Genomic DNA, 72,089 nt, shown 5'->3' with positions numbered 1-72,089 from the left:
GCCCGGTCCCCAGGCAGCCGCCTTCTGCGGGGCTCTCCCCTGGAAGGGCGCGAGTCCATCCCAGGGGCCCCCTCGAGGCCTAAGCACCTCCCAAACACCTGCCCCTTATGGCCCCCCCGCCGGGAGCCTCAGCCTAGGAGTGTGGGCGGCACAAGCTTCGGGCTCCAGAAGCGGCCCGTGTGCCCCACCGGCCCCAGGAAGCTGCGCGTCACCGGGGGCACCACCCTCGGAGGCACTGCGTGCCGGGCACTTGGGGCGGCCGCTCGCGGCTGACGGTCTCGGTCCAGTGCTTGTTCCAGGAGATGCGCACCTGCACGCCCGTCACTCACGCGGTGGGGACATACCGTTCATTCTGCAATGTAAAGTCAACTAAAAGTCAAAGCAGTACACACCAAAAGACGTAGACCTGGACCTACAGGCAGGGACGTTCCTTCACACCAGGGGAGAAAGGCTACAAAGCAGCACACGCGGTAGGACCCCGCGCTTGCCGACACAGCACACGCGCACGGAAACACGCCAACACTCATTTCTTTAAAAATATTTATTGAGTATGTGCTCTGCGCCAACACATAATTTACGTGGAAGACATCTCTACGACTGTACTATCCATGCAGAGTCCCGTCACATGCATCGCCGCCTCCAGGCCCTGCACGGCTTTGGGGCGCCCACCTTCGCACGACAGGGAGGGACCCGGGCAGCAAGGACACCATGACACATGATGCGTGAACAGCCACTTTCACAGGAGTACAAGGTGATGCGCGTGTGCCCTGCGAGTTGAGATCTAGACCTAGCTTAGGGACACGGTGCCACCGACTCGGCCACGAGCCAGACTGTGGACACCTGGGGACAACGCCTACTTCTAGAGCACAGACACGGGCAGTGACAGGGGTGAGGGGTCCCCGCCGAGCCCCACGCGGCGCCTGTGGAGGCCCGAGGAAGGGAGCGCGCACGCACACGGGTGTCCCGCCGCCGGGCAGGGGAGCTCGCGGGCCACAGGAACGCAGGCTCACATCCAAGCGCGTCTCCGCCCGGGCTCGTTCCTGCAGCACCTGCTTCCCACAGCTTCGACCGTCGTCTCCAGATGGGAAAGACCTTCTCTCCCACCTGGAAACAGACCAAGCAAATCAGTCATAATAAACCGCTTGAGTGTGACTCACACGCAGCACCTCCTGATGACGACTCAGGATCGCACCCAAGAGCTTCAGGCGGAGAAGTTTCTTAATGACCAACATTAAGACTTTGACATAAAATTAGCACAAAGCAGGTAGGAGACCAGAGGAGAACCGTCGCGTCCCCTCTGCCGTCCTGCACCAGGTGTGGGAACGGCGGCCCGGCCCGCTCTCCACCGGGGCCTCCTGGACACGGGAAGGGTGGCCCTGGGCTGGGTCCCTGCCCTCAGACTCACCTTCCTGCCCCCGTTTCCTGTTCTACCAATAACAGCACCAACTGCCCGCGAGGAGGATGAGAAAGCAGCGCAGGCGCGTGAGGCCGAGGCCGTGGCACCGCGACCGCCACGCCCGTCTCCCAGCACCAGCGCCCACCCGCCCTGCGGCACGAGCCTTACTTTCTGCGATGTGGGGTCTTGTGTGGAAGTGACGGACCAGCTGAGCGCCACGGACATGTGCCTCCTCCACACGGGGTTTCTCTGCAGCACAACCGAGCCTGTGACCACATCTCCCGAGAGCACAGACACGGGCTCGTCCATCATAAACAGCACCTGCCTCCAGTGGGTGGTTCTGCAAGACACGGGGCACGTGTCACCTCTGTGGGGCGGACCCCCAGGCTCTCCCGCGGGGCAGACGCACCAGGCCCACGGCGAGGCCTCTGTGGGCGCCAGGGACTGGGCCACAGCCCAGCGAGCACGCGGCTCTAGGTGCTCCCAGGGCCCAGCACCCTGGCACAGGGCGTCTACCGCATCCCTGCCCGGTCCCTAGGCTGCCAATGCCGAGTTCTAGTTTCCGCAGCGCAGGAAGGTCACTGCCCCTGGGAGTCGGGCTGGAGGGTGAGTGGCAAGTGCGACATCTGGGACAAACGGTCACGCTCCGCACTCTCTGGGTTCTGCAGGCCCTGAGGACACGGCTCCATGGCCTCGGGGTCACGCTCAGCCCTCACGTCCCTCCGGCCCCAGTCGCCGTGAGGGCCCCTGTCCCCGCGTCCCAGAGCGCTGCCCGGGCTCGGCACCTGCCTGCCCCATCCCACGGTGTGCGGGCGCACGACCCCAGGGGCCTGAGTTCCCGCCCTCGACTGGTGACAGCTCGCATCTGTGCGCCGGGACTGGGAAGGGCGGCCGGAGGCCTGGCCCCGCCAGCTCCACGGACGCTCCGGCCAACAGCCTGGCTCCTGTGGTGCAGACAGACGCGAGGCCCCGAGGACCCCCGCTGCAGCCAGTGTTGACCCGAGCAGCGCAGCTGCCCGCCCCGGCCCCGGGCACCTACCGCACAGGCCCGCGGAGGTCCCAGGAAGGCAGCGCTGCCGGGCTGCTGGGTCCAGCTCCGAGGCGGACCGCAGCGCCCGGCTCACCCGAGCAGCGAGCAGCATCAAGATGCTACTGCACAGAAGTGTCCCGGGGGTGGCTGGGGGCTCGGTCCGGGGAGCATATGCCTTGGCTCAGGGATGACCCCGGGGCCTGGGATCGAGTCCCGCATCGGGCTCCCTGCTCAGTGGGGCATCTGCCTCCCCCTCCCCTGCCCCCACCTCTGCTCATGTGCTCTCTCGCCCACTCTCTCCCTCAAATAAAATCTTTAAAAAAAATTTGTCTCAAGAAACACTGACCTTCCCCAAGAAAGTCTTGGGGAGTTAAAAGCCCCTAAAATTCCATGGGTTGTGCTTGTATTAGACCATGGGAAGCTGAAGCAGTGTCCAGGGCCACTGAGGCAGGCAAAGTGCGCTCCGCCCGTTCATGCAGGGGTCAGAGGGCAGGCAGGGCAGCCCAGGGCAGGGGGGGGTGGGGCACGGTCCGGGTCCCCCGCCCACCGCCCGCACATGCCGCTGCCTCCGCGACGGCCTCGCAGCAGGGGACCTGCACCTGCTCCTCCCGGGGCAGCGGAGCCCCTGCGGGTGCTGCACACTCACGGGTGAGCCTGTGCTCAGCACCAGCTGCGGCTCGTCCTCCTCCGGGCTCTGGAACCGGACACTGAACCAGGCGGTGAATCCATGCAGTGCGCCGGCCTTCCTGATCTCAAAGTGCAGCTCACCGCTCGTGGTCTGTTCAGGCAACGATAAGGAAGGGACGCGGCTGCCGTGAGCGCGTGACAGCAGGCGGGAGGGCTCCGGGCAGGAACTAGCAGCTGTCCCCCCGCCAGCCCCGCTCAATGCCGCTGCACTGCTGGGCCCACGTCTAGTCCAGTAACTGTGGATGCAACTTGCTAGTGTAGCCAAACACAGCAAACCTGCTCCTCAGGAAAGAACCACTAAAGCTGGCAGCACAAATTCACATGCGGCAGATAATCAGAAAAGGTTTCAAGCAACGTGGGCCTCACTTGCCTCATTTTCTGGTCCCATATTTGAGTGGAATCCTATTTCTTCTCATTCTTGGCATAAAGAACCGGGCCTCTCTATACTGCGAAACTAAGTGCAGAGCCAACAGCTTAGCTCCCGGCTGAGCTCCAGGGGGTTCCAGGGACCCGCTCCCAAGCTTTGCACCTCTGAGCACACCCTGAAAATGAGCCGCTCCTGAATGCACACGCGCCACCTCGTGGCAACAGGGGGAATGTAAGAGTAAGAATTAAGAATTTTGTCATCCACGGCAGCACAACTTAGAAAAAAAATTTTTAACTTGAAATCCTTGAAGAAACTAGATATAATTTATTAGAATCTCAAGATGCTGAAAATATTAAACATAAATATAAAAATTACTGATGGTGTTAAAGAGGTACATGAAAAAATAATGTAAAAATATAAAATCAGAGCATAAAAAAGACAAGACTCAGAAAATCAAAGGCAAAAAAAAAAAAAAAAAAAAAAGAAAATCAAAGGCAAGTTTCCTCAACCTGTTTATTCACACAGAGTCTGGCACGTGCGCCGCCCACTTAGCCTCCGGGGCTCTCACCCCCAGGTCAGCGATCTGCACGGTTCTCGTGTCCAGCTGCAGGATGGTGCACGGTTCAGACAGACAGTCTTCTGGCTTCAAAATGTGGTTGTACTTGGGCTTCGAAAAAAACTCCTTAATTGCTGAAGATCTAGGGAAAAAGTCAAAGGAGTTGCTCAGAGGCGTGAATCAACAGCTCAGGTTCTGACACACACACTCGCTTTGTCTCCAGCGTGAGCAGGAATTCCACGCCACCGTGTGCGGCACGAGGGCCCCAAGGCAGGGCCGGGGTCCCTGGGGCGGCCCGCTGAGTGTGCGCCGTGTGCGAGGACACCTACGCCCTGCTCGTGGGGCCTGAACACACCAACACCCTTCCCACGGAGGCTGCTCTGTCCACCCCACCGCCGTGGCTCCGGTCACCGCGGCCCCCTCCCGACACGCAGACAGGAGGTCCGTGGGAGCCGAGCGCCGGGTCACCGCACAGACACTTGGTCGTCTCACGGCACAAGCAGGGTGAGGATGGTGACATGTGCACACACGGCCCTGTCTAGGTGGCTCCGGAAGAAATGCTCTGAATTGGCAGGACTGCGGGCCACGGGCCTGATCGGAGCAGCCCCGGCCCTCCGCCCGGCATCCTGCTGCCGTCACCTGCACTGCCGAGGGCTGCACCTGGGTGCAGACGGGGGGAGAGGGGGGGGGCGGGGGCTGGGGGGCTGGGGCCTCAGGACTCTGCGTCTCTTGCCTTCCAGGGACAAGGAGCTGCCCGGCCCCAGCCCCCGCGAGGTCAATGTGAGAGCCCGTCCTGGGCCCCGGGCAGGACGTGGGGGGGAGCTGGGGCCAGCTGTCTGCACCCTGTCCCCCAGGACATCCCCGGGTGTCTCCCCAGTACCCCGTCCCAGCGCTGCACGGGCTGCCAGGAACGCACCCCAGACCCGGAGCCGCGGTCCGCGGGGGCGCCTTGTGCCTTCCTGGCTCCTCCAGGTCCCACGGGACAGGGTCAGCCCGGGGTGTGGACGGGCCCTCGGCCCATCGGGCGGCCAGCCTGGGGTCCTCTTGAGGCGTGGTGTCGTCAAGTGCGGGCAGAGTCTGTGCCCCCAGGGGTGCGGGAGGTGCTGGCCGGGGTCGGAACCCGGAGCGGCCGGGAGTCCCTGATCTCCCTGGGAGGAGGGCACGCACGGGGAGGCGGGGGGCGGGGGGCGGGGGGGGGCGCTGCGGGGCCTCGTCGCAGGCAGCCGGGGGCCAGATGGCAGGCCTAGCCTAGCCCCAGCCGAGCCCCCCAGGGGCCCTGCTCAGGCCGCTCCTCCCACCCCGCCGTCCCCCTAGACCCCCTTCTCGCTCACCCTGAAGCTGTGGGATGCCTACGTGTTGGATGGGGAGAGGGTGCTCACGGCCATGGCCTATACCATCCTCAAGGTGCACAGGAGTAAGTGAGCCCCCGGGAGCCCAGGTGTGCCGGGGGCGGGGGGCAGGGGCGGTGACCCTGGGCTCTGAGCAGCACCCAGACCTGGGGCGGGGGGACGGCGGGGCAGGCGGGTGCAGCGGGGCTCCCCGAGTGGAGCAGCGGGCAGGGGCCACCCCGGCCAGCGCACTGCCCGCGGCGCTCCTGGGCACAGCGGGACCCCAGCCGCTGGCCTGGGGGCCCCGGGGGCCCCAGGGCGGGGCCCTCTGGGTCTGACTCTCGCCCACCGCCCAGAGCGCCTCCTGAAGCTGCCCCTGGAAGGGCTCCGGGAGTTCCTCCAGGACTCTCTGGCCCAGCCCTGGGCCCTGGAGGACGAGGCCGTGCTGAGACACCTTCGGGCCTCCATGACCCAGCTCCGCAGGATGCGGTGCGACCTGCCCCCGCCAGGTGGGCTCAGGGCCCCGGCCCCTCCCGACTCGGCCTGCTGGGGCCGCCCACAGGGGACAGAGCCCCCGGGGCCCCCGTCCTCATCTCTGGGGCTCTCCTCTTCTGCTCCAGCCTCGGGGACCCCAGGCCAGGGCTGGGCGGGCGGGTACCCACTGCAGGGCCCGGGCAGCAGTGTGGGGGGCTGAGCACAGGGTCAGGCCGGGGGGGTCACGCGGGAGCTGTGAGGACCCCCGGGGCCCCCAGCGGGGGACACACAGCCTGCTGGAGACGCTGACCCCGTCGGCCTCTTTCCAGCGGGACCTGAGGAGTTCCCCACGAGGCCCCTGGGCCTGGAGCCAGTGTCCCCTGCGCCCGGGCCTCTCCTCCCTTCTCCGGCCTCTGAGCCACCGCCCAGGGTGGAGGAGCCGGCCTCCCCGGGCCCAGCCGCCCGGCCTGAGCCGCCCGGACCCCCTCCCGGCCAGGCCATCGTCAAACCTCCCCCCCAGCGATGGAACTCCCTCCCCACCCTCCCGGTGCAACGTGTCCAGCTGCAGGATGGTGCACGGTTCAGACGTGCAGGCAGGTGCCACCCCAGACATGGTGGGCTTGAAGACAAAAAATGGGGTACAAAAAACCGTATCCTAACTCATACCCTAACCCATACCCTAACCTGTACCCTCACCCTACCCTAACCTCTAACCCGTACCCTAACCTGTACCATAAACCCGTATCCTAACCCGTACCCTAATCCATACCATAACCAGTACCCCAACCCATTCCCTAACCCATACCCTAACCCTAACCTGAACCAGAACTGGAACCCTAACCTGAACCGGAACCCGAACCCTAACCCTAAACCCTATCCCAAACCTGGACCCAAGCCTTATCCTGAAACCGAACCCTAAACCCTAAACCCTATCCCGAACTCAAACCCTATCCCGAACCCTATCTCGAACTCTAACCGTAACCCTAACCCCAAACCCTGAACCCAAACCCGAACCCAAATTCTAAACTGAACTGGAACCCAAACCCGAACTCTAACTGAAACCCGAACCCCTAACCCGACCCCTAACCCCGAACCCAAACTCAAACCCCTAACCCCAACCCTGAACCCGAACCTGAACCCTAACCGAACCCTAACCTGAACCTGAACCCTAAACCAAGCCCGAACCTGAACCCAATCCTGAACCCTAATCCCAAACCGGAACCAGAACCCTAACCCGAGCCCCAATCCGAACCTGAACCCGAACCCTAACCCCGAACCCCTAACCCCTTACTCTAAGCCTAACCACCACCCTTACCCTCACCACAAATTTCCAAAACTGCGATATGAGATGACAGAGAACCTTAACGGACCAATATCCAGGTTAGAACGTGATGCAGTCATCATCAAACTCCGGAGACATAAAAGACAGGGACAACTGGCTTCTCAGGCGAATTCTATCAAAAGTTTAAAAAAGAAATAATACCTATTCTAGTGAAGCTGTTTTGAAGGTATAAAGAGCATGAACACCTCCAATCTTAAGAGGCCGGCATTACCTTATCTCAAAATTAGACAAAGACCCCACCATAGAGGAGAATTACAGACCAGCATCCCTGATGAACCCGGATGCAAAAATTCTCACCAAGATGGTAGTCAATAGGGTCAACAGTATATTGAGTGGATTATTCACCACAACCAAATGGGATTTATCCCCAGGATGCAAGGTTGGTCCAACATTGATAAAACAATCAACGTGATAGATCACAGCAATAAGAGAAGAAACAAGAACCTTATGATCCTAAAACAAAACAAAACAAAACAAAACAAAACCTTATGATCCTCTCAAGGGATGCAGAGAAAGCGTTTGACAAAATACAGCATCCATTCCTGATCAAAACTCTTCAGAGTGTAGGGATAGAGGGAACATTCCTCAACATCTTAAAAGCCATAGCGAAAAGCCCACAGCAAACATCATTCTCAATGGGGAAGCACTGGGAGCCTTTCCCCTAAGATCAGGAACAAGACAGGGATGTCCACTCTCACCACTGCTATTCAACATTGTACTAGAAGTACGAGCCTCAGCAATCAGGCAACAAAAAGAAATAAAAGAAAAAAAAAAAGAAATAAAAGGCATTCAAATTGGCAAATAAGAAGTCAAACTCTCCCTCTTCACAGATGACATGACACTGTCCATAGAAAACCCAAAAGACTCCACCCCAGGAATTGCTAGAACTCATACAGCAATTCGGCAGTGTGGCAGGATACACAATCAATGCCCAGAAGTCAGTGGCATTTCTCTACCCTGAGACAATGAGAGTGAAGAAAGGGAAATTAAGGAGTCAATCCCATGTAAAATTGCACCCAAAAGCATAAGATACCTAGGAATAAACCTAACCAAAGAGGTAAAGGATCTGTACCCTAACAACTATAGAATACTTGTGAAAGAAATTGAGGAAGACACAAAGAGATGGAAAAACATTCCGTGCTCATGGATTGGACAAATTAATATTGTGAAAGTGTCAATGCTACCCCGGCAATTAACTCATTTAATTCAATCCCAATCAAAATACCATGGACTTTCTGTTGCATGCGCTGCAGCAACACGATCAGGGTCCTGAGGATAAGGGGATGAGGAAAACAAAAGTAAAGAGATGGGGACAGGAGGGACACTGTGGATGATGTCCAAGCAGTTCCAGCTTTATTCAAGGTTTTACAACATTTTATAGCATGAGCAAAACAAAGCCAAGAAGGTGTTTATTTTTAGCAGGTTTGTGAAACCCTCCAAAGTTCCCCTTTCTCAGCATGCAAGACAGACTTACAGGTGCCAGAAGACCTTGGTAAATAGATAAGCTTGTTGCTCCAGATGTGCATACTTCAAAGGAATATTAGGTTTGGTAAACAGACCAGCAAGGACAGACAGACCCTTATTTACATTTATGACCAGGTCAGTATAAGTTGTATCTATTGTGTAATGTGGGCGATCACGTACAAGCGAGCCCTGAGAACCATTTCTCAAGCCCTGTCTCAAGCGTCTACCAACTATTTACCCTTTAGGCTCCCGAGCCTTTTGAGTGAATGAGGGACGCAAGTCCGGGCCTGGTTTGGTTCAGTTACTCCAGCTAGTCCGCGGTCGCCCACAATTTTCTTTCTTTTTTTTAAAGATTTTATTTATTTATTCATGATAAACATAGAGAGAGAGAGGCAGAGACACAGGCAGAGGGAGAAGCAGGCTCCATGCAGGGAGCCCGACACAGGACTTGATCCTGGGACTCCAGGATCACACCCTGGGCCAAAGGCAGGCGCTAAGCCGCTGAGCCACCCAGGGATCCCTACCGTGGACTTTCTTCAGAGCTGAAACAAATCATCTTAAGATTTGTATGGGGGAGCCCTAGTGGCTCAATGGTTTAGCACCATCTTCGGCCCAGGGCATGATCCTGAAGACCTGGGATTGAGTCCCACGTCGCTCCCTGCATGGAGCCTGCTTCTCCCTCTGCCTGTGTCTCTGCCTCTCTCTCTGTCTCTCTCTCACTTTCTCATGAATAAATAAACAAAATCTTAAAAAAATATTTGTGTGGAATCGGAAAGACCCCGAATAGCCAGGGAAATATTGAAAAAGAAAACCAGAGCTGGGGGCATCAGAATGCCAGATTTCAAGTTGTACTACAAAGCTGTGATCACCAAGACACTGCGGTACTGGCACAAAAACAGACAAATAGATCAATGGAACAGAAAAGAGAATCCAGAAATGGGCCTTGATCTCTATGGTCAACTAATATTCAACAAAGTAGGAAAGAATATACACTGGAAAAAGGATAGTCTCTTCAATAAATGGTGCTGGGAAAATTGGACAGCCACGTGCAGAAGAATGAAACTGGACCATTCTCTTACACCAGACACAAAGGTGAACTCAAAATGGATGAAAGATCTAAATGTGAGAGAAGAATCCATTAATATCATAGAGGAGAACACAAGCTAAACAGACTCTTTCAGACCTAAGGACAATTCCAGCCTGAAAACGAAGGGGTGGAGCCTCCTTTACCTTCCAAATGGTCTCAAAAGACAGCTGGGGTAGCAATCCTAATATCAGATAAATTAGGGTTTATACCAAAGACTCTAGTAACAGATGAAGAGGGACACTATATCGTACTTAAAGGATCTGTTCCACAAGAAGAACTAAAAATTATGAATATTTATGCCCCTAATGTGGGACCCGCCAAGTCCGTCAATCAATTAATAACCAAAGTAAAGAGATACTTTATAATAATACACTAATAGTAGACTTCCACATGGCACTCTCAGCCAATGAGGGATATTCTAAGCAGAACATCAACACGGAAACCAGGGCTTTAAATGATACACTGGACCAGATGAATTTCACAGATATATACAGAACGTTCCATCCGAACCCAACTGAATACACATTCTTCCCAAGGGCACATGGAACTTTCTCCAGAATAGACCACATACTGGGTCACAAATCAGGTCTCAATTGATACCATAAGATTGGGATTGTGCCCTGCATATTTTCAGACCACAATGCTTTGAAACTACAACTCAATCAGAAGAAGAAATTTGGAAGAAACTCAGTGTTTGGGCATCCCACTAAAGGAAGAGGGTCAACCAGCAAATTAGACAATTAAAAAAGACTCATGGAAACTAATGAAAATGAAAATACATGATAGTTACCAATATATTTGCAAGAGGAGCAGAATTCATCCTTTCCCCCAATAAACGTGCTTCTTTAAAAACCCTAATTTGCAGAATTTATAGCAATGGAAAAATAAATATAAGATGATTCCGTGATTAACAAAACCTTTGCTTCTCCTGATTTAGAAGAGGAAATAGCCCCTGTCTCCCCTTTCTCTTAGGCTGCCAGGAAGCTAAGAGCCAAGTTCTAATTTGAACATAAGCCAAGTGGCACCTAACGCCTTGGACTATGTTCTTCTCTGTCAAGGTTTTCACTCTCACTCTGTGTTTTCACCAATCCTGATTTTTTAGATCTATAAACCAAACTGCTGTCAGCGTTTGGTTCTGAGAACTGTGCCCTCGCACAGTGTATGAGGGAGTTTGGACGGTAGCGCCGCATTCACTCTGGCATCTGGGTGCCCAGCACCAGACCCCGCCCCCGGCTTTCCCTCTCGGCCACGCCCCCGGCCCGGCCCGTCAGCCCCGCCCCCAGCTCCGCCCCGCCCCCAGCTCCGCCCCGCCCCGCGCCTAGGTCTGCCCCGCCCCTAGCCTCTGCCCCGCCCCTGCGCTCCACCTAGGTCTGCCCCGCCCCTAGCTCCAGCCCCGCCTCTAGGCTCCACCTAGCTCCGTCCCGCCCCTAGGTCCGTCCCAAAGCTAGCCCCGCCCTTGGACTCCCCCAGCTCCAGCTCCGACGCTAGGCTCCGCCCCTAGCCCCGCCCCACCCTGGCCCCGCTCTTAGCCCCGCCCCCGGGCCCCGGCCACGCCCCTCTCCGCAGCCTTCATCCCGCGGGAGCGCCGCCTCTTCTCGCGGGACCGGCGCCGGCGGCACGGCCGTTGCTAGGATGCGGCGAGCATCAGAGAAAGCGGCGGGGCCCGTGCGGACGCGGCTCCCCCGAAACCTCAGCGACCCGGTGGCTGCGTCCCTCGGTCAGGTGGGAGGACAGGTTCTGGCTGCCTCTCCTGGCCCCTCCGCAGACCGGCCTGGCCGCGGGGTCAGGGCTGCCTGGCCGCGGGACGAAGCTCCACCTTCGCTTCAGTCCGTGCAAAGCTCTGTTGTCCGTCTCTGGCTGTTTCTGCGATGTGGGGCTCGGAGCGGCAGCGTGCGGTGGGCGGGGCCGGGAAGGGCTGTGGGCGGGGCCGTGGGCGGGGCCTGGGCGGGGGGCGGAGCCGGGGCGCAGACTCAGGCCGCCGTGCGGGGGGCATCGGGCGGCTCCTGGCAGCGCTGAGGGGGCCGCACCCCGTACCCCGCGTGCTCAGATAGTGACCCCAGGGGTTCGCAGCCTGTATCGGGGTCACACCTGCACGACGTTCCCTGCTCTCCTCACGGCGGCTCAGACCTGGAGCCCCGAGATGCTCTGGGATGGGCGGGGCCGTGGGCGGGGTCGTGGGCGGGGCCGCGACGGCGGGAGGGCTGTGGGCGGGGCCGGGGCGGGCCGTGGGCGGGGCCGCGACGGCGGGAGGGCTGTGGGCGGGGCCGGGGCGGGCTGTGGGCGGGGCCGGGGCGGGCCGTGGGCGGGGCCGCGACGGCGGGAGGGCTGTGGGCGGGGCCGTGGGCGGGGCCGGGCGGGGCCGTGGCGCCTCGTCTCCCGGCGCCCCGAGTCTGCCGGGTGGTGGGAAGGAAGCCGCACGCGTGCTGACCCGGTCGGGCGGCAGGACACCGCGGGCGCCCAGGGCGACGGCCCCGGATGGCAAATGGGCGGCTTCAGAACAGCGTCCTCCGTGGCACCCTCCGCTCCCCACGCTCGTGTCCGAGCCTCCTAAAAAACTTAAAGATGCAACAGGTTTGTTTGGCCCCAGGCCGGACTGGGTCCCCCGGAGCAGTGACGCCGGCCTCCTAGGCCCGTCGGGGACCGTGCCTGGGAGGTGAAGGGGCAGGGCCGTGTGGTCATCACCGGGGCTGTCTTCCCTGCTGAGCAACTCTTAAAGTCTCAGGCGTCCACGTCTGAACGGTCCACGGAAGGATGATGCCACCTGGAGCGGCGGCGCAGTGAGCAGCGAAGCCCCGGGGCCCCCGGCCCAGCCCCGGCCCAGCCCCGGCTCAGCCCGCCCTCCCCCTGCCCCTCCGCGCCGCGCCCGGGGGCTCCTGCTGGCGGAGGCGCCGCGTTGGCGGTGACCGGGCCCGCTGCGGGCGGGCGGGGAGCCCTCGCGTACGGGGCTGAGCCGCAGGGTCGGTCGTCGGCCCCTTCCTGTCTCCTAGGACGTGGGTCGTGCCTCCACCGAGGAACATTTGTTTGCAGGGTTCGAGACTGAGCACAGGGGCTCCGTGTACTTTCGCAAGCAAATTCGGTGTGAACGTAGCTCTTCAGTGCCTCAGGGCACACAGACTGCCAGGTGACGTGTGTGACTCCACAGGAAACGGACACTTACTTCAGACGCTGGCCCGGTTGCCGCTTCCGCCTTCCCGGTGTGAGCCCCGCGTCTTCCACTACCAGCCCCGATGCGGTTGGGACGGTCCAGTCCCTACGGACGTGCCGCCACAGTCGCGTTTCTATCACAGCTGCGGGTACTGAGCACCTCTTCCTGCGCCTGTTCTCGGCTCAGGGCTGGGCGGAGGCGGCTGAGGCAACTGCCCCGGGTGGTCAGGGGCGGTTCTCTCCAGGCGCACCTCGAGCCTGGCCCGGCGCAGGTGCCGCACCGCTCTCGCGCCTCTCCAGGCTGTATATGCTCCTTGTTGACTCACTTGTTTAAATATTCTACTCGTTTTTATTTTTATTTTTTTAAGATTTTGTTTATTTATTCATGAGAGACAGAGAGAGAGAGAGGCAGAGACACAGGCAGAGGGCGAAGTGGGCCCGATGCAGGACTTGATGCCAGGACTCCCGGGGTCACGCCCTGGGCCCGAGGCAGACGCTCAACCACTGAGCCACCCGGGTGCCCCTGTTTTACTCATTTCTAAGCTGTTATTCTTTTCTCACTGAAATTTGAGAGTTTCCTGTATATTCCAGGTACAAGTCCTTGATCAGATACGAGCTTCGCAAAAAATTGTCTACCAGGCTGTGGTTTGTCTTTTTATTCTTCTACTCATGTTGTTTGAAGAGCAGACATTCTTGATTTTGTTGCTGTTTCAGAAGATGACATCTTGGCCGTTGTGCAGGGAAGGTGACCCACCAGAGAGAAACAAAAGCATTACCTCAGCCTCTCGGGGGGGTGGGAGGAGCATGTTGCTGGGAGTCCGGGCTTCTTTATGATACTCTCTCTCTAATCAGGCCATTAAGCCCTGTTAATGGGAGAAAATAACCAAAAGGAAAATTTCGGGCGTGTGAGAACCTAAAGAAGTTTCTTGAACTTTTTAAAAATTGAGTTTTTATTCAGTTTTTTTTTCTCATTTCACATTTTTTTTTTTTTATTGTTTTGGAAGTGTAGAACTTTATTTCAGTTTTTCAATTGGCCGTACTAGAAATTCAGCTATGCTTTTAATTTAACAAAGTCTAGGGTTAAGTATCCTATCCCTCAATTTTGTAAAAAGTATAAGAATTTGACAACAGTTCACTCTGATCTTTCCCTTCCCAGTCATATATTCTTATTGTCTAATACTTCAATTTTCTACTACTATTCTGTTGACAGTATTTGTTCGGGTTAACCCGTATGCTTATAATTTATTTGTTTACCTTTTCTTTTGCACTTCAAAGTTCTGTTGACCCCATTTTCCTCTTCCTTCAAGTATATCCTTTAGAACTTTCTTTAGAGCAGATATCTTTGTGGTAACTATGTATAAATATTTCTATTTTCTATCTTGAAAGAGAATTTTGCTCTATGCACAACTCTAGGTTGATAGCTATCATCTTTTAATTAGTTCATTGTTACCTTGGCTTCTATATTTCGGATGAGAAATCTGCAGTGATTTTGCTTTTCTTTCCTTTGTATTAATATTAGCAATTAATCCAAAGCAGTAAGTGGTATGTCCTTTTTCACTGTGTGCTTTCCAGACCTTCTCTTTGTTATTCTGTAATGTAATTACAGTCATATGGGTTTGATTTATTTATACTTATACCATTGGGTGTATGTTTATGTTATGCTTCTTGGATCTTTGGATCCATACTTTTCATCAGTTTTGTAAAATTCTTGTGCTCGCTTTGGCAGCACATATACTAAAAAAGACTTTTGTAAAATTCTCAACCGTTACTTTAAAAATATTTTCTCTCACTTATCTTTTTGTTTCCTCTGTGATTCAGATTTGACATCTGTTAATTAGATCAGGGGCTGACAGACTTTTTCTGGAAAGGGCTTCTCAGGCCACATACAGTCTCTGCTGCATATTCATTGTTATTTTTTTATTTTAAAAGTATAAAACCATTCCGAGCTCACAGAAAGATATACTTAGCAATAGATATGCTAGACTTTTTCTCTTTTGCATGGCCCTTAATCTCTCATATTTTTCATATCCTTATCTGTTTGCTGCATTGTATATCAAATCATTTTATTTATCTTTTAGTTTCCCAATTCTCTCTTCAATTATAGTGCTATATTCATTGAATTCAACAAATATATATTCTTATTCCAGATATTCCATATTTGAGGAAAGCTAGAGAACTTCACTAAGGTTATTTTTTTTTTCTATGTAAAGATTTGTGCTTAATGTGTTAGCCCCAAACACAGCTTTCCCACTTCACTACTGTTCCAAATTTTAATCCGCCCTGCTCTTGCCACAGAAATACACCTCCAGGCCACTTCCATCCTCCCTTGCTGGCTGCCAGTTTCTACAGGTAGGCTCCCTGATGTACTGGCTCCTCAGAGCTCTGATCCCGCTGCTACCCCTGCAGCCTGGCCCTTGGCTGCCCGAGCCCACTCGGGCCCCAGGTCCTGGGTGCTGTCACAGTCTCCCAAGCCAGAGCTCTAGATTGCTGTACCTCGGGCCCTAGTCAGCTCCAAAATCAACCCACACTTGATTGTTGTGGGAAACAAAAGTCATTGGAGACTTGCTACAGTTTGTGAGAACAAACCTACTACAAAGAGTGCGTACCATCCAGGGTGTGGTTGCTGGGTCGCTGGCAGATCCCTTACAGCTTCTGATCGGTTGTAATACCAGAAATAAAAGTCCTGTGTTAGTCTGTATTCAAAAAGAAAGCTTTTCAAATAAGCCCTTTCACAAGGCATTGTTCATTGGATAGGGAAGCGGTGACAATATATTTTAAAATATTTTTCAATATATTCTTGACAGTAGATTTTTCTCAAATTTATTGTGTTTTGAGGTTCTCGTTTAATGATATTTTTACTTTTCATGGTGTTTTTATTAAAAATTCCCCGGTGCTTTTACCTAATGCCATTACTAAAATAATCAGTATTTAAAAGAAAGTAGTGAGCAACATTGCAGTATGTTATGAACATCACTGTACACCAGCACTGAATTTGATATTTGGTGTAAGAATTTTTTATGTCTAATAAATACATATATTTTTTTGGTTCAGAAAAATGTCTGATCGGGAAGAAGAATTTGGTGCTCAGAATGCTGTTACTGCGTCAGAAGAAAATGATGATGCTTTTGAGACTATCAATGTTCCAGTTTCCTCGGAGGAGCTTCCAGAGTCAGGTCAAGCAGAAGGCAGTGAATCTGAAGTCACACCATCCAGTGAAGGCCACACAACACATGTTAAAGAGGAAAATGACCAGAGCTTCTTGAACAAGGAGCCAGAAGATGAAGAACAACTCATGGAAGAAGTTTTGTTCCCCAAACGAGTTTCATACTCTCGAAGAAATTCTGTAAAGCACAAGTTCACTAAACATGACAATGCAGTGCAGTCAGCCAAACAGTTTTCACATGCTGGATCTCTGGCATTTCTGGATAAGATAAAGGCGATAAAGGAATCTCTGAAAGCATCGATGAAAGATCCTTTAGCAACAGGTATTACTTAGGGAAGACAGGAATCTCTTTTCCTCGTTTTGAAGAATGGTTGCTTTTTCAAATTTATTTTGCTTGAAGATTTGTTTTATATTTGATATTGCGTACTTTTCCTTCCCTTCACCCACCAAACCTCTGTAGCCACTACCACTTAATCTCTTAATTAAGTGTGAAGGTACTCTATTCTATAGTATCTGTTTTCCCTGAATAGATGAACACCATTACATTTTAAGTTGATATTGATCCATCTTTCCTAAATAAAGTAGGTTTTTAAAATGTTTAGGGACCTGGTAAAATGGGCAAATTCTTGAGTACAATTGTCGTTCTTTTGCATACCTCTTTGGAATTACTTGTTCGTAGCTAGATAGAGTTGGAAGGGAACTTGACTCCAGATTTCTTAGTTTCATATCCAGAGTTCATTCCTCATATCTTGTTACTTATATATATTTCCACAATTTTTCTTAGTGTTAACTTTATATTTAGCTTCAGAAAAATTGTTGTCTTGAATTGTTGTTTATTTTATTTTATTTTTATATTGTTTAATTTTAAAGGCATAAGATTCATGGCGTGTAGGAGTTACCACTACATTGTTGATAAAAAAGCCAAAGTGGAGCAGCAAGAAAGTGGTTACATCTAGAACCAGCTTAGTTGGCTGATTAACGGACTGCTACTTCTCTCTCTTGTCCATAAGTTTTGAAATTTTTCATCCATAGGGTGGTGAATATGGGGCCATCTTTTAACAATAATAACAGCAGCTTGTTTGGCTGATGAAATGTAGCTTTTGAATCCAGTGGAGTAGTTTACCATTGTGTGGTGTATCCATACAAGAGAAGAATGAGAAGGAAGGAGAAGAAATTAATTAAGCCCTATTATACCTAACTGAAGCTGTTATCCCTTGTTTTCACTATTCACTATAAATTTGGTCTCCATTTGTTTATTTGTTTTTTAAAGTAACCTCTGTACCCAACATGGGGCTCAAACTCACAACCCCGAGATCAAGAATCACATGCTGTACTGACTGAGCCAGCCAGGCGCCCGTGGGCTCCATTTTTTGGTATTTCTGTGATTGCCGGATAGTAGTTTATAACAAATACTTAGGGATTAGAATAAAGTTGTCTTAGTCCTGTACTTTTTGAGGCTCACAAATTCATACACCTCCCTTTCCCAGAGCTTAGGAAGTCACTGTTATGAAAATGTTAAAATATATTAACCATAGAATTTTGAATCCATAAAACAACTAGAATAGCCTTCTGATGACTTAACATCTATGAAAGTGTTTTCTTTGTTGATAGCTGTGAAAGTAAATTTTAACAATCTCAAAGAACCTTAGCATCAACAGTGCCTGGTTAAATTTCATTCTGAGATTATTGATAAAAGTCTCATTTAGCTTTATGGAAATTGTTATGTGTCAGGCATCTAGAAATATATAAAACTTTTTCAGCCTACAGTTTGTACTCTGCCCTCCATCTTACTTATTGATCTTCTCCATTAAAACTTAAAGTCAGTAGATGTAAGAGAAGAAAGTTTACCCCATTATATTAAACTTTTGAAAAGTTTTTATTATTAATATGTAAGTGTCTTGAATTGCTATTTTATAGAATGGCTAGTGAGCCACGTAATGCCTATTTTTGTGAAAAGTAGATTAGTGTGTAGTTATTCTAAATATTTGTAATTAAGAGTGTTTTTTCTGTTTCTCATTTTAGTAACTGTAGACATAAATCAATTATGGAAAGAAGAATGGATTTAGAGATCTTTTACTTTGAAAATTTCTCTATTGGATTTTCTTTTTTTTTTTAAAAAAAAAAGACTGTATTTATTTATTCATGAGAGAGAGAGAGAGAGAGAGACAGAGACACAGGCAGAGGGAGAGCAGGCTCCCTGCAGGGAGCCTGATATGGGACTTGATCCCAGGACCCCAGGATCATACCCCAGGCCGAAGGCAGGCACTAAACCACTGAGCCACCCAGGAATCCCCCTCTATTGGATTTTCTTAACTTGATGAGTATGCACTGATTTACTGATGCATGCTATCGATATGTAACCAAAGTGTGCACATCATAAGTTCAGGGACACCTTGTAGGTCTCAGGGTCTCCTGTTCCAGTACTCAGTACACAAAAATGCTTGATTTTCTGAGCTGTTCCCGTATTTATATCTGAGAATATAATACTAGATGCCAATACCAGATTAGTACCAATTAACACCAAATATTGGGAATCTTTAAAAGCAGTTTAGTTTTCCTATTTCTTGTGCTATTCTGACTGAAGAGTTAATTCTAAATGTGCACTGATACCCATAGCAGAGAATGGAAAAAGGATCTGAACTTTAAGCTGGAGTTGGGGTGCAGGTGTTGACCACTGATGCTAATTATTGAGATTCTGGATTAATCTGCAAAATAAAATCTGAATGTCATTTCCTGTAGATATTAAAATGTAACTCTTATCATGGAGGTGCAGTAGGGGAACATGGCAGGGGCAATCTGCCTTCAATATTATTAAAAATTGTCCCATAATTCTCTGTTTATGGACTGTAGGTTGCTGACCCTTGCTTTTGACTATGATTCTTTTCTCTTTTTATCTACAGTAAAAGTTGTGCTTTTTCCTGTGGGCCAGGAAATTATAATGCCTTTTAAAATAGACACCATTGTAAAATACCTCAAGGATCATTTTTCATACCAATTACTTATTCCATCCAATATACTGCAGATAAGATATGCAGGTAAGTTTGGAAGCTAACAAAACCTACCAAGACTTCTTTAGCTTTACCAGTAAATAATCAAGATCTTTGATTTGTTAAAATATATTGTTATCTTCTGTTGGAACATTATATTGTGATTCTGCATTCATTTGACACATTTTTATTGAGGCTATATATATATTTTATTTATTCATGAGAGACAGAGAGGCAGAGACACAGGCAGAGGGAGAAGCAGGCTCCATGCAGGGCCTGACATGGGACTCATTCCCAGGACCCCGGGGTCACGCCCTGGGCTGAAGGCAGCGCCAAACCACTGAGCCACCCGGGCTGCCCCCTATTGAGTATATATTTGTTCTAAATACTTAGCTAAGAACTGAAGATGTAAAGAAACATGAAACAAAATCTTTGTTCTCAAATTGTTTATAGACTAGTCAGAAAGACAATGTATGCAATAGTTACCACATAATGTGTAAATGTTTTTTAATGGAGATAAGCACAAAACACTCTGAGAACAGAGAGGAAGGAAAGTGGGAGATTCTAAAAAGCTTCATTTAATGAAAGTGATAATGCTTGTGCTTAGTCCCAAAGGGGTGAGAAAATCTGGAACTTTGGGGAAGTGATAAGTTTAGAGTGGCTAGAAGTAGATGCTCTGTGAGGACTGGGAGGCAATGAGGTTGAGAGAAGTAGATGAGGAATGAGAATAAGAAGAGGACTAAAAATGGTTTATCTGTCAGACTTTATACACTAAGGTCAATTCACAATCCTATGATGTTCAAGTTTATTTATATTTTGTGGGCAATACTGAGTAACCCACTTTATTGTAGCCTTATGTCATGAGAGGACTTGGTATTTGTAACTGTGATAGAGGGAGTGAGAGCAACATGGCTAAATAAATGTTTCTATAGAATATGTCTGCACAGAGGCTAATATTTTAGTTTAAAAAGTTTTGCTCTTAACTTATAAAATGCCACACACAAAAAAGGTTTCCATGGAGATAAGAATACTTTTTTGTGGGAAAATCCTAAACACTAAAAAGAGGGTAAGCCTTACCTATTAAATTCCTCATCAAATCAAAGAAAAAACAATAAGTTCAATTTCAAAATTATTTTTAAAAAACTATTATAATGAATGTGCTACAAATTAAGATGCTCATGCATTCAAACAACTGACTATTAAAGCTTGGATAGGGAAACAACACGAACATTTAAATAATTACTAGTAATAACAATCACGATGGTTAATTTATTAAGACTTACCATGTGCTAGTCCATCTACAAGATATTTTGCGTCATTATCACATTATCATTCAGTCCACACAATAACCCTTTGAGGTAGGTATTTTATTAACTTTTTTTTTGAAGGAAGGAAACTAAAGCTTGAGAAAGTTGTACAAATTCACGCAGCTAATGAGTGACAGGGTCTGAACTTAAATATACGTATGACTCCAAAAAGGATATTTGAAACTGCTTGGCATTAACTATAAGATGAAGTTCCAAATTGGAGAAGAAAGAGCACTTTGAGAATGGAGTAACTAGCCAGTGGTATCTGAGACTGTTCTTTGTACTTCATGACCTTCATTCGCTGTATTGTAAGTGGCGGCATCTCCACTGGGTACCGGGCTTACGTGAGCCACGACAGTAAAAGAGCGGATTCTGTGTCAGCTTCCCTCTAACATAGGTGCTTTCTTCTCGTCCGCGAATTGGAGTTCAAATTTGGTGGGACTAAGCCTACTACACAAGCCAGAGGAGTGAAGAGGGTTCTGGGCATCTATATTAGTTTCCTGTGGCTGTTGTAAAAATTAACCACAAGTGTAGTAACGCGTGATTCCTCTTAGAGTCCCGAGTGCCGGCAATTGTAGGCCAGTTTCACTCAAATGAAGCCAACCTGTGGGCAGGGCTGTTCCTCCTCTGGGGGTCCTGGGGAGAATCTGCTCCTTGTCTTCTCCAGCTCCTAGAGTTGTACACCTTGCATGGCCCCTTCCCCCATCTGTAAAGCAAGCAGCAGAGCATCTTCAAATCTCTCTCTGCTTCTGGTTTATCATCTTCTCCTCTGTAGTCAAATCTCCCTTCCATCCTATCTAAGGGCATTTGGAATAAGTTCTGGGGATTAGGACATGGATATATTCTGGAGCCATTATTCAACCTATCACAAAGTCCATATAATATTCATATTAATTTTTTAAGTTAAGAATTTGGGATGTGAAATTGAAACTCAAGGAACTTTGTGCTTTCTTAAACATAGCTAAAGTAGGCTGCGGTATCTGATATTATTTCTAAGAAGGAGGGTAACAAAACCTTTGCTATGTTTAAATTCTTAATTGTAATTTAGGAAGACCATGCATTGGAAGAGTGATATAGATTCTATCAAAACAGCAGCCATTAGCATTATGCATATTTTTTATTCCTTAAAATAGAGAAGTAAAATTTGGGTCAATTTATAGAATAAACCAATAAAAGGAGATAGAACTAAAAAAAGACAAAAAATAACATAAAAATAGAGTGATGTACACTTTTTCCAGCACAGACCTGAGGCTTAACCCCACTTTTTCATGAATTTCTTTATATGAGTTTCTGACTATAGGAACAGAAGGGGAACGATGCAACTCTGAGTATATGCTTTTCTGTACTGGAGAGAGGGATGGGTATGAAAATCAAATTTTCCCTGATAAAGATACGTCCTGTGTTTACATATAACACACAGATTTTTTGGAGAGTCAATGTCTAGAATATGATTTTGCTCATAGAATATGGTTTTTTTTTTGTTTTTGTTTTTAAATAGTTACGGAGTTTCATGGTTATTATGTATTTGTATTTCTGATGAGAAATCCTACGAGAGTTGTAGCTTATAATGCTGAATTCTTGCATCTTAACTTTTCCCATTGTGGAGTTTTCTGTACTAACATTACAGCAAGGAATGAACATCATCAATATTCTATTCAGTACTTAAACTATATGTGTTTATTATATAATCATCTTTGACATTTTCCATCCCCTTGAAATTAGTATGTATAGTTATTTCTTTGCCATACTTCTACGAATGCTTCTTCTTCTAATTTCATGTCATTTTTAGGAAGGATTCTTAAAAATAATGAGACTCTACTGCAATATGGAGCTAAGCCACAGGATATTGTACAGGTAGAAATCTTTTCTACAGATCCGGATCAATTTCCAATCAAAAGAATACATGGATTAACTGATGCCTCTCAAATCATAACTGTCAAAGTACAAACTGGTTAGTTATTTGATGTCTTTTAGATAAAGTATTTTAGAGTCCCTTTGTAGGTGAACTTTCATTCAATCTTGGTTTTACCTCCTTAGGCATTGCTCAGTACCAGGAGGTACCTGTTGAGATTATTAAATCTGACTTTCACAAACCATTTCTTGGTGGATTCAGACATAAAATAACAGGAATAGAATATCATAATGCTGGAACACAAACTGTACCTAAAAAGATTCCTGAAAAAGACAATGTATTTTGTAGAGATATCCAGGTAATATTTTTATTTTTCTATGTAGGTTTTTCAAACTGCAAATCAACAAATGTTCTGTGTACCTCTCTAAAATGGAAATTTTCCCCATTTGCAATGATTTGGATGGTGCTAGAGCATATTAGCTAAGCAAAATAAGCCAGTCAGAGAAAGACAAATACCATTCATTCTTTTTTTAAAAAAATTATGTATTTATTCAGAGAGAGAGAGAGGCAGAGACACAGGAGGAGGGAGAAGCAGGCTCCCTGCAGGAAGCCCGATGTGGGACTCAGGACTCGATTTGGGGTCTCCAGGATCACACCCCAGGCTGCAGGCGGCTAAACCACTGCGCCACCGGGGCTGCCCAATACCATTCATTCTTATGTAGATTTCATTCCTATGTAGAATTTAGGAAACAAAAGAGAGAGACAGAGAAAGAGGCAAATCAAAAAAACAGACTTAACTATAAAGAACAAATTGACAATTTGGGAAGGGAGTGAAGGGAATAGGTAAATAGGTGATTGAGATTACAGAGTACACTTGTCATGATGAGCACCTTGTCATGATGAGCACCGGGTCATGTATAAAAGTGTTCATTCACTATATTGTACACCTGAAACTAATATTACACTGTATGTTAACTAACTGGAATTCAAATAAAAACTTAAAAAAATAAATTAAAATCTTCCAAGGAATTATATGGTAATTCATATAATAACAGAAAATTAAGAACACAGGAAAATGTACTCTTTACTCACTGATATGTCTATATTGTGGATATTTAAATAAATGTTTATGTTTTTATTTTAGACAGTTTTTCTGAGAAAAAAGCTCCAACAAACTACAAATACAACATCCACACAGATGACTAAAATTGGTGTGTATGTATCAAATATGACTGATAAACTGGTGATACCAGGAAAATATTTTTCAGCAGCAGAATACCACGCTCAAAGATTACAGGCGGTAAGAGAATGTTTATTATGAGTAAATACTAAAAATGAAATAAATGAGCCAGTTGTTCTGTGCGTGTCTACATGTGTTTTCTTAAGCCACACCAGCTTATAAAACAACCCACATGAGTGTTCTTAAAGAAAAAATTATTCATAACACATGTTAAAGATGATAAGGAAGACTTTATTTAAGAGGGGCTAGTACAGTGGAGTTTTGTGGAAGGGAAGAGAGATTGGGTTCAACTCTAAATATAAGGAAAAGTGGGAATTTATAGCCAAGGGGTAGGGTACGGGTCAATGGTGGAAAATTACTAAAACATCAGGAGTAAGGGGAGAGTAAAGCATTCTAACAGGGTCTTTCACTGAGTGGTTAGGCATCATCTGGGGGGATATGTTTTAAGATGAGGAACCTGATCAAATGAGGGAGGGATTCTCCTTAAACTTGACTTAGCAGGACTTGGGGAAAATCAAACAATGCGGAGATGATCACAGAAGCCAAGAGTTGAAGCCTAATTGAGAAACTGCTCAGAGGAGCTTGATCAGAGTTTGGTCAAGGAGAGAGTCTTTATCAGTGTGAGTTATGTTTCACAGGTATTAAAGGCAGGTTTTATCTCCATTTTCCCCTCAGTAAAAGGAACCAGAACTCTAAATGCTCCTAGTCCTTTCCTTATGCTTGCAGAGCCCCAGGGATTTGTGTGTTACCTCTGGCCATTATTAGCTTTGTCTTCTCTTTACCTTGGCCTTAATCCTTGGTATAGTAGAGTCACCTACGGAGCTTTCCAGAGTAATTGAGAGCAACAGGATACTAAAGTCTGCTTTCTTTGATATATATTAATATATAGCTCCTCCAACTTCTTTATGTTATTGTTTGCATGGTCTTTTTCTATCCTTTTACTTTCAACCTATTTTGAGTCTTAATCTAGAATGTGTGTTTTATAGACAGCGTATAATTGGATCTTATCTTTTTATGCAGTCTAATAATCTCTACTTTGTGATTGGAATGTCTAATACATTTGTTTTAATGTTATTATTGATAAGATTGGATGGTATCAAACACTTGCTACTTGTTTTCTCTATGTCAGATGTCTCTCTCATCCTCTCTTTTTCCTTTACTGTCTTCTTTTATGTTACATAGGTATTTTCTAATGTACCATTTTAATTCTTTTGTTTTTATTCCATTTAAAACTTTTATTTTCAATAAAATATATGCTTTTTTAAAAAGTATACAATTTAATGATTTTTTTTTTTTACTATAGAAACAGTTACACAACATTTTAGAACATTGTCATCATCCCCAGAAAAAATTCCTGGACCCACCAGCAGTCAGTCCCTATTTCCATCCAATGTTTTCTGCCTTGGGAGACCACTAATCCACTTTCTGCCTCTATCAGTTTAACTATTCTGGATATTTCATATACGTGGAATCATACAATATGTAGTTTTTTGTGATAGGCTTTTAAAAATATATATTTTTGGGGATCCCTGGGTGGCTCAGCAGTTTAGCGCCTGCCTTTGGCCCAGGGCGCGATCCTGGAGTCCCGGGATCGAGTCCCATGTCGGGCTCCCGGCATGGAGCCTGCCTCTCCCTCTCCCTCTGCCTGTGCCTCTGCCTCTCTCTATGTCTATCATAAATAAATAAAATCTTTTAAAAAATAATAAAAATAAAAATAAATATTTTTAAACATAGCATAATGTTTTCAAGACTCATCCGTGTTGTGACATGTATCAATACTTCATTCTATTATATTGCAGAATAATATTCCATTGAATATACTCAATTAGGTATATATTGTATCCATGCCAATGCATATACTGTATGTTGTCTGTTTATGGGTTGATGGACATTTTCATGTGGACATATGTTTTCATTTCTCTTGAGACCATTTTAAAGAACTACCAGACTGTTTTCCAGAGCAGCTGCACCATTTTATGTCCCACGAGCAGGATATGAGGATTCCAGTATCTTCACATCCTCATCAATACTTGTTATTTCTGTGTTTTTCATTATAGCTCTCCTAGTGAGTGTGAAGGGTCGTCTCATTGTGGTTTTGATTTCTATACCCTGATGGCTAATGATATTGAATATCTTTTCATGTGCTTAATAGCAACATTTACATTGGTGCAGACATTTTTGATTATGATGACTTGGGGGAGGTGCTACTGTACTTTAATGAGTAGAGGACAAGGATGCTGCCAAACATCCTGTAAGCATAAAAACTCCACCCCCACTGCAACAGATGATTATCTGGTCCAAAGTATCAACAGTGTCATTGCTGAAATCTGCTTTAGAGAGTCTGTCTCTAGCACAGAAGGTAGCCATTGATGTCTCCACTCAATTTTTTTTTTTTTTTTTTTTTTTGGTTGTTGTCTTCCTATTCGTAAGTCTGGCTTCCTAAGGGTTGTCCCTGGTTTAGCAAAGCATAATGGTTAGGTAGTGACTGATCAGAGGCTGTGTTCAAGTCCCTTGATCTAGTAAAGCTTCCACTTTTGCTAATGGACTCATGTGTGGATTGGAGGATGCATTCAAAGTTCAGACAAGTTGAGTTTCTGTTCATCTTGGCTTTTACTTTCTGCTGGGTTTTCTTGTATTTGTTCTGCACAAGGCCTCACGGTTAGCCTGGGATATTGAAGGGGGGGCCTTTTCTGCTTGCTCCTAGTATGTGTTTACCCTGTACCTGTGTTCCGCCCAGGCTACCAGGCATGCTGGGGAGGTTATGGTGGCTCCCTACGGCTGTCTCACTTTCCTGATGTCCCTGATTAATTTCTGGCCACTCACCTGTCTGTTGCTTGCTCTGGAAGACCCTTACGGCTGAGTTGCTGGCCATTTTTTTGTTGTTGTTGTTTCTTTTTGGTTTTTTGGATTGAGTTTACTGTTGTTTGTGACATTGCTCAGGGAATATGGAGTTTTTTCCTTGCCTTACCTTAAATCAATTTAGCGGCCTGAAAGTAGACACAGATGAAGCCAGGGATTAGGGGAAGGAGGCTATGAGAGCAACCCTAAGTTGAAATGCCACAGACTGTCAGTGTTCCTACTTGAAGTTTAGTAATTTTTTTCAATAAACATTTATTTGATGTGTGGCTTTGGTCAATTTCCAGAATCCTGAAATGGCTATTTTTTAAATACAATTTTGTCCAGTTTTATCATTCTGGACAGAGTGTTTGCTGAGACTTTGACTTTTCTGATCTGGTAGTCCTGTCCCCAGGCCCAGATAGAATTTTCAAGGACTTATTTTGACAGGACATGACAGGATTTTTACAATTGGAATAAGATTTACAGGCATTCCCTGTCCATTTCGTGTGTGATGCTTGGAAAGTCAGCTGAACACCGCAGCTAGTGCAGGCGTTAAGGGTCTGGAGGAGGTAGGCTGGGCTGGTAGTTTGGAGGTCAAGGAGCCCAAGAACACGAAGGCTTCCCTCCATGCCCCAGTTCATTTGTTACGAGATCACGCATATAACAACTACCGTACTTTCACCACCTGCCAAGATCACTCTCAGCAGCCCTGTGCTTTGACTTGATTGTGTCCTGAGGAACCTGCCTCCGTGAGGAAGCCAGAGAAACCACAACCCATGCAACAGGACTCATTAACTTGAAGGAGGGGAAACCAACCAGGACAATTTGGTTAAGGGTGAAGTTGAAACAGAAATTTGATAAAAAGTAATGCTCTCATATTATTGGACTGGCTGGCGTATTTCCTCTCATTTTCCCACACGTATAGAGCACAGTTGAGAGCATGCCATGTGTCAAATTGTGTGTCTTGAATTCTTTACTGAATAGCTTCTGGATTGGGTTAAGCTTAAAGAATACCTACTTAGTTTCTTCCTACCCGAAGGTGCTCAACTGAATTGCGTAGTTTTAACACTTGGCAGTTGAAATGGAAAAGACCGCTTATTAGTGAAGAAAGAAGTAGCGCTGACTAGCAATCCTCCTTCTTCCGTGCTGGGTGTTTCTGGCTGATTCAGACTCAGTGTTAAGGGTCCTCTTGGATTATGACTCAGCTTTGCTGGGTCTCTAGCTCAGGGCATCATTTGAACAGAAGCAGCCCTTGATGATGACAAAGACTCAAGCCTTTTAGGCTAGTGCAACACAAGTACAAGTGTATGAAAAGTTACGGAATCTGTGCCAGACTATGTCAATGCAGTGCTCCTCTCATTGAAAAGTCTTCCTGTGAGAAAAAAAGTAACCAGATTAAATAATGTGATTTACATTGTGGTGCAGGGTTCCTGAGGACAATTGTATCCTGTTAAAAAGGTAAGAAGCAGTCTAGGCCAACAGTAGAATCGTAGGCCACATTATGAGTACCACTGTGAGAATTTAGTTTTTTAAAAAGATTTTATTTATTTATTTGAGAGACAGAGAGCACGAGCAGAAGAACAGGAGGAGAGGGAGAAGCAGACTCCCCCCCGCCAAGCAGGGAGCCCAACATGGGGCTCCATCTAAAGATCCCAGGATCAGGACCTGAGCCGAAGGCAGATGCTTAGCTGACTGAGCGAGCCACCCAGGCACCCGCCACTATGAGACTTTTAGACAGATTCCTCCCCACTCGATGTCTCTCTAGTGGTGATGGCTGTTAAATCACAAGATGTCCATTGCTCTTTACTACTTTCTTTTTGAGACTCTGAAGAAGCATCTGATTATTAGGGCCAAAGTTTGACTAATATTCAAGATACTAAAATTCTTTGAATTACTGTCTTACCAACTCAAAATTGTCCAGTACACCATATATTTCATGTTATTTATTTTTTCAAAATTAAACAATTTTTATTGAGCTATAATTGATACATAACAGTATTTTTTTTCAGGTATACAATTTGATATTTGTAGTACATGTGAAATGATCATCACAGTAAATCTAGTTACCATCTGTCCCCATACAAGGTTAACTTTTAGGATTTATTCTCATGACAACTTACAGGCATGCTTCATAATATAATTAACTATAGTCACCATGCTGCACGTTACATACCCATTTATTTTATAACCGGAAGATTTTACCTCTTGACTCCATTCATTTCACCTGTGCCCTAACCTTCTTCCCCTCTGGCAACCACCATTCTGTTCTTGACATCTATGATTTTTGTTTGTTCATTTGCTTTGTTTTTAGATCCCACATATTAACTGAAATCACATGGTATTTGTCTTTGACTTATTTTACTTATCAAAATTCCCTATAAGGTCCATCTATATTTTTACAAATGGCAAGATTTCATTCTTTATTATGGCTGAGTAGTATTCCATAGTGTGTATAGATATATTTATAGATATATAGATGTATAGATGTATATCTCGCATCCTTTTTATCCACTCATCCACCAATAGACACTTAGGTTGTTTCCATAGCTTGGCTATTCTAAATAATGTTGCAGTGAACATGGGGGTTCGTGTATCTTTTTGAATTAGTGTTTCTTTCTTTTTCTTTTCTTTTCTTTTTTTTTTTTTTTTTTTGGCCAAATACCCAGAGGTGGGGTTGCTGGGTCAAATGGTAGTTTTGTTTTTAATTTTTTGAGAAACCTCTATACTGTTTTCCATTGTGACTATATCAATTTACATTCTCACTACAGGGCACAAGGGTTCCCTTTCCTCCACATTCTCACCAACGCTTGTTACTTCTTATCTTCTTGATAATAGCCATTCTAACAGGTGTGAGGTGATATCTTACTGTAGTTTTGATTTGCATTTTCTAGATGATGAGTGATGTTCAGCATCTTGTCATGTGTCTGTTGGCCATCTATATGCATCTGGGGAAATGTCTATTTGAATCCTCTGTCCATTTTTAAATTAGATTGTTTTCTTGCTTTTGAGTTTTAGGAGTTGTTTATGTATTTTGGATATTAACTGCTTCTCAGATATATGATTGCAAATATTTTCTCCCATTCAGGAGGTTGTCTTTTCATTTTGTTGATGGTTTCCTTTGCTGTGCAGAAGCTTTTTAGTTTGATATAGTCCCACTTGTTTATTTTTGGTTTTGTTACCTTTGCATTTAGAGTCAGATTAAAAAAAAAATCATTGCCAAGACTGATGTCAAGTAGCTTACCACCTATGTTTCCTCCTAGGAGTTTTGTTTGTTTTGGGTCTTACATTCAAGTCTTTAATCCATTTTGAGTTAATTTGTGTGTGTGGTATGAGATAATACCTAGTTTCATTCTTTTGCATTTCAGTTTCCCCATTGTATATTCTTGCCTTCTCTGTCATAAATTAATTGACCATATATGTGGGGGTTTATTTCTGGGTTCTCTATTCTGTCCATTGATCTATATGTCTGTTTTTATGCCAATAGCATACTGTTTTGATTACTCTAGATTTGTAATGTAGTTTGAAATCAGGGAGCATGGTACCTCCAGCTTTGTCCCTTTAGTAACAAAGTTAAGAGGGATGTGGAATGTCTCTTCTTTGAAATTTAGCACGTTGGTTGTAAATCAAGGCTGGTTTTCTCTATCAACGTGACATACGTCCCCCTTGCAAGAATGGTATGTTTCATTCTTAGTTATCTAATTTGAAATAACAAAGTTTCTGGTAGATTATGATTTTAGAGAACTAGATTTCTCAGTAAGTAAGAAAATAGCAGTGACTCCAAGGAGGGGATTGTCAGGATATTTTATAGCTGCAGAATGTCCTTGAAAGAAATATTGTTTCCCATTAACTTCATAACTGACTTTATTAGGGCCTGTTATTCCATCCTGATAGGTTTTTATGTTCTCAGTCCAAACTAATTTTTGCTTTTTTACTGTACAGGGTTTGGATGGTGGCTCTGTGATGTCATATAATTTTTTAATAAGGAAGTAGGGAAAATGGATTAGGTGAGGAGGTGGAAATCTCTACAACACTTTCCAAACTCCAATACAATGATTTTAGAGGAATAAAAAAAATACAGGAACAAAGAATACATGAGAAAAGAGAAGAGTAAATGCCAGTCTATTATTTTAAAGTTGTAAAGAAGACAGAGAAATGTTAGCTTGACTTACTTAAACTGAGGAAGCGAAAATCTAAATGCCTGCCAAGGGGGATGGCATCAGGAACCAAACAGATTTGCCCCATGGAATCCTGGAACATGAATAGGAGGTTCAGAGGGGGTCGAAGTGGGATGTGAGGTGTAAACAGAGCGATTGATTAAAAGCCAGTATAAGGAGTAAATTTCCATTTAATAAGTTCTTCTTTTGCCCACTGATTCCTTTCTACTTGTATTATATTTATTTTATTCTTGGGCTTTTTATAAACATTTTATTTATTCAGAGGGACAGAAGAAGAAAGAGAGAGACAGCATGAGTGGAGGGAGGGGCACAGGGAGAGGGAGAGAGAGAATCTTAAGCAGACTCTGTGTGGAGCACTGAGCCCAATGCAGGGTTTGATCCCAGGATCCCGAGATCACAACCTGAGTGGAAATCAAGAGTTGGTTGCTCAACCAGCTGTGCCACCCAGGCACCCCTCGAGCTTCTTGATTTCAGTACTTAGTACTTACTTTAAATCTTTTTTGTTTTAACAAGGTTGTATTATGTATGATATTGATATTTTTGTACTCATTCCTACCATCTCATTTTGGTTTTTATTTGTTCTTCATATCTTGTTTATTTATTCTTTTACTAACCTTTCTTTATCTTTGTTAGTTTGACTGAACTTTTTCGTTCTTTTTTTGTTCTTTCATAATCCAGAAGCAGGTGCCATATTTATTTTTTTCTAATGGTGCCTCATAAAAAGTTTTAAATTTTTTTATTTCCTAATATTTTTTTAATACCTAAAGCATATTTATTCAGGTTCTATCTTTTCCATGAATAAATCAAGGACTTTAGCAGGCTTTTCTGTTTTTCATTTCTTTGTCCTCCTCCCTCATTCCTCCTATCCAGTGATGATCTGCAATTACAATTATATATATAATTTGCTATATACTTACATTTTCTACATAATTATAACTGCTTACTGTTATATGTGTTTATGTTGATATATATGATATTTTTACAAATAAGATATATTTAGCTTGATAACTCTCTTGGAAATTTTTGCTCAATCTTTAAATTTTTCCCTTTTAACTTTTTTAATAAAGATTTTATTTATTTATTCATGAGAGACACACAGAGAGAGGCAGAGACACAGGCAGAGGGAGAAGCAGGCTCCACGGAAGGAGCCTGATGCGGGACTCGATCCCTGATTCCGGAATCAGGCCCTGAGCCAAAGGCAGATGCTCAACTGCTGAGCCACTCAGGCATCCCTTAACTTATTTTTCTTGCTAGAACACATTGTCTAATAATTCTTTTAGAGATTATGCATGGGAGATAAACTATCTTAGTCTTGTTGAATCAACCTCATTCTTGAAGTTTAATTTGAGTGTGTGTAGACAGATTTAAACTTATTTTCAAAATTATTTTTCTTTATAACTTTGAAGCTCTATTTGTTTAAAAGTCTGATGCCAATTTCTCATTTCTTTGTTTTCTCTTTCTGGAAGCTTTTAGGATTTTTACTTTACCCTTAGTAATCTTATTGTGATATGCTTGGGATTTGTTCATGAACCCTTTCTATCTGAGTGCTCATGTCTTTCTTTAGTTTGAGGACATGCTCTTTTATTATATTCTGAGTAATTTCTCTAATCAACTTTCTTCATTCTGTCTAGAAATTATATCAGACATATTTTGGAATGTCTGCATTTATCTTCCATGTCTCTTAATTTTCTTTCATTCATTCTCATTTTTATGACTTTTTACTCTTCATTCTAAAAGACTTTCTCACCTAAGTTTCTTGCTTACTAATTTCCTCTTAGGCTCTGCACATTCATGCAGGTCATTTTATAGTCAACTACTTGCTCTCCACCAATATCTATTCTTCTCATTGTGATAAAGCTTTAGCTGGACACCTGGCTGCCCCATTGCAGACTATGTTTCAAAATCTCTTTCGTATATTGGTAATGCCAAATAACTAAGGCCTGAAAATGAAATGTAAAGGGAAGTGATGTATGCCACTTTTTAAAGTCACTGGGTTGCAATTCTTTTTTCTCCCTGTCTACTTTTCAGAAGATGATGAGAAATAGATCAGCCACTAGGGCAGAAGAGTGGGAAGCCATTTGTTGAATATAATAGAGCTTCCTACCAGCCCTAAACTGCTTGCTAATCCCTGGATTGTGATGTAAAAGGGTAAAATTTATATATTATTTAAAAGACTGTGATTTGCTGTCATTATTTAATAAGTTTAACAAGTTTATTTATTTATTTTAATTTTATTTATTTATTTATGATAGTCACAGAGATAGAGAGAGAGAGAGAGGCAGAGACATAGGCAGGGGGAGAAGCAGGCTCCATGCACCGGGAGCCCGACGTGGGATTCGATCCCGGGTCTCCAGGATCGCGCCCTGGGCCAAAGGCAGGCGCCAAACCGCTGTGCCACCCAGGGATCCCAGTTTAACAAGTTTAATAGCACCCAAGTTAAATGCATTCTAATTGATTTTTTAAAATAAAAAAATTGTTTTTTAAATAGTGATTCAATATCCTTTTCTTTTCCTCCATCTGAAAATGTTAATTCTAGTCTGGTCTTGGCTTTTGTTTTGTTTTGTTTTACTCTAGTACAGTGGTTCTAAACTTTAGCAGACATCAGAAACTTGTAAGATACAGAATCTGTGCCCCACCCAGGATTTCTGATTCAGTAGCTCTGGGGTGGAGCTTGAAAATTTGCATTTCTAACAGTTCTCCAGATGATACTAATAGTGCTGAGTTGACCATCACTCTTTGAGAACCACTATTCTAGTAATTCTGTTTCACACAAAAGTAAACTTTTTTTTGTTGTTGTTGAATGAGGAGCCTTATATTTTGTGGGCTCTTCCCAAATGTTTGGTTATTCTTGGGTGTGTAGGCAGGGTATTGAGATCCCTGATGTCCAGTGTGCTACCCATATTTATTTACTATAGCCTTACGGCAGTGGTTTTAGGAATGGCTAAGCCTTGATTCTGGAAGAGAGCTAGTTTTCTGAAGAAGGAGCTTCTATTCATCCAGGGGGTTGCCAGGGACTCTAACTGTTCTTGCCCAGAGGCAAATACTTCTGTTACTGTTTACCTGAATTGTTTTAGAGATGTCTGTCCCTTTTGTATTTCTCACAGGATGCACTGGTTTGGGGCTTGAAGCAGTCTCACAGACCCTTGTGTGTTTTCTAGTTTACCTTTCCCATGCAGGATAGGCATAGATTCCTTCTCCAATATATTCTTCCTGCCTCCTTTCTTGAGGGAATTCTTCATAGTGTCTGTTCTTTGGAGGACTCCTTTAGTATGATCCAGTATCATTATTGATTTCTGCTTATATGATTTTATATAATTACCAGGGATTAGGATACAGTACAGAGATGTGTCAGTGTATTCCCTGTCCTCAGTTTTGATCTAGCCTCTCCATATTTTATTTTTATTTATGTGTTTGGTAAATAAAAATGTAAACTCAGCTACATTGCAAGTTTCTTGAGGACCTAATACTATACTATAACCTCAGACATATTTATATCTCTCACAATTTAATACATACTTGTTGGCTTGAGTCTCTCTTCTATCCAGCCTGCCTTTGATGGTTTCTACATATAACCCTATCTACTTTGTGTTTAGATAATGAAAGTTTTAAATATGAGCCTAAGCTAATGATGGTTAAAGACAATATTCATAACAATAATATATTCATTGAGGATTTGTAAGGGTGAAGCTAAACTTTATATGCAAAATAAACCAAAATCAAAAAACAAATGAGTAACAGAGGCAAAATCTAGACTAAATTTTACTCCAGAGACTATGCTTTTAAGCATTGTACCTACTGCCTCCTAGGAAGGCATATTTGCTAGATTTCAAAGTCAAATTGCTGATGTGCATTATCCACAGCTTATATGTTCTAATGGGTTTGAGAATCTCTGGCATAGAGCTAAACCTAGACTCGGTACTTTATAAAAGTTACTACATTGGAATAGAAATAATCACCATTGCTTTTTGTTATTATCTGATATAGTTGATGATAAACACTTTTGATTTCCTTTTAATTGAACTATAGGTAATAGTGTTACAGACTTACTATAGACAATGGCATGCTAAAGTCGTAGTAAAGGATTTAAAAAGACAGAAAATGTTAAGGTTGAAGTGGGAAGCAGAGGAAGAACTAAGGAAGATAAGAGAAAAAGAAGAATGGATTAAATTGGACTATTACCGGAGGCATAATCCTCAAACAAAAGAAGATTTTGAAGTTCTTTATAATGCACTGGAACGTAAGTTTGAAACAGCCTTTGTGTACAATAATAATTTTATAATTTTTCACTAGTAGAAAAAAACAGGTTTACTAAAGACAAAAGGAAGATATTATTTCAGGATGATGTCATTTTGGATTAGAGAATTTAAAGAGATGAATAATGTTTTATATTCGGGACAGGAATTAAGGCAGGAATGAAATTGGGAATGCCTTTATATTAACAATGGATAAATAAAATGTGCATACTGCTCTGTAAATTCTGTGGTTTTAGTGTGTTATCTCACTTGATCATCCCTGTGAGGTAAAAAGAAAAAGTATTGTCCCATCTGGGTCTCTGATGGTCTTGGGAAATTGTGAATTCAGAGTTGAACCATTTGGAATCCCTCAGTTCAGCATCCTGTCTCTGATTCTGCTCTTTAGGGAGGGTACGGGTAATATCTTTTAATTACCACCCATTAATGATCAATATAAATGTATATTCTCAACGCAAGTGACTTTTATGCTTTGTTTCTTCCACGAGATGTGTACTAGTAATTGGCACAATTAAAAACTTCAGTTACTTGACCGATCAAGCACTCCCTACTCAGGGCAGTAGATACACTTTTCTTGCAGCCTTTTCCCATTGCCCCCTTCCAATCTCAGCTTAAATGTCACTTACTCAGAGGCTTCTGTGACTAACAGGAGAACTTGGATTCTCCCCAAAGTTTTCATTTATGTCATCACCACAATTTGTAATACATCTTTTTAACGTTAATTTTCCCCATTGGACTGTAGGCTCCATGACACAATAACTTTTTCTTTTTTTGGATGATCTCTCTTTTTCTGTGCTCAGCTCACATGCTCAACAAATACTGATAGAATGAATGATTGTCGATGAAGTGGAAACCCAAAGATGTTGTAATGCAGCATCTCTAGCTTGAGTAACAGAACATATCATTGAATATAATTTTAGGTGTCCGATACTGGGTCTGTTCATATAGCTATACGGTAACATGCTATTTACCAAAAGATGATTCGGTCAAACACTAGGTCTAACAAGCAATATTAATAAATTTATCTCTTTGTAACATGCAAAATCGAGTGGCTTTAGGAATGTGGCACAGCTGGAGGTGACAGCCTGCTCCCTTGGCTTTGCCTCCACTTTCTCCTAATTGTTGGCCTCTGCAGATACTTTCTGTTTTACTTTAAACTTCACTTCTATTTTCATTTTCTCTCAGAAGAAAACAAAATTTGTTTCTAAGTGTTAAGAGTTAGAACTGTTGGCAAGGTGTCTATGAGAGGCCTTGTTCACAAGTATAAAACTACAGTTCTGTTATAGCAGAACTCTACTCAGATAATATTTCAAATTCACATGAACAAACTAAAGGATAATGTTACTTTGTTCGGTTGACAGGTAGTTGTGCAAAACAACAGAAAGTTTGCTGAATGAGGTCCCACCTTTCCTACTTATTGGTGGCTATTAACTTGGACAGGTCACTCACTTCTAAGCTCCAGGTTCTTCATCTACAAAAAGACTTAATGATCTCTGGCACATTTACCTCACAGGACTTTATAAAAAGAAAATAAGTACTGCATTTGTGAAAGTACTTTTTTATAAGTTTTTTTTAAAGAGATTTTATTTATTTATTCATGAGAGACACTGGGAGAGAGGCAGAGACACAGGCAGAGGGAGAAGCAGGCTCCATGCGGGGAGCCCGACGTGGGACTCAATCCCGGGACCTGGGGCCACAACCTGAGCCGAAGGCAGACGCTCAACCACCAAGCCCCCCAGGCGCCCCTATGAATGTACTTTATTTATTTTTTTGAATGTACTTTAAAAGTGCAAAGACTTGTGCATATATGTTACTATTATGTGATAAATAATTTTATACAGATTTCCTATATTAAAATAGAACACATAGTTTGTATGTATAGACATGATTTATGTGGAAGAAAAGGAAATTTCTTACATAAAAGAGGCATTTTTTAAGTTTTCTTCCAGCCCTAAAATTCTAAATTAAAAGTCTCAGAGTAATAATTTTTAGGTTGTTTTGTTGTAGTCTTTGAAACTGCTGCCCTCCTGTGGCTCATGGTGACAATTGCATAGTTTGAATTCTAACTCCTAACAGGAAGTTTAGCTTTTCCTCTGGGTTCTGTCCCTCGTAATAAAGGCAAAATATATCACTTTAGGAAAATGAATTTAACTATGTAAGATAATATAATGTATCAAAGTCAAAGCCGTTTCCAGGAACACTATTTTATTTTCATGTGTTTTTTTTTTTTTCCTTTCCTTATGAGAGCAGTATGTTGAAGGTGACTCCTTTCATTGATCCGAATTGTCACTCTTACTTCAGATTCAGCATAGGAGTCATCGTCTTCAGGAAACTTCTCTTGACAGCATGAATTGGGCCCAGAGCCTCTTTTCCTTGTCCTTGATTCTCTGTAAACATTGCTTCTTGTGATCCCGGGGGGCTCAGCGGGTTAGCACCTGCTTTGGGCCCAGGTCGTGACCCGGGTCCCGGGATCGAGTCCCACGTCGGGCTCCCCGCATGGAGCCTGCTTCTCCCTCTGCCTGTGTCTCTGCCTCTCTCTCTCTGTGTCTCATGGATAAATAAATAAAATCTTTAAAAAGAAACATTACTTCTTTAACTGTCTACATTTGTGCCAAGGATCCCTGATAAGAGCGAGCCCTGCTCATTATATCTAGTGAGTATCTGTTGAATTGAATCTGCTAACCCTCTGCCTTGTTTTGACTTGTGCTGATGGCAGCTTCCGACTCTTCTCTAATTATTACTTGGTGATCTCAAGGGAGTCCACTGTCATAATCTGGCTCTGGGGATTTGGCCCGAATCTTCCTTGGTTCTCTCCATTCAGGCTTTCAGTCCATGAACGAGAATTTTAAAAAGCATATGCATATAAACTATAGTGGTGGACAAAATCTTGTATGTTCTGCTCTTTCTTTTTTGGAAATTGCAAGTTTATATCTCAGAAATTTTAGAATGTATATAGACTTTAGGACTAGTGCTATCCTTTCACTTTATAGTTGAACTTCAGACCCTGGAAATTGGATGATTTGTCCAAGAAGATAAGTTAAGGAGACAGAATAAATATATTCTTTCAAATGCACTAATCCCTTTAAGATCTTTTTCTTTAAAAATATTGGTGGCTATTGACATCTGTAATGGGCTGATGGCTCCTCCAAAATTCATATATTGAAGTCCTGACCCCAGTACCTCAAAATATGACTGAGTTTGGAGACAGGACCTGTGAAAAAGTAATTCAGAAAAAAAATAAGGTCCTACGTATGAGCCCTAACCAACATAGCTGATGTCCTTAGGAGAGGAGATTAGGACACATACACACAGAAGGTCACGTAAAGACCCTGGAGGATGGTGGCCCTTTAGGCACTGGGAGGGAGGCCCTCAGAAGAACCTGACCCTACCATCACCTTCATCTGGAACTTCTCTCTTCCAGAAGTGTGAGGAGATAGATTCCTGTTGTTTAAGCCTCCCAGTCTATGGCACTTTGTCATGGCAGTCCTAGAAAACTAATTCAGTATTCCAGGGTTTTGTTGTTTTTTTTATTAACATCATCCATGTTTTATGAAAGGGGTCAGAGTCTCTTGTTTTCTTCAATGTCTTTTCTGTATAGGCCTAGAAAGTGTTAATTCAGATAAAAAATAAGTTTTGTCCATCTACTCCTGATTCCTGTGTGTTTCCATTCCTTATCCGTAGTTGGAACATGGTATTTCTCCGATACCGCATTCCATTCCTTACCATAGATTTACAGGGAGGTTGTTCATCTAATGGAGAATTTTACTGGAATTGAAGCCCATTATTTTCATTTCTAATTAGCTTCGCTGGATTTTTCCCTTTTTAAAAACCATGCTAATAACTTAAGCAAAATGTAAAGTCTGAATATACATGAATATAAGTGAATTTGAGTGCATATATCTCCAGATTCACCCAGGACTTAAGTATTAATCTAGGAGAGCAGTATATTGCTATTTGAGTTTGGCAGGATAGCTTAAGTAATATCCTAGTGGCCTAAATTTATTACTGGTCCCAAAGGCTTCTAATGTAAAACTGGAAGTAAAATAGGTTTACTTACTTATATCATTCAATTTTTATTTGCTTTCTGGGAGCATCTATATAATCCCATGAGATAAATATTCTCAGTTATTATTTCCAGAAGCAAGCAATTTTTCTCTTCTTTCATATAGTGCCTTTGGATATGTAGATTTTGTCCAATTTTTAAAAGTTCTTTGGGTTGAGAAAACTAAAGGATGAACTCATCAATCATAGATTTCCTGGACTTTCATAACATAATTTAGCCCTTAAATTTACAACCCCTTTGCTGGAGACAATTTAGCTTTTAAATTTAAAAATCTTCTTTTTGGATAGACCAAGCTGTACAGTGCCTGAATAATGTATTCCCGGTAAGGGACAGAGTGGATTCTTGTAAAGAATATCACTGACATGTCCTTGGCCTGATCAAGATGATTTCAAATTGATTCAAGTTGAGAGGAGGGAGAAGTAGTTTGATAAAACTGTAAAACTAAATATCATAAAAGTCAGTGGTTATAGCAGAAGAAGGCCAGAAACAACAGAGAGAACACGAGCAAGTGGAAAGGGCGGAAGGAGAGGGAGAGAGAGAATCTCAAGCTGACTCCCCACTGAGCGTGGAGCCCCACACAGGGCTGGATCCCAGGACCCTGAGATTGTGAACTGAGCTGAGATCAAGAGTCAGCCACTCAACTGACTGAGCCACCCAGGTGCCCCTAAAATAAATATTATTAATTTTTAAAGATTTTATTTATTTATTCATGAGAGATATCGAGAGAGATGCAGAGACATAGGCAGAGGGAGAAGCAGGCTCCCTGCCAGGGAGCCTGAGGCAGGACTCGATTCTAGGACCCTGGAATCAAGACCTAACCCAAAGGCAGACAGAGCCACACAGGTTCTCTATAGTTAAGAATCTGTTTCCTGGTTTGTCCCCCCCAGTCCTGTTTTTTTCTTTTGTTTCTTAAACTCCACAGGAATAAGATTATATGGTATTTATCTTTCTCTGACTGACTTCTTTTGCTTAGGTGGCAAAAGCAGTTATTCTCTTGATAGGAGATCAGAGTAGTATGTGTTCATGGCTGCTACAAACCCAAACCATATATTTTTTAATACTGGGGAGAACACGTGCTTACTTGGAGGCTTAATTTATCATCATTTTGGCTGATTTCCTTTGGTTTCTCTTTGTTTGACTCTAATTTTATTGCTTTAAGTTTCTCAGCTTCCATTTTATCCTATTTTTTCATATGTCAGGTGTACAATATGAATGCTTATATTCATGTTTAATTTTATTTAAATTGACATAAAAATAAAATACTATTTTTTGGGATATGATGGTAAAAATTTTTCTGGAAAGATGTGGGATTTTAAAAACTCAAGTCTTTCATGTTATTCCTCTAGTCTGGAGGCAAGAAGAATTTGCACGCATTAACCAGTCTTTCACTGGAGCTGAAAGGAAAGCTGCTTTGTGTGAACTTCTGGAAAAAGAGACCCAGATAATTGCTTCCATTGGGAGACATAGATATATTGCAAATATGGCAAACCAGGAAGCATTGATACAAACCTTTTTGGATAAGGTTAGTAAAGTAACAATTATTTAAATAAGAATGTACCCTGAGTTTAAAAATGTAGAATAATGAGCTGAAGAAGAGACTTACATTGTATGAATTTGCATGTTTAAATTTTTTCTAATACAGTGTTAGACTTTTAACTGTGGCGTAGACTAACAGTTAACAATTAACATGAAATTAATATGTTCTTAGCTACAAGGTTTCAGGCCATGAAGGAAAAAATAAAGATACCTTTGACTGTTCATTTAGCTTTAGGTTGGCTATGGAAGTTCGATGACTTGCAAATCCTGATGAAATGGACAGCTACTGAAGTCACAAAATGTCTGGGCTTGGGATGCCTCATAGTAAAGCAACCTGGGGAAAAGAGCTATCGACTAGTGTTTTTGCTTTTGCTCACCAGGTCATTAACTGACTGGGACTTTCTGACCAAAAGCATATATGATTATTGAAAACCATGAAAACATACAATTAATGGAAAAACTAATTATCTTTTCATGTTGAAACTGCCTGTTTGATACTGATTGCGTAGCCTGTTTCCATAGTGACCAATCTCCTGTAAACCTGATCTTTCCAAACAAAAGCCAATCTAGACACAAGACGAAGAGTTCTTCAAGATCTTTGCCTTTAGTGATTCTAGTTGTATGGTTCTTGTTACTTGAGAACATTCATTCTTAAAAACCATATTTTTTGGTACTATAAGTGCCCTACTTTCATTTTACTAATACACCCTCCTGTTTGATCTCAGATTTTCTTGTGGCTTTAACTACTACCTACAGCCTGGAACTTCCTGCAGGTCCAAGTCAGACCTGTCTTAGGAGCTTCCAGATCACATATCCACTTGCCTATTATTTTTATTGCTCTTTGGGTGTCCCAAGAGTACACCTTAAATTGACATGTAAACATTGAAATTACATCATCTCACCATTCTCTGCCTCCTCATCTCCAAACTGATCCTGTTTTGTAGCACTCACATAATTTATCTTTATGAATGTTTTTATCATCTATCCAGTTGCTTCAGGCAGACACTTGGGCATTATTCTTGACATTCCATCCAGCCACCAGACAGTTTGTTCTTGCTTTACTAATCGTCTCAATTCTTTATTTCTTCCTTTTCAAGCCCACTACTATTGCATATTAGGGAAATGGCTCTGCCATAGCACACTTGCACGTATCCAAACAGGCCAGGAAGGCAAAGACTTCAACCACAGCTTATCTGAATCTTGGTGGAATGCCTTATGATCCTACTGGAAAATGAAAGGCTGAGAGGCTTCTGAAGAGGTGTTATGGAGCAGTTCCTTTCTTTTGCTTCCCTGTCCCCTGGGAGGCTGTCATGAGACGGCTCTTGTCTTGTGTGTGTGAGCTTGACAGTGATTTAGTTGAATGTGGATTTCCTTCTCATTTGGATGACTTTACATCTCCAAATTAGGCGCTCAGCCTCCAGTCTCACTTCACAGTTCCCTCCTCTGTCATCCATACCACGGCCATAGTGACCTCCCTACGCACAGCTCTACTCTTGCCCCTCCTTACTGCCCTCAGTAAGGGAGTAGGGATTTCTGATTTCCATAATCAATTCTCCACACACCTCACCTGTCCTGCTGATGTCTCACTGTCATCTCCTCTTGCATACGGTAGCCACACTATGCCGGCTATGCTTGGTTACTTGCATGTCCTCAGAAATCCACGTGCTTTCCATGCCTTTGTATCCAGTGTTGCTTATACATGGAGCATCCTCTCCCTGTTTCTTTACTAGCTAACAATGTACCCTTCGATACAAGCTCAGATGCCCCTTCTTCCAGAAAAGATCTGGTGATCATCGTACTTTAGCCTATACTATATACTCTCATGAGACCTTATTTCACCTCTGCCTTAGTACATAGCGGTCAGTTTTTATTATATCTGTTTACATATGTGAATCATTCCTAGATACTGAGCTTCTTAAGCAAGAGCTATCTTTTATCTCTGTATCCTCATATGCTAGCACAGTGCTTATCACAGAGTGTTACTATATGCCTATGGAGGAAGGCAGGGAGGAAAACAAAGGGACAGAGATAATGGTATGTAATTTCATATTTCAGGTGTTATCAAGAAATTGGACAATGTAGATATTGTCATTTCAAATTCCTGAATATCTTCATTCTAGGAAAGATGAAGGCATAATATTCATACTTCTCCAGAGTCCTATTTCAAACTAAACTTAATCTGTTAGCAAATTTCTTTATCTTGAATCCAGCTTCACCACTGGGAACTGTATTCCTTATGTGTTGGATAGTTAAACTTACCAAGGAGGACGGCATGGACTCAGGGCAGCAGGGACCCAGGGTGAAGGAGCTGAGGGCCTCTGAGGTGCAGGGGACAAGCAAGATGAGTGGCACCTTCCTTATTTGAGGCTGGAACTTCTACAGGAATTTCTACTTAGGCTTTCTCTGATGCTTTGTTTCCTATAAACTATTTTAAATTCTTATTGTAAATATATGGTATCTATTCTTTTTATGCCTTTATGCCCCCCTCCTGCCCTACCACCCCCAGGCCTCATGTTTATCTAACATTGTATCTAAACCTGTTATGAATTATAAAGAGTTCAAAAGTAGATAAAGTCCCAACATATAATATTGACTCTGAAGCCAGCTGATGACCATTGCTCTTTCTCATGAAGTGTAGCACTCTACAAAGGTCTTGAAATCTCATCAAGAAAAGATAAGATGGAGAAATTTTGTTCACAAAAATTTTCGTGAAGAAGAAAGATGAGGTCTTTTTTTGTTTTTGTTTTTGTTTTGTTTTGTAAAAATTGTTAAGTTGTTTAGGTAGAAACTGAGGACCCGAAGGATCCTGGATGTAGGAAGAATTGCCAGGAAGATGGAAATCTTTTGATTTCGTTGCCAGGAGAGAAAAAGATAAAGTAGAATGAGGAGACAGTTGGAAGGCAATGGGGCACAGTGTGGCTCCTTGTGACTTTTTACTTAAATTCCTAAATAAACGAAGTATTAAGGGCAAGATTATTATTTGTTTGGCAAGAGGAGAGGGAACACAAGAAATGATTGGGCCTTAGTGTCCACACTGATTTAGGACAGCACACAAGGGTACAAGACCAGAAGACTGAAGGAAAGAGGGAAAAATTAGCCACAAGAACTTGTAGAAATCAAGGGAAAGGCTTTTTGTGGGTCATAGGTTTTAGAATTTGAGTTCTAAATCCACAGTCACCTTAGCTGATCCTAATCTATTACATAGCCTAATTAGTCTAGTCTTTAAAAATATTGACTAACAGTGACTCTGGCCTACTTTTAATCTGTTATAGTAAGGACGCCTGGGTGGCTCAGCGGTTAAGCATCTGCCTTTGGCTGAGGCCGTGATCCTGGAGTCCTGTCCTGAGCCGGAATTCCTGCAGGGAGCCTGCTTCTCCCTCTGCCTGTGTCTCTGCCTCTCTCTCTGTGTATCTCTCATGAATAAATGAAATCTTTAAAAAAAAAATGAATGAAAGAAAGAAAGAAAGAAAGAAAGAAGAAAGAAAGAAAGAAAGAAAGAAAGAAAGAAAGAAAGAAAGAAAAGAAAAGAAAGAATCCTGAATGGAGAAGCAAGTCTAAAAAACAATAATAATCTGTTATAGTAAATGATCAAATCTTTGTTATTTTAATGCAGATTCATTTAAATCATCTTTTTGTATAGGATGCCATGTGAAGCATCATAGAAAACAACTGAGATAGATTGTATAGTCTTTCTTTGCAAATACTTCTACAATATCTATTCATTTAGGCCTACCTACCTCTCTGCTCCCCCATACCAGCATTGTCTCTAATATTCAGGAGGAGACAGTGCTGATTTCATAAAACTTGAAGTAACTTTGTTTTGTTTTGTTTTTGATTACTAAGAAAAAGTAGCTTATAATTAATCCCTGAAACTAGACGAGGTCAGAGTTTTTTTTTCAAATGTCAAAACTAGCAACCAGAGCTGCTGGTTTATTATGTGGTTTATTGAACTAATATTTTATTTTTTAATCTTCTTATTCCTGATCATAATATTTTCCTGAGTAATAAATGATATTATTTCCAGTTAGTCCAATCAAGGAATTAAACTAATCAGCTATTATGGATTCTATACTAAACCTTCATTCTCCATAAAAGGCTTAACCTAAAGATTTTTTGAAGTATTAGTTAAATAGTTTGTAATTTTAACACATCAAACGTTGCCCTCGGCAGGTTATCAAATGTTAAAAACCCACAAGCTGACCGAGGTGAAAAAAGCAGGTCAAGAAATTTGAATAAAAAACTGTCAGCCAGTTTCTAATGCATCTTGAGTTCTCTTCACCCAAGCTGTGTTCAAGAGACAATTTGAATTTCTGCAAGAGATTTTCCCTAGATTCAAGACCGTTTATTTCTTTGATTCACATACCACTTCTCACAGTCCTTGTTAGCTGTGTCATTTAAATGTTATTTTCTCCCCCATACTCTGGTGGCCAACACCTAATGGGATAGAAAAATGCAACCGATTTTTGCTTCTCTCTGAGCACCATAGTGCACAGGGGTGTCCTCTGTATATGAACAAAACCTCTTTTCTGTGTCAAAGAAAACTTGATCATTACACAGTAGCTTTTGGGGGGTTGGGGTTATTCTTAATTTGTGCCCTTGGGGACCTGAGTATTAATTTAGGAGGAAGAAAGCCCTCTTCTCCCAATGCAGTCATTTCTTCTCTTTTGTGGAAGCCTGCTGCTCTCCAGGTTTTTGTTATCTCTGCACCTTCCCCTCCTTGAAACGTGTCTTCCTGCTGTTCTTCTGTTTCTCTCCTCCGGAGACTGCCCTGTCTCATTTGTTGGCAGCTTAATGGAATTTATTACGCTCCCGTTTTCTGAAGCAATTTAAGAACATGATTGTTGTATATCTCTTATTACAGCCAAAGCATTCAAAGAAAAAAGGAGATAGGAAAGAGAAATAAGCAAAGTTGACACATTTTCCTGTGTCAGAGTAAAGAATAAAATAAAATAAAATAAAATAAAATAAAATAAAATAAAATAAAATAAAAATACCTTAAAGCCTGAAATCAAAGCAGCTTAAACTTGAATGAAGACCAAGTTATCAGTGTTGGCAGAAATACATCCAAGTATTAAAAACAGCTTTGTCAAACAGATTTTAAAATATATCTTTGAGTGCTAGCTAGGGAAACTCAAACTTCAAATCCAGAATTATTTGATTATATCACTCAGTTCACTTTACTCTGGCTAATTCCTGGTTATTCTTCAGGTTTCACCTTAGATACGATTTTCTTTTCATAGCAACCTTTTCATTTACCTGCAGTCATCAAGCATAATCACCCTTTATTTTAGTTACTTATTTTCTTTTCTTTACATGTTATTAGATTTGAGAATTCTTGAAATCAGTATATATATTTACTCTGCCTGGTACACTGACTAATATATAGTAAACATAACAAATATTTGTTGAATGAATGAATGCATACCCTAGGCCCTATCACATATACAGAACTATATGAGCAATTTATTTCTTATAATCTTTCAGGAGAAATAAAATTAACAAACAAAATAACTATATAACAATTTGTATTTAGATTTCATTGCCCTGAGTGATTGAAATAGAGACACTGCATACTCGTGTGTGTTTGTGTTACAAGTACAATAGGACTTCAGGTACTGGCAATTTCCATGGTTCAAAACATAGTGGTTAGGAATTTTTGTGGAAAAGGTAGGGTTTGAGTTAAAAATTGGAGGGTGGGGAGGATTTGACTGTTGAATATATTTGGAAAAAACCCAAGAGATTACTATATCATAGTACATTAGATGGGGTTAAAAACTTGGAGGGGAGGTGGAGTTAAATCAGTCTGTCAGCTAAAATACAATTTAGTAGATGAACTAGGCATTTCATTAAAAGGTAATTATACTTAGATTACTACAAATAAAGTTACCGCCTGCAGAGCAAAAGGTATAGTCCATATTACTGGAAGAAAGGAAATCGCATTTGGTAGAACCACCCTGAAGAAAATTGCATGGGAAGATTAAGATATTAGTTAGACTTTAAAATGTCACAATATGAAACAGCCTAACATTGCTTATTCCTTAAAACTTTTAAAAGGAGCTTGGAAACAAATATTGAACTTTAGTACACTCAGAGGCCCATCCCAAAGGAAGCTATATCGATTTAAAACAATACGTATATTTTTATTTCTAAGTGATAATAATTAAATTACATAATATTTTCCTTTTTTTTTTTTAAGGATTTTATTTATTTAGTTGAGAAGAGTGCAAGAGAGAGAGAGAGAGAGAGAGAGAGCAAGCACGTGCAGGAGCAAGGGAAGAGGCAGAGGGAGAGGGAGAAGCAGACTCCCTGCTGAGGAGGGGCTAGATCCAAGATCCAAGGACCCTGGGATCAGGACCTGAGCTGCTTAACGGTCTGAGCCACCCAGGGACCCTGACAAGATATTTTCATTGAGCTATTTCCCTTTTATAATCCTTAATAAATTTGAGTTAATTCTACCGGTGTGCTCATTAGCAGTGCATTATTTAATATTAGATTTATGTCTTAAGAATATAAATTAATTATAGGATTGCAGCCTCTCATTTGCTGGATTAAAGCTAGAACTGAGAATCTAAAGTTTCTGATAAAAACTCCTAGCTCTGAACAGCACTTATTTTGTCTTTGATCAGAAAAATGCTACCATTACTTTGAAAGCATATCAAGTATAGTTGTTTTTAGGTGGTACTTTTCAGTTTTTAGTGTAATTAGCTAATATGAAATGTAAAAAAAAATTAATTTAAGGCTGCAACTAAAAGTTCCTCATAAATACTGTCAGTCTAAATACAGCCTTATATTATTTCTCTCTTTGGCTAGTCTGCATTTCTGATGATTTGTTCCCATACATGGGCTTCTGTTTAAACTTTATATCAAATCTAAGATTTAAGTGGCTGCAAGTATGGCATAAATTGGGACTACAGGTCTCCAAAGCAGTTACCATTCAGCTTATTAAAAAAATCCAACATTTGGACAGTTAATAGTTGTGATCAAAATAGCCTTGTTCTAATAGATTAAAAACACAGAAAGGCATCAAGCAGTTTTATACCATGAAGGAGAAGAGAAAATAGTGAGTTTTCACTGGGAAATTTCTAGGTGAATGCATCTTTTCTTAAAATCTCGGTAAGGAAGAGGAGGAGCCCTGTCAAACAGGCTTAATCTTCATTAAAGGTTGCAGTGGTGTCTCCGGTGTGTCACTCGAGCTCTGTCTCCTGGACTCTTAGCCCAGGAGCCCACGGAGGAGCTGCAGGGCCAGTGCGCGCCAGGGTTAACCTTCAGTCCGTGGGGGGCGGCTAGGTTGGGGGGCTCCACGCCAGATTTGAAAACAGGGAGTGAGAGTCTTGGCGTGTCTAGCTTAGATGGGGATCACGGCGCTGCTAAAAGCCAAGGAAAGTCGTCCGACTACGGGCACCTGCTTTGTGAGCAACTGTGAGCCTGTTAGAGATTATGTTGATGGGAAACAAAACCCTAAGTGGCGGATCTCGTGTCGCTCTGTGTGCAGGTCCAGTGCCCTGAGGATTAGAACAGTCGGTTCGCAAACGTCTTCAAGTGGCAAAGCATGATCCAGGCACATTTCTCTAAATCAGTGTAATGGAACCAGCAGATCATGTTTGCCGTCCCCCAAGGACTCATCCGAATGCTCATTAAGTCATTCAGCATCCTAGTTAGTCCAGATTAGTAGCGATTAGTAGCGATTTCTGAGTCCTGTAGAAAGAGAGTGCAGGTAGGAAATTCAGTAGAAATCTTCCTAATTGACATATTTAGGAACATTAGCTGGTTAATAATAATAATAATAATAATAATAATAATAATAATACAAAGGATAGGCTTATAAAAATAAATTGTGCATATCTTAATATGTTTAACCAAGTATATTTACATGTACATTTATTTAATAATATTTTGATGGAGTTCAATATTTTGAACTTATTTTGTTTGCACTTCCACAGACTAAAGAGCTCTTCCCTGTTTTTTTCCTATACTGTTTTGCTTTCTCAAGGTCTACAAGTTCTTCAATTAATTTCCTCATGTTTTAGTGATACTTTTATTTGTAATGTACATGATATTAAGTTAGTCTTCAGTAGAAGTAGCAAAGTTATTTTTTAACCTTCAATTAACTGATAATCATAAACATAATATTATTTTTAAGTGTTCAGCTCCAAAGGTATGGAGAACATTTAGTGGCAAAATAATTGAGATGGATACACAGTTCACCATCAGAGCCAGAGAGTTGCAGAACATCTATAAATGCATTATGCTGAAAAATCTCTCTCAAGATGAAAGGCTGGATGTACTACTAACGCTTAAACATACTGTGAAGGTACATTAATTTTCTCGTCATTTGAGATATCACTATCACTATTAATAAAAAAATGAATACTAAAATAAGCTTTATTAATTATAAAGATGATTAATCAATGTTTACATATATGAACTTATTTTGTCAACAGCTATATTATTTTGGTATAATTTGGGGACAATGAGGTTTATGCATTAATATTTATCTAAAAGTTCTCAAAACTATATATTATGATACATAGTAAATATAAATATAGCATAATGAATATTCTAAACATAAATATACCCATATCTATGCAATGGATGCAAATATATAGCATGGGATTAATACTCAGTTTGATAAAACAGCAATTGTCTATATATTTTGACACTTTTCAGTGAAAATTTTATTTTTAGCAGTTTTAAAGCAGCAGTAGGGTATTTTAATTTTTTCTTTATTTTTTGATTTAAGATACTTTTAGTTGAGTAAATGATTCTTGTTGAGAGGTAAGTCTCCATAGATCTCTTGTGTTTCTCCCCATCTTGAGAACAGAGGCATTGACCCAATTAGGCATTGACTGCCTTTGTTTTAAATTGCCATTTTAAAGATATTTGTGCAGTGACTAACCCTGGAAGATAGAGATAGTTAGGATGAAAGGGAGAAGCAGTAGGTCCAGAGGTCAGAAATAAGCATGATGTCCATGGTGGGCAGTAAAAAGGCTGGACTGGAAAAAAAGAGAGTGCAGGTAGGAAATTCAGTAGAAATCTTCCTAATTGACATATTTAGGAACATTAGCTGGTTAATAATAATAATAATAATAATAATAATAATAAACAAAGGATAGGCTTATAAAAATAAATTGTGCATATCTTAATATGTTTAACCAAGTATATTTACATGTACATTTATTTAATAATATTTTGATGGAGGATTAAGGCCTTTAAGCATGACTCAAATTCTGGATCTATTCACTATGGCTGCATAATCTTAGATAAGTTATTTAATATTTCTGAAAATCAGTTTCATTATTTGTAAAATTAGTTGGGGGATATAGTTGTGTGCATATATATATATGTATCTATAAAATACAAGTAAGTATAATTTATATATCTCAGCCCTTAATGAATAATAGGTATTACTTTGATGACAATTACTAAGAGACACCAGTGAACCTTAAACCTCAGTACACATTAGAATTGTCTGTAGAGTTTGAAAGAGAGTGAGATTCACAGAGACAGAGTGAAAGAGAGTATGAGAATAAATGAATAAGGATGATAGCCCCCATTTCAGAGAAATTAAATTAGATCCCCCCATTTCAGAGAAATTAAATTAGATCCCCAAGTGTGAGGGCTATGTTAAAACCTTTAAAAATCCCCCCCCCTCCCGTCATTCTAATATGCCTTCAGGGTCAAGGACCCCTGATAGAGATTCTTGCATAAGTTATACCAAATACATATTAAAAAGTACAGGAGAACATTATTTTACGGTCACATTGACTTTGCATTCTGACTCCTTCATTCAAACTGTGTTTCTTTTCACCCTCTCTTGAGCAGTTGGAGCAACTTACTTCTATTTTACTATTCATAAATCCTACCTTAATCACTTAATTCCTAATTGGGGCTTTCTTACTCAACCACACTCATTTTTGTGAGTTTATTTAAAAAGCATTATGAATTATACAAATTTGCAGAAAAAGTATATAAAATATACATATATGTACAATTTAACAGATATGAAATTATCAACCATGTAACCTGTCTCTGACCCAAAATCAGGACATTGCCAACATTGCCAGTATCTGCCTTTATCTTTGTAATGCCAGTTCACCCTCTCATCCCCTAGAAAGAACTACCATGTTGACTTTCACAGTAGTCATTTCCTTGATTTTCTTTATAGTTTTACCAATATATATATATAAATATATATATATTTAATATGGTTTAGTGTTGTTTATTTTTAGATTTTATTTAAATGGAATATACAGTATTATTTCGTGCCTTGCTGCTTTTGCTCAGCAACATTAATGTGTTAGATTTAAGCTTTTACTATTTATAGCTATAGTTTATTCATTTCCATACATTTGATAATATTCTATCAATATATGTGTTGTATGAATAAGCCATCACTTATTTATGTCATCAATTTATTTATGGGTATTTTGTTGTTTCTAATCTTGAACTGCTGTGAAAAATGATTCTATATGCACATTTCTCTAAAGCACTTTATGGTTAGAATTGGTGGGTTTTAGATTACCCATATCTGAAGCTCTACTAGATAATGTCAAAGTTTTTTCCAAATTAGTTGTGCCAATTTGTATTCCTACCAATTTCTTTTGGAATCTAGTTTTCAGGTTGTTTGGTGATAATTTTGAAAACTAACTTAGTGATGTTAAAAATTCTGTACTGAGTATGTTTGTGTTTTATATAGGAACATGAATGTAAACTGACTCAGGAAATTCTAGAATTGATTGACAGAGAAGTTGACCTTATGATGAGAGGGGTCAAACATCATAATCTTGAAGGACTCAGAAAAAGAATTGCAACACTCTTTTTTCATTATATCAAAACACCTCTGTTTAATCCAGAAGTTGCAAGACATCTTAAGGTAATCGACATATTTTTTCTTGTATTCCTTTCTCAGAATTCTAAGATTTGCAACGGTCAATTGAAGAACCTTCAAATTTTGCTTTAATGCTTTCCTTGGGGTCCATGTGGAGGACCATCTTATTGGTGAAATCTCTTCTGAATGATTATTATGTCAATAAATTAAACTTGGTCGTTTAACTTCTCTGAACCAAACTGAATATTGCACTGTGTGGAGCGCATGATGATCTCTCACACTCCGTGTTCTTGAATGTTGTTACTTCCACCTGCAATGCTGTCCCCTAACTCCTCAGCTAACTCCTGGTCATTTTCAGACATTTGATTCATGAGTCCCCTCCTTCTAAGGCCTCAGAGAGAGTTAAACTCTTCATTTCTGAGATTCTGCATGTACCTAGTTTGTATTCCCTGACAATACTTCTTGTTTAGTCATGGTTGTTACTGAACAGATCTATGTAGATATCCTGAGAGAACTTCAGATGTAACATGTATTTGAATTAAACTACCTTTTCCAAATCCAACATGTTTAGGCTTCTATGAGGATTTTGCTGTCTAGAGTCAAAATAAGTATCTTACTGTCTTTTTATTATGCAGAACTATTTAAAACACTTTTAGTAAAGTTTGGGAGTGGTTTACTAAAGAATTCTAAATAGTGTTTTATTTTAATGATTGTATTTAGAGTTATAATTTGTTAAGAAGCTGGTTAAACATCTATTTTGCTTTTTTGATATTAAGTCTCAATATTGGGGCACCTGAGTGGACCAATTGGTTAAGCGTCTGCCTTTGGCTCAGGTCATGATCCTGGGGTCCTGGGATCGAGCCACGCATCAGACTCCCTGCTCAGCAGGAGCCTGCTTCTCCATCTGCCGCCTGCTCATGCTTTCTCTCACTTTCTCTCTCTTGCTATCTCTCTTTCTCTCAAATAGATAAATAAAATCTTTTTTTTTAATCTCAATATTTAGTCAAAACTTTTAGAAAAATATAATTTTTATGTTTTCTTTTTAATAGATTTTTCTTTTTTCTTATTATTTCTTAAAGATTTGCTTACTTTTAGAGAGAGAGAGAGAGAGAAAGAGAGAGAGTGCATGTGTGCAAGCGAGGGAAGGGACAGAGAAGAGGGAGAGAGAGAATCCCAAGCAGACTCCCCACTGAGCCTAGAGCCTGATGTGGGGCTTCATCTTATGATCCTGAGATCATAACCTGAGCAGAAACCAGGAGTCAGATGCTCAACTGACAGAGCCACCCAGGTGCCCCTCTAATGGATTTTTGAAACTTAATTGTATTGCAAGAGAATATAACAGAAAGTCAGCGGTGCCTGGCTGTCTTAGTCGGTAGAACATGTGACTCTTGATCTCAAGGTTGTAAGTACGAGCTCCACATTGGGTGTAGAGATTGCTTAAAAATAAAATCTTAAAAAAAAAAAAAATCTTAAAAAAATAAATATAACAAAAGTCCAAGAGAAAAGTTGCCCATTATATTATTGCTTATTCAAATTGGTGTTTTATTTGCCCAAGCTACCTTCTGGTCCTCTATAGACTTAACTCAACTTTTATATGTTTACGGTAGTAGAATCTAATATTTTACATGTTCACATAATGTGTCATTTTATTCAGTTTTTAAATTTACCTTTGGTAAAATTCACCATTGGGGGTCAGGTTTGACAAATGCAGTCATGTGATCAATAGCACAATCAAGTTAAAGAATAATCTTGCCTCCTTCCTCCAAGTTCCCTCAGGCTGCCACTTTGTAATCAGCACTTCCGGCTCCCTAACCCTTGGCAGTCACTGGTCATATGGTTATACCTAACCCAGTGTGTCATGTAATTGGAATCCTACTATATGTAGCTTTTTGAGACTGGCTTCCTTCATTTAGCATATTGTATTTGATATTCACCCATGTTTTTGAATGTATTGTTAATTTGTTATAACTGAGTAATATTTTTGTTGTCTGGATATACCAGAGCTTGTTTATCCATTTGTAGTTACAGGACATTGGATTGTTTGTTAGTTTTGGGCTTTTGTGAGTAAAAGCACTATATTAATTGTGAATTTTTGCGTAAATTTATCGTTTGGGGTTAAATAACTAGAAATAAGGATTTTTGAGTCATTTGGTAAATGCATATTTACCATTATAAGACATGGCCAAACTTTTTTTCTGCACTGGCTGTACCATGTTTCATCCCCATCTGTAATGTGTGACACTTCCCATAGTTCTGCATCCTTGAGAGCAGCTGGTATTGCCAGTCTTTAATTTTGGAATTCTAATGAATGTGCAGTAGCATCCCATTATATTTTAATCTGTGATTTCCTAATGAATATAATTTTAAGCATCTTTTCATGCATCTTTTCATGCATCTTTTCTGCCAGCCATATGACTTTTTGATGAAGTATATGCACATATCTTTTACCACCACCCCCCTTCTTAACATTGAGTTATTTTCTCATTACTGAATTTTGTAAGATATGTGATTTGCAAATATTTTCCCTCAGTCTTTAGCTTGTCTTCTCATTCTCTTAATGGTATCTTTAACAGAGCAGATGTTTGTTTGTTTTTTATTTCAATGAAGGTAAATTTATCCATTTTTGAAATGGATCATGCTTTTGGCATTTATTTTGTACTTAAGAAATCTTTTTGGAAGAATTAATATTGTTAAAATGTTCATACTACCCAAAGTTATCTATACATTTAAAACAATCCCTATCAAATTCCAATGGCATTTTTCACAGAAATAGAAAAAAAAATCCTAAAATTTGTATGGAACCACAAAAGATCCCGTATAGCCAAAGTAATCAAGAGAAAGAACAAAGCTGGAGGCATCATGCTTCCTGATTTCAAACTATATTCCAAAGCTTGAACAGTATGGCACTAGCATAAAAACAAACACATAGATCAATGCCACAAAATAGAAAGCCCAGAAATAAACTCACAAAGGAGCTAAGAACATGCAATGGGGAAAGGATAGTTTCTTTACTAACTGGGTTGAAAATTGGATAGCCACATGGAAAAAAAAAAAAAAAAAAGATCAACCTTTATCTCACACCACATACAAAAATCAACTCAAAATAGGTTAAAGATGTAAATATAAGGCCTTAATACTACTAGAAGGAAATATAGGGAAAATCTTATTGACATTGACCTTAGCAATAATTTTTTGGTTATGATATCAAAAGCAAAGCTGACAGAAGCAAAAATAGACAAATGGGATTGTATCAAACTGAAAACCTTCTGCACAGAGAAGAAACAATCAACAAAATGAAAGGCAACCTACAGAATGGGAAAAAAATATTTGCAAATCATACATGTGGTGAGTTAATATCCAAAAAAAAGGAACTTATACAACTCCATAGCAAAATAATTTTAACCCAATTTAAAAATGGAAAAAAGACCAAAATAGACGTTTTCTCAAAGAAGACATACAAATGGCCAACATGTACTTGAAAAAATGCTCCACATCACTAATCATCGGGGAAATGCAAATCAATACCACGGTGAGATATCCTCTTACACCCGTCAGAATGACTAGTATCAAAAAGACAAGAAATAACAAGTGTTGGCAAGGATGCGGAGAAGAGGGAACCCTTGTGCTCTGTTCCCTGAAATTTAAATTGGTACAGTCGTTATAGAAAACAGTGTGGCAGTTCCTCAAAAAATTAAAAATAGAACTACTATATGATGCAGTTTCAAGTTTTGCCATTGATCATTGAGCCAATCCAAATTTAGTGTTAAGATAAATGAAATGAGGAAAACACTTAGTCATGTGAATCTAGCTATTGCCTGTGACATGAATGTAGCAAAACACCAAAGATCTCAATTCTTTTAAAAAATAAGGCAGATTTCTTAACATTGTGCCAGGGTAAATGAATGCTGCTTGAATTTAAATTTTGTGTAGAATAGGAAGTTAAGGGAAAACAGGACTTTACAAATAAACCAACTTTTTATCTCATTCTAAGGTAAGTTAGCCCTAGTGCCTCCCGTGTGGTTGGTGTATTTGGCCTGACTTTTATGGTTTTCTTAACTTCTGTTGTTGTTTTCTACTCTTTAGGTCCCTCAAGACCCGCTGATGTTTTCTAAGAAGGTGGACTTCTGCCGCAGCTGCCGGCTCTACCTGCCCCGCACGGAGTTCGCGGCCTCGGCCGGGCCCGGGCCTCCACCCCACGGGCGCCCGTGTCGCCGCTGCTCCGCCCTGGGCCAGGAGGCCCGGCAGCGACAGTCCTTCCTGAAGCTCAAGTGCTTACTCCGGCGGCTGCACTCTGCAGAAGCCCGTTACGAAGATGACCCCAAAATTGCTTTCCTGATGCAGGTAGGAGCAGTCCGGGTGCCAGTCGGGGCAGAGTTTACTGGAAGGTTCCTGCTTTTCCACAGAAGCCTTTGAAGATAAGGCTCCTTTTGTTTATGCCTATACCTTGCGAAGCTTGCCCCTCCAGCAGTTTTAGGTTTGTGTATGCAGACCTCATGCTAAAAAGTCACTCCTAGAGTTTTAGCTACTGTGATTTAAATTTATTAAGTTTTTAAGCGGTTACTTCATTTCCCCCATTTCCTTTCTTTTTTCATTAAAAGGACAAATCTTTTTAATAACACTAAGCAAATTGCTTAATCTTTATCAAATATCAATTTCTTCATTTGTAAAAGGATATAAATGACCTACAGTCACCCTGAGATTGAGGGTTAGGATGAAGATAAAGACAGTGTAAATGCATTTGAAAAGCACTGAATACCAGACAGGGAAGGTAAGATTAGCAAATGGGAGGAACCCTGGGAGCTGAAGATGCCCTCGTGACTGCGAAACTGCTCCTGCAGCTCGGGCGCAGGGGGCAGAGATTTGGTGAAAAATAAGCTAGAAGAAGCATTGAAAGCTTCACGAATAATGTTCCTCTTTTAAAAAACAAACTAAATTATCTCCCCAAATAATAATCTTAAAGAAATATTATATTTAGAAAAAAAACATTTTTTTTTTCAAACTTGTTTTGACATGTAGCTACAAGACATTCAGTACCTGGTAGAGAACATCTGGGCTTCCCAGTCAGTGCTCAGCGCCTGGAATGATCTCAATGATCTGGTCCTGGTCAGGTGGGATCGGTCTTTGGAATGGTCCCCCTGGAACTGCATTCTTCTTACCAAAGACGAAGGTGTTGCTCATCTCAAGCTAACAAGTATTGAGGAGGTAAGAGAGTGGGACTTTATCTGAGGAAATAATTTAATCCTTGAAAATATTAGAGGGTAACTTTACTGCCTTTTACTGCATTCCATGCATAACTTAAATACTTCCATTGGATTAAGAAACAACATGAATAATAGTAACAAAATCTGTGGATGGTATGTGTGGCTGAGATTAAGATTAAAAAGCACAGAAAAGGACAAGATAAGAGATCTGAACATCTTACAGGTATCTAAACTTGATACCACCCTCTGCTAATAACAGCAAGTTCAAGCATGTCATTCCACGGCAAATTCCACGAAGGCGAGGATTTTATTTAGCTTACACCTGTCTGTATATACCACATCAGTGCATGTCACAGACTAGGGGTTTAATAAGTATTTGTTGAATGAATAAATGAAATACCAGATATATATTAATAATCTAGAATCTGCCCTTCTTTGATTAGCCATCATGAGTCTGCCTAGCACACTAAATTCTCAAATTTTGTTGAGAATCGTGTGCGTTAAATGGCAATCATACTGATGGAGTATGATTCTGAGGCCTGAGGCTCCATTTTTCATTTTCTCTCAACTGACTAGAAGTGGGGAAAGGACTATAAAAATTCAATACCATTTAATTTTAGTAACTTACAAGATGAAATCTGTAAAACATTTTGATGAGCAGAATTGAGTTCATCAGAGAGTTTCACTTACACTGAGCAAGCTTGGGATCCCAAAAGCTGAAGCTGATTCTCTGCCTTCTACTGATTAAATTTCTCAACTATTAATTTCATGCAAAATGTCATTTAAGAGAAAATAAAGAAATGACTTCAAATATAATAGTCATTTTGAATGTTGCTATTTCCTGCTTGTCTTTTTATTGGGGAATGAGAAGGTATAAAAGAGGAGAAACTAGTTAAAATTTTAGCTTTTTAAAATAATTTTCCAGTAGAAGCCAGGCTTAGAAAAATTTCACTCTAGGGATCGAAAGAAAGAGCAGCATGAAATTGAAACTGTGTTAAATATTATATTTAGTAAACTAAGCTGCTTCATAAATATTTAATCACTGGAAGCATAGCCAACACTACAATATTATTTCATCCAGGACCCATAGTGGGATTGCAGTTCATTCCCAAAGCTGATACTCTACTGCTTCAATTAATCCACACACTCCCTTTGTGTATTTAATCAAATTACTGCAGTATCAAATTAAATGTTCTATTCACATGCATTTCTAATTTCAGGCTGCCGATCTTACTGAATTTCTATAAATAGAGCTAAGGTTCTCAACCAGATAATCTAAAAAAATACTGTCTTTTTATTATTTTGGACTAGTATAATCCCTTAAGTATCAATATTCAGCCTCGTTAAAGAATAGGTTATGTCTTGCCACAAGTTAAAACATTTCTAGAGTTTCCTTAATGCACAGAGATATTTGCTTTCTCAGTAAGTAAAAAAATATTCAAATTTTAAAATAATCTTGGCTCCCTGCAGTCATGACACAAGTTATAGGAAAAGCATGGGAAAAGACTGCTGTTCTCTGAACTGGAAATGAGGCAGAGCAGGTTCCCGTGGTGTGCACACTGGTCACAGTAGGAAAACAGTGGATTTAAAGTAAGGAGACCCGACCCAGTATGTCCCCATCTCTGTCACTAACCATCTTGGCTTCATAAATTTGTATAACGGTTAGCTAAAAACATGGAATCAATACAGAGGATCGGAGCAGCCCTGGTTTAATTCTGGCTCTGTTACTTATGAGCTGGGATAAGTTGAGCAAATTTGCAAGTGTCTCAGTGCTCTGATTTTCTCATCTGTAAAAAGAGGATAATAGGAAAAGGGGATAATATGTATTGGATATCTTTCCATATTATTCTTTAAAAGTTGAGGATTGTTCCTTTGCCTTATGTACCATAATGTGCTTGTCTTACCTTTAATGATTAATTTGCTATTCTATAAAGGTGCTTTGAAAACCTATAAAGTTCTGTACATGTAGAATTTACTGTTGCATAACAGAAATATGTAGAAATATGTCCTTTTTTTTTTTTTTTTTTTTTAGTGAAATGAGGCCTAAGGAGTGGTAGGACATAGATAGTGCAAAGGATGAGTATTTTGACTTAGTAAATATGTCTGTAGAAAGGAAACTTAAGATAAGCCTGAATACTCCTACCTGATACTCTCTGCCAGAGTATCGTTTGCTTTGGCTCCTTTTCTCCTTTTCTCTTGTTTACCTTTGTTTTGACACTGGAGGGACCTTTAGTGAGGGGTGCCTTCCCTTTAGAAAACTAGTTTTAGGAGAAGGTACGAGTCATGTTTGTGATTTGGTTGAAAAGAAGGGTCAATTAAGATTAATAAAGGAAATAGATGGTATTTATTAATTCAACCAGAATTTTTTTTTTTTTTTTTTTAATGTGCCACATACTGTGCTAAGTGCTTGGAGAAAAACAAGGACGTGTAATGGACACAATTCTTCAGTTTCAGTTGTATTCAAGTTTGGTTGCAAATAACAGACTAAACAACTTATAATGACTTAATCAAATGTGAAGATAGTTTCCATATCAAGCAGGAAGTCCAGATGGTGGCAGTCTGGGGTCTGGATGGTAGTTCCACAGTGCTCCCAGAAACCCAGGCCCTCCGACTTTTTCTTCATCTGTATTTAACTTTTGACTTTCATTCTCATGCTTGTGGACTCTTAGAGATAAAATAGCTGCATCAACTCCTATATTCTCTTAAAAAGCTTTCTTGTAAGCTTTGTCCAATGCTTTCTGTTATATATGCATGTGTGTATAATGGCCTGAAACTTGTCACATGCTACCCCTAGCTAGAATAAAGGCGGGAAAGCTGAGCACATCACAAAATACAAATTCAGGCCCTTGTGCAAAATCGGGCCTCTACATACCAATGGTAGAGAGAATGAGTATTGGGCTGGCAGCCAGCAGTCCGCCACTCTCATTAGAAAACACGTGATCTATACCGTGGCAATGCTACATAACAGAAAAAGATCAAGTACTGTTCTAGCTGTGTAGGGACAAGAAGCCTAAACATTAAGAATAGAATTGGAGGGACACCTGGGTGGTCCAGTGGTTGATTATCTGCCTTCAGCCCAGGGCATGACCCCAGGGTCCTGGATCGAGTCCCAGGTAGGGATCCCTGCACGGAGCCTGCTGCTCCCTCTGCCTGGGTTCAGCCTCTCTCTCTCTCTGTGTGTCTCTCATGAATAAATAAATAAAATCTTTAAAAATAAAGAATAAAAATGGAAAGATACAGAGTCTTGATAAAGGCAGAAAGGTTATTTTCTATTTAGAAGACTAGAATGAACTCCTGAGGTGGGAATCTAGGGTGGTAGGAGGAGGAGCAAAGGAAGGTTTATACTGTCAGAATGCTGTCATGATCTTTGTTTTGGACCGTGGAGATAGTACTCATTATAGAAAAAATAACTCAGTCAAAAGTTGTTAATTGTATCAGTGTTAAAGTAGATTTAAAGAGGGAACCAAGGTGACAAGATCATTCATTCAAAAATTTTGGTTTTTGATGGTGTTGACAGATGCTTACATGAAAAAGACTCAGTTTGGGGGGGGGGGGGCCTCAGTGGTTGAGCGCCGCCTTCAGCCCAGGGTGTGACCCCGGGGTCCTGGGATCGAGTCCCAGGTCGCTCCCTGCATGGAGCCTGCTGCTCCCTCTGCCTGTGTCTCTGCCTCTCTCTCTCTCTCTCTCTGTGTCTCTCATGAATAATAATAATAATAAAGGCTCAGTTTGAACCTTCAAAGGAGTATTCCTTATAATGGAGACACTTTCAAGCAGATAGTGAAATTGAAGGCTGAACGAATTAAATATTACAGTTAAAATTCATAAAAGTACTTGCAAGTAAGTAAGGAAGGAGGAATTAATTTGTGTTCAGAGGTCAGAAAGAAAGTCAGGAAAGGCCTCGGGTTTGTAGTGTCCTAGGAGCAGAGCCCTGAAAGATGATGGAGTAGTAGCAGCGTTCTGGGCTGAAAGAATGGGTAAGCAAAGGCTTTCTGGGATAAGAAAGTGTGCATGCGTGTGTGTGTGTGTGTGTGTGTGTGTGTGTGTGTGTGTGTTAACCTGGTAAAGTATATCTATGACATTTAATAGAATTTGATTTTTCTTTTCTTTTCAGGGATATGAACCCTTGTTTATTCACAAGATCAAACACAAACATATCCTGGCTAAGAACTACTTTTCTCACATTCCAGTGCTGGCTTCATTTATACTTGATGATGGTGAAATAGATGAGATCAGAAAAAAATATCACTCAGAAACAACTCCTAAGATTATAGTGGCCCAGAGGCCCAGTCCCTAGAAGATCCAGGAGTATTTGAGGATCAGCATTTTTATCCACTGCTAACAGAGGAATACAGAGGCTATACATTATGGAAATAGAATTTTATCTTTTAATTGATTTTAATTGTTTTTTGTTTCTCATGGTATCATAAGTGGTATGAAGACAAAACATCCATATGTAATGCTTTATTGTTAGATAATTAGTGAAAATTGAAATACTGTTTTGTTCCTGAATTATATTTTAAGGTAAAGAGAATATTTTATTTTCCATATTTTCACACTAAAATTTTTAAGAATTTCAAGTGCCCACTATAAAACCAGCAAACAAAAGCTGGTTTAGCTTTTGGCTCAAGTAATTTATTTTAGGTTAAATGTAGTTATAGAAGAATAGTCAGTATGTGGATGAGAGGAAACATAAAATTTTCTTTTTTAAAAATCTATACAGGTAGGATAAAAGATGCTGTTTTTTTTTTAAGATGCTATGTTTTAATATAGCAGTTTGAATCCTCACTTTTTATTTTCTACTTTTACCTTCAATCCTTCCTAAAATCCTGGTAAAACAACTGGGGTTATTTATAAACAAACAAACAAATGCATTCTATGCTGGAAAACAGGGTAAACAGTAGAATTATCTTCTATCTAGGAGGAAAAACTCTCAGTGAGGCAATGATGACATTGTGTAGGAAGGATAAACTTGGTTAGGCAAACTGTAACAGTCCCTTTCCCCAGTAAGCTGAAGGAATTACCTTGACCACATGCATGTCAGAGACCTACAGTGATGAGCGCAGTGTGTGAGTCCATCTGAACAGGGAGTTGATGGCACATTCAAATTAGGAAAATTCAAGAACAGTGTATTTACAAAGGGACTTACTATAAAGTGAGGACAGTATTTAAGGAAACTAAAGGAATAATACAGCAACGCAGGGCCAATATGAGATAAGCTGTTTCTACCTCTAGTCTCAAATAAACCTGGGGAGGGAGAGGTCTGAGAATGCTCAGTGTAAGGGAGATAACTGAGGATCAGAAACCAACTGTCAAGGGATAGTCAACCCTAGGTGGTCTCATGAACTGGAGAAATAAATACTTCATAATTTTACACTCTCCCTTTCTCCAGTCTCCTGCTTGCATTTTCCATTGATAGAACCCAGAAGGAAAGTAGGAGAAATAGAATTTTGTTTTCATAATTCATGCAGTTTCAGGGCAAAGAGTGGAGTAGACAGTGGTGATAGTGGATCTGGATGGCTAAATAGAAGATATTTTGCTAGAAAGAAAGAATTTAAAGTGAAACTCTATAACTCAAGGGGTAGTATTTCTCACCCACGCAACATAATTCGAGAGAGAGAGAGAGAGGGAGGTGAGGTAATTTTTCTCCTAATTCCAATCAGTAATTAATGAGCTGTTTTCTTCAGTTTCGGGTTTAAGGAATTCAATCTCAGTAATAATATTGGTTCTATATCAATATTTGCCAATATTTCAACAACATCTTTTCTAGGATATCTACAATTATTTTTTATTTAGCAAAAGCATGGCACTTGGTGGTTATTTTTAAAGGAAATAAACATAAAGGAGGGAAGTGGTATGGTGCTGTTATTTTCAGATTTTCATAGACAATTTAGACATTCTGGGACCCTTCTAAATAGTAACTTACCAATAGGGTTACATTGGGGAGCATTCCAATCACTAATGAACAGGTAACAATTTAACACAGACAACAGTGGGTTTGCCCTGGAATGTAAGTGATTTTCACAAAGCAGTTTAGGAGAATGTCCTTGGAGAAGGAAGAGCTGGGGAGGCAAGCTTCAAGGTAGAAATTTTCAGATAGGGACCAATAACGGTCTGTGAGAATTCCTCTATGTACCCTAGGGATGAAGCAACTGACTAGACAGCATTTGCTCCTAGTATGGAAGATTGTGGAATGCAGCTAAGGGGGGTGGACCAGCTAGAGCAATTGAATTCATGTATGGAAAGGGGCAGTACCTTCAGCACTAGGAGAATAACCACTTAGGGGGCAAACAGCTCAACAGCACACAGACTTTCCCCCATATTCTGGGAAATGCCTTTCAGTCCTTCTGGAACTACAGTTCTCATTTTATACAACTATCTAAAAATCCACAGCAGAAGGGGCTAGAAGATGTATCTGGCTACAGGGACATCTGTGGGGGGAAAAGACAGGTTGCTACTCAATAAAGTCCTAACTCTAGCCATCTGGCAAGCAACAGCTTGTTTAGCAGTTGGTTCTCCTGCCTCTGTAGTATCCTCATTCTTCGAGTTTATAACCTGATGACCGTACTTCCCTTGGCCCACTAACAAATGAAGCTATAGAAAGTGTTTCCAGGGCAGCCCCGGTGGCTCAGCGGTTTAGTGTCACCTGCAACCCAGGGCCTGATCCTGGAGACCTGATCGATCGAGTCCTACATTGGGTTCCCTGCAGGGAGGGAGCCTGCTTCTCCCTCTGCCTGGGTCTTTGCCTCTCTGTGTGTCTCTCATGAATAGATAAGTAAAATCTTTAAAAAAATAAAAATAAAAAAGAGAACGTGTTTCCTTCTTTCACCTTTATGAGGACTGTATTATACAGATAGACACCTAAGCAATACATATAATAGGACAAAATTTTATATCTTCAAATTATAAAAATAAGCTGATAAATAGTCGGTAGATAGAGTTTCAGAAATAAAAAAAAGACCCTTCTGAGGAATGAGAACAAATAGTCACTTATCAAATTTCTTGATTCATGTTAAGGATATTTGATAGCACTTTTCATCCTTTGGAAAAAAAATACTGGGAAGAATTGCTATTATACAAGATAAACAATTGCTAAACTACCAAAAGCAATGCATAAATAGCAACAAACAGCAGATTTGGGGCTTTAAAGATGAAGCTAGGGATCTCTGGGTGGCGCAGCGGTTTAGTGCCTGCCTTTGGCCCAGGGTGCGATCCTGGAGACCCGGGATCGAATCCCACGTTGGGCTCCCAGTGCATGGAGCCTGCTTCTCCCTCTGCCTGTGTCTTTGCCTCTTCCTCTCTCTCTCTCTCTCTCTGTGACTATCATAAATAAATAAAAATTAAAAAAAAAAAAAAGATGAAGCTAATCCAGAGATTTGATGGATTAGCTCAAGATTGCTCCCTAGAACTTAGAGGAAAAGGACAAATTAATGAAGTAGGTGACCAAAAATAATGTTTAATAATTTTAATCTGTCAACACTAGAAATAACATGAGTCTGGAATGGAGTAGAAAAGGAGAAACAATTGGTAAAGAGAGATTTAAAGCCAGTTTTCCTAAGCTAGGAAGATATATAACCTTAGTTGTGTAAAGAATCTACCAAGTGCTGGGAAATTTATATAGAGACACATATAGACACAATTTCATGGTATTTCTGGTTAAATGTAGTTATAGAAATTAGTCTGTTCAATACTCAAGAATATTGGACAAATTCTATAAGCATTCAAGTTGGAGAGGAAAAGTTAACCACAAGAAAATAAAATCAATAGCAACATCATAGATTTATCTTCCCCAACACTAAATGTCAGAAGGGAGGAACATTTCTATTGAAGGATTTTGAATTTTGCGGGTAAAAAAAAATGACCTAAGAATTTTACTGTGAGGCAAATATTTGTGAAGACATCATAAAGACGTTATTAAACAGAAAGCATATCATGAATTTCTGTGTACCCATTCTGTCCTCCAGCCAATCTTAAAACTGTGGAAATAGGTAAGGGGTTGATATAGGAGAAATAACAGCACTACAGCCTCAAGATCCTTTGCAAATGATCATTTGTATGGTTATGAAACAATGTAATGAAAAAAAATAATTCCTCAAATGAAAATCTACACTGCAAAAAAAAAATCAACCTACAAAAATAATACCCTAGCTACTCCAATAAAATGTCTACTATAGGAAGGTTCAGAGGGATAGAAGTATCCAAGTCTTTTTAATGGAAGAAGGGACAACAGGTAGGCAGGAAAATGGGTATCTAAATATATAGTTTAAAAATTTAAAGGCAACTGCTAGTAGAATGAAGATGGAATTATAAACGCATTTCAGAGAGAAAAGGGGAATGACAAATGAGAACTATTGTGAGATAAAGGGTTTGGGTTTTTGTTTTCTAAGGTTAGCAGAAGGAAGAAGCACATGTAAGAGAAAAACCAGGTTAAAAATATCACAGTGCTTCAATTCAGATAGTTCTCTAGCAAAAGATAGTTATTTTCATGTTGTATCAAGAGTGAACTAAATGCTGTGTACCAGATATACACCCCAAATGAAATGACCTATAGAGTGTTAAAAGTATGATAATTTATAAAATTGTAATAGTCAAATATAAGCAGATAACAAAAAGTGTTGGTGATATTAATTTCAAGGGAGTTACTTTATATTGATAAATTATTATTCACAATATAAATGAATAATTTATCTCTGTTAGATACAAAAATAAGTTTAAAAAAAAAGTCACTTGAAAAACAATTCTTAGGTTTCTTGAACTTCTACATGTCTTTTGAGCAGAAATGGTAGTTCTTTTTTTCAGACTTATTTTGAAGGTTGTTTGTATAGCAAGCAGTCTTGGAAGATAGGGATAGTATTTAGTGTTCACTATAAATAATTCAGAGTCTCTAAGCCCAGGATTTCCACCCTGCAAAGAATCTCACTGCATGTGCCTATGTCATCCAGACTTTGTATCACCCGGGGGGAATTAGGGCAAAATACTGATATTTTGCCTGCTGCTTTTTCTGTGAACAATAAATTGTGCTTCATCTCTGACCCAGGAGTCTCATGTCTTCCTCTGTTCTCTATGAAATTCTGACAGGCAAATTTGTTAACTTGTAATTGGGTAGCATCTTGGACCCTTCGTAGTTGTTGACCTAGATAACTTTAAAAATGAGAAAAAGAGAAGTCAGTCAAGAGGTAGAAAATGTTTCTTTTCTCCTTCCAGGAGCACTGGGTGACTGATTGCAATTCTTCACCGTCTTGAAATGAGGCAGGATTATGTGACATGCTTTGCCCAATGGATAATGCAGGTACAATTGTCTTGTGTCACAACTGAGCATTGAAAGTACAGAGATTTCTAATTCTATAGATAGTCTTCTAAGGAATAGAAAAAGAGTGAGTACTCCCCAATTCTTGAAGTCAAGACATCCTTGACATCAAAATTTGACAAGGACAGTATGAGAAAGAGGCCGACTTCACAATGATTATAGATGCAAAAATCCTAAACAAAATATTAGCAAATAAAATTTTAAGATATATTAAAAGATTAAAAAATGGCTTTTGCTGGATAGTCTTCGTTTGCTTCTTCAGATCTGCCTTCCACCCTTCTCTGCTTTGCGCCCCGAGAGTCTGCTCTTTAGGCAGAGCATCAATGAATAATATCCTCCAGGTGCATTCGGTCATTGGGAAGCATCAGCAGGCCATTTGAGGTCTGAAAGACAGACCGAGGTTGGGTGTTTATTCCCCTGACTTCTCCGGGAAGAAATGATATGCTTTCTGCTTCACGTAGATGTTTTTGATCTATTATTGTCAGTGACTGCATGTATCTGCCTAAGACCGTATGTCTGGTTGTATGGTCAGGCCTTCTACTCTGTAGCTCTCTTTGAATTCTGAGATTCATTCCTTCTCTTGTCTCCTTCAGCTGATGGGTGAATTGCTTTCTTTTATAGCTAGGTTCAAGGTGCTTCATTTTTTCATTTTGATTTCCTTAAACAGTGCCCTTTGCTTTGTAAACAACCCTTTTCTAAATACTTCTCAAATTAACCACTTTGAGTGTGCCTGATAGACTCTGAAAAAACAGTAATTGGTACCAGGAACGATCCAAGCAAACAGACTTTAAAATGGATACTAGGCTTGGGCTGCTCACATATTTGAAGAACATATGGATAACCTCCTTGCCAGGGGGAAATAGGACACTGGTAATATGCAGCATGTGGTAGCATCCTGATTGCTCAAAATATCACAAGTGGTGGCATAGAACGAGGTATATGTGGAGGATAAGCATAGTGAGATCAAATGGCTGAGCCAGTTAGTCACTTTGATGACACAGATTGTGTCATAGGATGTTATTTGTTACATCAGGAAGGGTTCTTAAGGAAAAGGATAAATTGAAAGCCTCGAAGGTCCAACAGGAGGCCCAGATAGAAATTCAGAAAACCTGGGACACCTGGGTGGTCCTGGGATCAAGTCCCGCATCAGGCTCCCTGCAGGGAGCCTGCTTCTCCCTCTGCCTCTCTCACTGTGTGTCTCATGAAAAATAATTAAAATCTTTAAAAAAAAAAGAAATTCAGAAAACCTTTATGACAACTCTATAGAAATTACTTTTCTCCTGTGTTTACATGGCAGATGTGGCTGAGGATTAAGTCTGGAGCCTGTAAGGCTTAACTGATACTGTCAGTTAAGTGTGCCCCCAGGCTAAATCTTATGCTAAGGTGAGGATGTGGTGGGGAAGAACAGCAAGGTAGGGTCTGGTATGAGTTGACCTATATACTGAAAGAGTTGTCAATTTTTATCAAGAGTCAGGGGGACATGTGTAAGAGTTTATTCTAAGACTATTAGGCCAAAAAGGACAAAACAAAAGATTGTATCACGCCAAATTCATGTGCTTGCCTAGAATTCAGGATTTAATCTGTTAGTTTGAGGCCCCAGGAATTGCTAGATATGTTAACTGAAGCCTGGACTCAAAAGTGATGTTTATCAATGAGCTCAAAATCCAAGAACTTCCCTCGAAAACATTACTCAGGAAAATGGATTGAGGTGGAAGGGATATTATATATGACTTTCTCAGATACCTCTTGGAGGTGGCAGTGTTCCACAAGAGGATCTTCACCAAGGCATTAAGAAATGCAGTCATGACTGGATTACCAGCATCCTTGAAAAGTTCTTGGTGGTGGTTCCCTACAGGCTGGAGATGACAGTGGGCATGCTGTAATGGAATTTGATAACCCGATTTGATAGAAATAATGTGATCACAAATGCTAAGAGCCAAGGGGTGAAGTTTAACCATTAGAGAAAAAGAGAGCAGAGTTATAATAAAAATCCCTAGGAGCCAAGTGATTTGACCCTGCAGGGATTTAGAACAAGGATTAAATGATAATCAGATCCACAGGAAAGAAATAGATAGCTGTATTCACTTCCTAGGGCTCCTATAACAAATTACAACAAACTGGGTGGCTTAAAACAAGTCATAAAGTTGAATGTACCCAGCATCATTCCATTGTAAAGTAGAAATTGTACATCCAAGAATAGCCTCCCAGGTTTGGAAGTTACAAGTAAATCGCATGAAGTAGATACTTCAGACTCCCACCGTATAGGATCCTATTGCTTTCCCACTTACCCCTCCACAAACAACTATGGACTCGTGGAGAGTTCCCCAAGGTCACTTAAATGGAAGAAAATAAAAAGATCTGGTTTACAGAAGGATCCATACACCATAGTGTCAATTGATGGTCTGGTTTAGGGAAAGGCCTGTCCATATGCTTCCACTGTGTCCACTTGGAAGGCCAAGGAAGACACTGATAAGGATTTCTCTCAGAGGGAAGAATTTCACGTGGTGCATCTCATTATCCACTTTTCATGCAATGGGACATAGCTGGTGGTATGGATCTATGGAGATCCATGGCACTGCCTAAGGTTAATCTACTGGAAGGAGACTTAGAATAATATTTTAAAAATCAGTGATAAGGACTTTGGGGGAGATGTGTGTGGGTAAGCCTATCCTATTTAGAGCATTCCAGATGGCATCCACTGCAGAGGATTCTGTCAAATATCAAGTGTTCAAGGTTATTCTCCTGTGTATCTCAATAAACTTCTTTTACTAGATTTTTGGTGTTTGCTCAATGGATTCATTTACAAACTAACCTCAATAGTATGGATGGAGGGGATCCCTGGGTGGCGCAGCGGTTTAGCGCCTGCCTTTGGCCCAGGGCGTGATTCTGGAGACCTGGGATCGAGTCCCACGTCGGGCTCCCGGTGCATGGAGTCTGCTTCTCCCTCTGCCTGTGTCCCTGCCTCTCTCTCTCTCTCTCTCTGTGACTATCATAAATAAATAAATAAATAAATAAATAAATAAATAAATAAATAAAATAAATATAAAAAAAAATAGTATGGATGGAACTTATCTTTGGGTTTAACAACAGAGCTTCACCAAGGCTCTTTTGGCTACCATCATAGCCAGGTGTCTAATTTACCAACAACAGAGGACACTAATTAGCCACAAACTGATAATACTCCCCCAAGGAAACCAACTGGCGATCTGATGGATAGTTGAGTGTATTTGATTTTTTGTTGTTGTTGTTACCAGGGAGAGGGCATTCTCATGAATATAGATATTTAAAATGCATATGGATTTGTCTTCCCTGCTTAGAATATTTCTGTCCACACAATCATTCATGGACCTCCTTATCACCGTGGTGTCATGTTTTACATTACCTTCAACCAAGAACTCACTTCACAGAGGAGGAAGTGAAGCCTTGGGTTCATGTTCACAGAGTTCACTGATCTTACCATGTCTTTACTACCGAGAAATGTCTGGCTTGTTATAATTCTAGAATGACCCACTGGTAGGTCAGTTATGGCATCATCTGAGTGACAGGACCCTGAGTATTGGAGTATTGGAGTGCTGTCTTACAGGTTACCATATACGCCTTAAATCATTGGTCAGTATGTGTTGTCTCCTTCACAGGCAGAATGCATAGGCTGGGGAAAAATGGGCAGAGCTGACTAGCGGGTGTTGCTGTCTCCTATCCTAAAAATACATACATAGACCTGGGAATAAAAGGATAAAGCTGAATGTGGCCCCTTTCATTATTATGCCACATAATCTACATAAACTTATTACTTTTCTTCCTTTCGACCTTGGACTCAATAGATTTGTAGGTCTTAATGCACAAAGAAGAAATTCCTCCAGGGAAAACAGTAATGTCACCACTAAATTAGAATTTGAGACTCACCATGCAATTCTTTAGAGAGCACAAATTGTCCAGTAAGTGTGTCTAAGTGAACAGGTCATAGTTTCTATCTTTTATAAGTTGAGAGTTACCAATACCTGGTTGAGAAAGAACATTTTGACTTTTTTTTTTTAATTTTTATTTATTTATGATAGTCACACAGAGAGAGAGAGAGAGAGAGAGAGAGAGAGGCAGAGACACAGGCAGAGGGAGAAGCAGGCTCCATGCACCGGGAGTCCGATGTGGGATTCGATCCCGGGTCTCCAGGATCGCGCCCTGGGCCAAAGGCAGGCGCCAAACCGCTGCGCCACCCAGGGATCCCTTGACTTTTGTTTTAAGTTTATTTTATTCTCATCAGATCTCACAAAAGAGGGTCGCCTGGGTGGCTCAGCGGTTGAGCACCTGCCTTTGGACCAGGGTGTGATCCTGGAGTCCCAGGATCGAGTCCCACAACAGGCTCCCTGCATGGAGCCTGCTTCTCCCTCTGCCTGTGTCTCTGCCTCTCTCTCTCTCTCTTTGTGTCTCCCATGAATAAATAAATAAAATCTTTAAAAAAAATCTCACAAAAGACCCTAGCAATTCCAATGATATTCCAGATAGTATGCAATGTGCCTTGTTAGAGGCCAATGGGCATTTTAAGACATCATTCTGCACTCTCAAAACTCACAAAATTTTATAGAACAGTAATATATATTTAGAGGGAGAACTGAAAAAGTTTAGCCAAAAGAGTAATATACTGGATACTCTTTGCTTGAGAAGAAGGTATATCCTGTAGGATGATGTAGTCTGTAGATGTCCATTATATGCAGCTAATTGGTGGTAGCGTTGAGCTCAACTGTGTCCTTACTGACTTTCTGGCTGCTGGATCTGTACATTTCCGACAGAGGGATGTTGAAGTCCCGAGTGATAACAAAATAGTCCTAATTCCTCCCTTCCATCCCTTGTATCATTGTTGTCATTCATTCCACTCACATATATAAGCATATATATGACATATACAAACACACACGAATGTATTGTTGCTATTATTTTGAACAAAATGCTATGTTAGATCAATTAGGAATACTGTTGCAGTTAGGTTGTGCTTCTCTATTTGCCTGTCATTCTCTCCAGTGTTGGGGGCAGGGGTTTGTCCTGTGACCTTACTTCTATTATAGATCTAAGAATCACTGTTGATTTTTCAATTAGCTCAGCTTTTTATTTGTTAGGGCAGAGTGGGGACTTCTAAGCCTTCACATGCTGTACCAGAAGCCCCTGGATGCTCTTGGCTTGGAAAGACTTCTTATAATCCTTCTACAAACATAAATTTAATGCACTGCAGATTTTAAAAAACATTTCTTATATTATACATCTAATACACGTGAAATAAGTAAAAGTCAATTTAAAAAAATATCCCATTAAGAGTGTTAGTGGGTTTTTCATAGATGGCTTTTATGATATTGAGGAATGTTCCCTCCATCCCTACACTGTGGAAAGTTTTAATCAGGAATGGAGGCTGTGTTTTGTCAAATGCTTATTCTGCATCAGTTGAGAGGATTATATGGTTCTTGTCTTTTATTAATGTGATCTATCACATTGATTGATTTGTGAATGTTGAACCACCCCTGTATCCCAGGAAAAAAATCCCACTTGGTCGTGGTGAATAATCCTCTTAACACACTGTTGGGTCCTATTGGCTAGTGTCTTGGTGAGTATTTTGGCATTCATGCTCATCAGAGAAATTGGTCTGTAATTCTCCTTTTTGATGGAGACTTTGTCTGGTTTGGGGATCAAGGTAACGTTGACCTCATAGAATGAGTTTGAAAGTGTTCCTTCCATTCCTATTTTTTGAAACAGTAGAATAGGTGTTATTTATTCTTTAAATGTTTGGTATAATTCCCCTGGGAAGACATCTGGCCATGGACTCTGGTTTCTTGGGAGAGTTTTGATTACTGCTTCAATTTCCTTCCTAGTTATTGGTCTGTTCAGGTTTTCTATTTCTTCCTGTTTCAGTTTTGGTAGTTTATAAGTTTCCAGAAATGCATCTATTTCTTCCAGATTGCCTAACTTATTGGCATAGTTGCTCATAATATGTTCTTAAAATCATTTGTATTTTCTTGGTATTGGTCATTATTTTTTCTCTTTTATTCATGATTTTATTACTTTGGGTTTTTTTTTTCTTTTGGCTAAGTCTGACTAGGGGTTTATCTATCTTACTAACTCTTTCAAAGAACCAACTCCTAGTTTCATTGATCTATTCTGCTGTTCTTGTGGTTTCTATTTCATTGATTTCTGTTCTATTATTTCTTTTCTGCTTGGTTTAGGCTTTATTTGCTATTCTTTTTCCAGCGCCTTTAGGTGTAAGTTTAGCTTGTGTATTTGAGATTTTTTTCCAAGGCTTGTATTGAAATGTACTTCCCTCTTAGGGGAAAAGATTTTGAACAGTTGTGCTTTCATTTTCATTAGTTTGCATGAATCTTTTTAATTCTTTAATTTCCTGTTGACCCATTCATTCTTTAGTAGGATACTCTTTAACCTCCATGTGTTTGAATTTCTTCCAAGTTTCCTCTTATGATTCAGCTTAAGTTTCA

General features: G+C 41.1%; 1 protein-coding gene and 1 long non-coding RNA gene across 5 annotated transcripts; one reads left to right on the top strand and one right to left on the bottom strand.

Annotated features, from left to right (window-relative positions):
* Positions 1 to 526: 526 nt before the first annotated feature.
* Positions 527 to 1,700, bottom strand: LOC140597354 (uncharacterized). Its single transcript, XR_011999211.1, has 2 exons — positions 1,565 to 1,700; positions 527 to 1,104 (listed from the first exon to the last, which is right to left on the bottom strand). It is a non-coding gene; the product is annotated as an uncharacterized lncRNA (long non-coding RNA).
* A 10,382-nt stretch (positions 1,701 to 12,082) lies between these two features.
* On the top strand, positions 12,083 to 65,344 carry LOC112912776 (IQ motif and ubiquitin-like domain-containing protein). Of its 4 annotated transcripts, XM_072745603.1 has the most exons (15): positions 12,908 to 13,024; positions 15,023 to 15,061; positions 15,171 to 15,224; positions 15,927 to 16,360; positions 18,939 to 19,073; positions 22,122 to 22,283; positions 22,370 to 22,542; positions 23,329 to 23,484; positions 34,464 to 34,674; positions 40,097 to 40,272; positions 48,427 to 48,597; positions 50,983 to 51,159; positions 55,198 to 55,455; positions 56,131 to 56,316; positions 60,427 to 65,344. In XM_072745603.1, the coding sequence occupies exons 4-15, from the start codon at positions 15,931 to 15,933 to the stop codon at positions 60,607 to 60,609; spliced, it is 2,418 nt and encodes an 805-aa protein (XP_072601704.1). In that variant the 5' UTR covers positions 12,908 to 13,024; positions 15,023 to 15,061; positions 15,171 to 15,224; positions 15,927 to 15,930; the 3' UTR covers positions 60,610 to 65,344. The 4 variants fall into 4 exon arrangements, with proteins under 4 accessions (XP_072601703.1, XP_072601705.1, XP_072601706.1 ...); XM_072745602.1 differs by lacking the exons at positions 15,023 to 15,061; positions 15,171 to 15,224 and adding an exon at positions 12,083 to 12,302 and having other exon boundaries at positions 12,759 to 13,024; XM_072745604.1 differs by lacking the exons at positions 12,908 to 13,024; positions 15,023 to 15,061; positions 15,171 to 15,224 and adding an exon at positions 12,090 to 12,302.
* The last annotated feature ends 6,745 nt before the right edge of the window (positions 65,345 to 72,089 follow it).

This window comes from Vulpes vulpes, unplaced genomic scaffold (assembly GCF_048418805.1).
Source record: "Vulpes vulpes isolate BD-2025 unplaced genomic scaffold, VulVul3 u000000710, whole genome shotgun sequence".
In the NCBI taxonomy this organism is placed as follows: domain Eukaryota; kingdom Metazoa; phylum Chordata; class Mammalia; order Carnivora; family Canidae; genus Vulpes; species Vulpes vulpes.
This window is presented reverse-complemented; position numbering and strand designations above follow the sequence as displayed.

What these genes read in the sequence shown, in the direction of transcription:
- LOC112912776 (XM_072745602.1), top strand. Translation starts at nt 12,207, where the DNA reads ATGGCAAATGGGCGGCTTCAGAACAGCGTCCTCCGTGGCACCCTCCGC. An exon ending in GAAAGATCCTTTAGCAACAG is followed by an intron (nt 16,361 to 18,938) that starts GTATTACTTAGG and finishes TTTTATCTACAG; the next exon opens with TAAAAGTTGTGCTTTTTCCT. An exon ending in AAGTTGCAAGACATCTTAAG is followed by an intron (nt 51,160 to 55,197) that starts GTAATCGACATA and finishes TCTACTCTTTAG; the next exon opens with GTCCCTCAAGACCCGCTGAT.